General features: G+C 37.1%; 2 protein-coding genes and 1 long non-coding RNA gene across 11 annotated transcripts; 2 read left to right on the top strand and 1 right to left on the bottom strand.

The window, feature by feature from the left end:
* The first annotated feature begins 41,369 nt into the window (after positions 1–41,369).
* LOC145806385 (uncharacterized) lies at positions 41,370–42,855 on the top strand. Of its 2 annotated transcripts, none has more exons than XR_014349413.1 (3): positions 41,370–41,727; positions 41,853–41,894; positions 42,559–42,855. It is a non-coding gene; the product is annotated as an uncharacterized LOC145806385 (long non-coding RNA). The 2 variants fall into 2 exon arrangements; XR_014349412.1 differs by having other exon boundaries at positions 42,555–42,855.
* A 544-nt stretch (positions 42,856–43,399) lies between these two features.
* On the top strand, positions 43,400–53,181 carry LOC145806383 (uncharacterized). Of its 8 annotated transcripts, XM_082903204.1 has the most exons (8): positions 43,400–44,040; positions 50,203–50,356; positions 50,573–50,631; positions 51,277–51,332; positions 51,862–51,910; positions 52,178–52,274; positions 52,364–52,438; positions 52,996–53,181. In XM_082903204.1, the coding sequence occupies exons 2-7, from the start codon at positions 50,339–50,341 to the stop codon at positions 52,376–52,378; spliced, it is 294 nt and encodes a 97-aa protein (XP_082759330.1). In that variant the 5' UTR covers positions 43,400–44,040; positions 50,203–50,338; the 3' UTR covers positions 52,379–52,438; positions 52,996–53,181. The 8 variants fall into 8 exon arrangements, 4 of the variants coding, with proteins under 4 accessions (XP_082759330.1, XP_082759331.1, XP_082759328.1 ...); XM_082903205.1 differs by lacking the exon at positions 52,996–53,181 and having other exon boundaries at positions 52,178–52,244; positions 52,364–52,901; XR_014349410.1 differs by lacking the exons at positions 51,277–51,332; positions 52,996–53,181 and having other exon boundaries at positions 52,178–52,244; positions 52,364–52,899.
* A 6,476-nt stretch (positions 53,182–59,657) lies between these two features.
* LOC114260783 (uncharacterized) lies at positions 59,658–61,109 on the bottom strand. Its single transcript, XM_028200972.2, has 4 exons — positions 60,495–61,109; positions 60,359–60,425; positions 59,987–60,139; positions 59,658–59,692 (listed from the first exon to the last, which is right to left on the bottom strand). The coding sequence occupies exons 1-4, from the start codon at positions 61,107–61,109 to the stop codon at positions 59,658–59,660; spliced, it is 870 nt and encodes a 289-aa protein (XP_028056773.2).
* Positions 61,110–72,089: the final 10,980 nt, after the last annotated feature.

Below are 72,089 nucleotides of genomic sequence, written 5' to 3'. Positions count from 1 at the left end.
AGTGAAAAATAACAAGGATGAAAGTGAACATGTCATCACCTAAACGCAACAAAAGTTCAAGACACTCCTTGACATGAGTTTAAGCTGTCTCACAAATCAAGACACTCCTTGACATGAGTTTAAACTGTCCCACAAATCAAGACACTCCTTAACACAAACCTAAATTGTCTCAAAAAAAATAAAGACACTCCTTGATACAAGTCTAAACTATCTCTCAAACACTAAACTCCTTGACATGAGCCTAAACTATCTTAGGAAAAAAAAAACAAAAAAAAAAAACAAAAAAAGAAAATTGAACTACATTTTGACTTGATCCTTTGTGGGTTACGTAGGCAGCTTGGGGTTGTCCTCTAAGTTCAAAAAAAAAAAAAAAAAAAAAAGTCCTTTGACCATTACTTTTATGCTACTTCTCTTGGGGACATGTATGCTCAAGCATATTGTGTGAATGCATTGTGACAAGCTATATCAATTAGAAGTTGCAAACATATAATTAAATAAATGATAGTGAGTGCGTGAATGACATGCTCATGGTGAAAAATTAATCTAACAACCTATGGTCAAAGGATGGTGGTGGAAGTGTCTACTTCACTAGTCCAAAATTCAATTGGCTAACTCAATAGCCGCATTCCCTCCACATAAATCAAACTAACCACCTATGGTCGAATAGGTGGTGGTGGAAGTGTCTACTTCACTAGCCCAATATCCATGCGGCTAGCTCAATAGGCACATTCCCCTACATAAGTCAAACTAACCACCTATGGTCGAATAGGTGGCGGTGGAAGTGTCTACTTCACTAGCAACTGTGGCAAAATATGAGGGAAAATGTAATTGATACCCGCGCAGGGAGTCAAGTTAATTAAGCCCACTAAGCTAAGCCTGTATGAGATTTCTTGATTACAAACATTCTCATTTTGTCATCCTTGAGAGAAAAACATGAGAGAGAAAGAGACCAAGGGAGATTGACATCAAAGCTTGAGGTTTGGAAGGTTTTGCTAGGAGATTTGAAGAGTTACTCAAGATTGTCACTAAACCTTAAAGAATTGAGAACTCTAGGTAAGAATCATGTCCTTAAGCTTTGTATTCAAGACATTAGTGCAAGAATTCTAGAGATGTAAGTGTGTGGACATGAGAATTGAGCTAGAAATGAAAAGATTCAAGTCATATCAAACATGCATGCATAATTCTTAAAGTTTTGAAATTGTTTTCAAATAATTCTCCCATGCATGTCATTATTTCACCTTGGTTTTGGAAATTCATCAAGTTTCATGCCATTTTATATCATTTGATCAGGTTTTAGAAGGTTGGAGTTCATAACAATTCATGCATGTTGTGTTTTGGAAGTTTCAAGTTGAATTTTGGACAATTGACTTACCTTTGGGCCTTGATTTTGCGAAATGATCCTTAATTCTTGTTGTTTTACAAGTTTAGACATGTTTCCTTAAGTTTTAGGACCCAAAGGATGTGTTTTAAAGCTTTGAAATCAAGTTTTGAACTTAGGAAGCAAATCTAGAAATTTCAAATTTTGCACTAGCCGCTCGAGCGGGTGGAGTCTATGCTCGAGCGAAGAATGTGACCTCCTAGTACTTTTGTAGAGTTTGGGGGTTGGCTCGAGCAATTGAACATGCGCTCGAGCGACCACCCTTATTTTTTATCCTTCGCTCAAGTGTAGAAAGTGCGCTCGAACGTAAAATTCATGCTCCCATAAGTTTTACAGAGTTTTGCAGACCGCTCGAGCGACTGAAGTTGCGCTCAAGTGAAGACCCTATTTGCTCAGTCCTTGGCTCGAGCAACTATTGAACGGCCATCAAGCGTGAAAATCATGTGATCAGTACTTTTGGAAATTTTGCAGACTGCTCGAGCAATCGCTATTGCACTCGAGAGGACTGCCTTGTTTTTGAAAATTTGACTAAGTGTTCCAAAGTACATTTTGGCATCTTCATTGCATCCTAGGCATTCCTAAGCCCTAATTAAGACATAGTAATGAGAATAAATATTACAAACACACCTAGGCAAAAAAGAAATAAATTAAATGAATTCTGTGTTTGTGTAGGTTACACTTCGTAGGCTATCTGTTTATCTGCTTTGTCTGTTTGCTATTGGAGCCAACTGTGAGTAATAACTTCATAAAGCTATGTTCAATTATAAGTATTTTCTGAATGATATAAGATGATCTATTTTTTGAAATATTATTTTCTGTATGAATGAATGGTTGTCCAATGTTTCTAAAATGTATTTGTGGCATCCTTAGCTTCAGACTGAATTTGTTATCTGTTCTGTTATGTCCCAATTATGGGCCAATTGTACATCTCATGAGCCAATTATTGTTGATCCTTCTATGTACGTCTCATTTGTGGGCCAATTGTACATCTCATGAGCCAACTGTACCGTCTCCATGCATGTGATTCAACTCTATCCCTTCATGGCCGTCCCTTTATAAGTCAACTATTTCTGTTAGTGCTAATGGATGTACCACGTACGATTAACTGTAAATTTTGATTATGAATATGATTATGATTCTGTTTCTATTATGAATACTGATTTCTGAACAAGAATATGAATCCACTTTTGATATAAACTAAATTCTGTTTTCTGTATCTGTCATGGACAACATTCATTAAACTCTTTACTCTGTTATTATTCAATAGGCTCCAGCTTATTCTATTATTTATGTATGTAAGTGATCAGGTGCTAGACCAGGCGGAGAGATGATTACCCGGATCTGTTTGAGTTAGCCAAATCACTGCGCCTCATGAAGAGGTTCCTGAAAAGCTTAAGTGCAGTCAAATTCTATGATGACAGTTTCTGTTTTCGCTCACTGCCTTTCTGTTTTCTTTTGTATCTAAATATTGGGCTAAGTCCCCTTTCTGTTTTGTCTGCATATCAAGTGACATAAGACTAGTGTTTATTTGACGTCACTTATATGCATATAAAGCTTTAAGTTTTTTGTCCCATGTATGTCTGCACAGCTTTATGGACATTATTTTCTGTAAGTTGCTTCCGCTAGCCCCTTAATTATATGTTATTATATATAGAGGCCTTTGGTAATCCAAGGATTATTGGCCGGTTACGACGCTAAACTTATAGGGGTGGGTTTGAGTCGTGACAGCCAGTAACCAGCGAAGAAGAAAAGAAGAAGAAAAAAAAAAAAACAACTAGCGAAGTAGAAGACAAGGAGAAGAAGAAGAAAAAGAGGAAAAAAAATTCACCCAACCCAGCAACCAGTAAAGAAGAAAAAGAAAAAGAAAAAAAAAAGTCGAATTGAAGCAAAGAATAGGAAGAAGCACTTAACTGAATCGGAGCCTAGTTGAAGTTGAAGTCAAAGTTGAAGTCGAGTAAGGAGCCCAGAGGAAGAGACGACATAGATTTCTTTGATAGATTAGGGATTTGAGTCATACACTTATTTGGGATGGGTTATATTGTATTGTATGAGTTGTAATCTTATGTGGTTGGAGCCTTTTGAACAAAGATCACAGCCGTTAGATTAGAATCTAAAAGAAAAAAAAAAGTTCCTCAAGCTCAAGCCTTGAACCTTGCTATGCCTTGTCCAAGGCGCGTGACTCATCAAATGCACCTCGCTTTGGTCCTCTTCAGGTGCACTCCTTACGCCTCGCTGTGCCTTGCGCCTAGGCTCACTTTTTACAACACTAGATAGAACATATAGTCCTAGTTTGTCTTATTATTGCCTACTTCCTCCCTTTTTGACCTACCTCCATGCTCCTCATTTAACTTCTCAAAATAGTTCTTCCACCTCTCCTTAATCTCTTCATCCTTCACTAACAACTTAGAGTTCTCACTCTTGATGCACTTAACATGTTTAAAATCTTTTGTTTTCCTCTCTCTTATCTTATCAAGTTTGTATATCCTTCTCTCCCTTCTTACTATCTAGTTTAGTATATAGGTCATCATAGGCTTTTGACTTAGTCTCCATCGCTACTTTTTTGACCTCCTTATTGGCCAATCTGTAGCGCTTAAAGTTTTCCTCAGTTCTATCATTCTGTCACTTTTTAAAGCTCTCTCTCTCTGTCTTTATTATCGCTTGGACCTCCTTCCTCCACCACTAAGTTTTCCTAAAGTTGGATCTATTTCTTTTTGACTCTCCAAGAACTTCCCTTGCGATTCTCCTCATACAATTGGTCAATCTAAGTTTCAACTCTCGAAAAGAGTTCTCATAAGCATCATTCCAAACGAATTTCACTCCTTTACGAGTTAACCTTATCAATGGTGAAGCGATTAAAGAGAAATTCCTCACAAACTAACGGTACTACGAATTTTCGCAACATTTTTAGGTTGTTCCCAATTATGTACCACCTCTATCTTTGAGGAGTCAACCATAACCCCCTCTTTTGAAACTATATGACCCAAAAACTTCACTTTTGAAAGCCAAAACTCACATTTGTCATTTTTCGCATACATACGATGTTCTCTAAGAAGTTGTAAGATGATACGAAGGTGCCCTTCATGCTCCTCTTCTGAAGGAGAGTAAATAAGAATGTCATCTATGAAGGCGACCACAAATTTGTCAAGAAACTCCTAGAAAATTCGGTTCATTAGGTCCATGAAACGTAGTTGGTGCATTAGTTAAGCCAAATGGCATGACCAAGAACTCGTAATTACCATATCGGGTACGAAAAGCAATCTTGGGGATATCTTCCTCCCTAACTCAAATATGGTGGTAACCAGATCTTAGATATATCTTTGAAAAACAACGTGAACCTCTGAGTTTATCAAAAAGGTCATCTATAGTGGGCAAGGGGTGTTTGTTTTTAGCCGTAACTTGGTCCAATTTACTTTAGTCTATACACAATCTCAATGGCTCGTCTTTCTTCTTTGTAAACAAAGCTGAAGCTCCCCAGGGTGAGGTGCTAGGGCGTATAAAGCCCTTACTTAGCAACTCATGCAATTGTTCTTTCAAGACAACCAATTCAGCTAGAGCAAACCTATAGGGCAACAAGGAAATGGGCGTTGTACCTAGTATTAGAGGTGTAGTGAACTCAACTTCCCGGTGTGGAGGTAATTCAGTGAGATCTTCAAGAAAGACATCACAATACTCACATACTACCCTTGGAAACTCATCCCGGATTATCCTATCTCGGTCTCCTATAATGGCGGATAAAAGAGAGACAAATTTGTCTCGGCCACATGGATGGTATGATGGGAGTAAGGATTTATTGTTCCTATCCCTTAAAAATGTAAAGCAATCACCACCCGACGTGCATACTGTAACTCTCCCATGATAATAATCTATAGTAGCCAATAAGTAGACAACCAGTCCATGCCGAGAATAACATCAAAACCCGGCATTTCCAACAACACAAAATTAGACGGAAATTGTCGACCCACTACCTTAATTACACACCTCTAACATCCCTGGGTTAAAGCGACTTTACCCCCGACTAGTCACTCTAATTTTAATTGTTTACTTTCTAACCCCAACAACGATGCAAAAGAAGTTGCCATAAATGAGTAAGATGCTCCAGTGTCAATCAACTCACTAGCCCAAGTATTGAAAATGAGAATGTGCCTCTCACAACTGATGATCTCAAAGTCTACTCTAAAGCGGTGACGGCATACGCTCTTTCCTATGACCTCTGTTCTCCCAAGTCACCTCTTTGAGTATAGGTTGGTTGTACAGATTATGCCAAGGTGGCTCCCTGTGCTACCCTAGATGCTTGGCTTGATTGAGCTAGCTGGTAAGACTATCTCTGTCCCTGGCCCATCTGAAAACCTCTAGACAGTCGAGATCCTGACACACTAGGAGTCCCCGCTCGCATTGGACAAATTTTTTTCAAATGCCCCGGTTGACCACACTGATAACAGGACGATGACTAACCCCTATTCTGGGATTGGCCCCATGGGCACGTAGGTTAGGACTGTGTTACACCCTTTTGTCCACACTCTGAAGCTTTGTGACCCACTTGGCCACATCTGTGACAAGCACCACGGATTCGGTCCACACTCCTTGAACTTCCACCCATCCCAAAATTAGAGGATTTGGCCGGTAGTTGGGATGATTGAAATGATGATGATGAGTCCCTAGATTTTTTGGAAGAGCCCATATCGCCCTTGGATTCAGAATGTCCCGTCCTCTTCTGTCTTTACTATAATCTCCACATGGGCTGTTGTTTCAACTAGGCAATCATAATCACAGATCATATTACCTACCAATTTCATCAAAAATTTTGGTCTCAACCTCTTTTCAAATTCGAGGCATCGGCATTCTTCCGTTGCTACTAGTTCAGGCACAAAGCGAGATAAACTAGTGAATGTGGCTTGAAACTCAGCCACCGGTGTATCGAGCTGTAATAACTCCTTGAATTGTTTCCTTAGTCTTTCCCTAGCAGTGGGAGGGAGAAACTTTTCTTGAAAAGCATGCACAAATGTCTCCCATGTGCGTTCAACTCGATTCTTAACGTACTTCCACCATTGTCCAGCCTCTCCCTTCAATTGATATACTGCCAATGCCACCCGCAACTCGTTCTCAAGGATATCCAAAATCTCAAAAGATTTGACTATTTGTTCTAACCATTCATTCGTTTTCATCCGGTCGAGCCCACCACTAAACTCGACGGGGTTTGAACGAAAGAACTTCTGTTTAAAAAAGGAAGCTCTAGTTTCCCCTTCAATTGTCCTAGCCGCTTGCTCAGCTCTCAATATCTCCATGGACTCCTGAAGAGACCTTGACATCTCTTTGGCCAAGGCGCCCATTGCATCTTGGGCCGGTGGGGTAGTTATGTTGTTTTGATCCACTCTTTCTTCTTACGGAGGGATCTCAAGTTGGGCTGGAATATTCTGGCCTCCTTGACAGGGTCTACCACAACCTCTAACACGTCCACACATCCTATAAGAAACAGAGACAATATTAAATTTAGAACAACTTTCCACACCAAAGTGTCCCACGCAAGATCCTCATACTTTATACATAATCTAAGCACATATCCTCACATATACCTACTTTCATGTAAAGCAATCCATATACTCACAGCATCACATAAGGCGCATACGAGTCACCCTCCTAGGATATTAGCCACTTCCATGACAATCAAGGACCTCTAGATCGAAAGAGCATTGATCAGGTGCCTTTCCAAAAGGATCTCGATGAATGCAATGGATAAAAGCTATATCCAAAAAGTTTGACTCCATACTGGCATAACCACATAATCACACAAAACACACAAGGTGTATAAGCGTACCATCCTAGCCTAGGGAACCCATTGTGATCAATGTCACTTCCCACGAGCCTAAGGTATTCAAACCTAGTGCTCTAATACCTATTTGTAACTCCCTGCTATACCATACACAAATACACCACGACAAAGCATAGCAAAGTACCAAAACCATCATTCTTATTGAACTAAGATGTAAGAAATCACAATTTCAAGCTTGTAGTTCCAAAGTACTTGAACTCATCTCCAAGTTCAATGAACTAGATGATATTACAAAAGGAAAAAGCCTTAAGGCCATACATGACAACAACAAAATAGATTTAAAGGTCATGATACAAAACTCTAAGTCTTGGCGGTAAAATATCCCCAAACTATCAATCCCAGCTGAGTAGCCGCTCTCTTCAAGTCATCACGGTGGCGGTACCTCCTCATGTCCTATAAATTTAAATAGGGTTTAGCTATATGCCCAGTAGGAATACATTTAACCAAGTATCTAATCATTTGAATAAGTCCACGGCACCACTGAGAATACACAAAGTAGGTAATTAATATTTATATACGAATATAATTAATCATGTAAACATATGCACAGTAGGATAATCACATTACCATCTCACACCAATCATCGTCACATCAGAAAGGAAAACATACCATGAGTCCTATGTAAGAGTCCGAATCAAAATACAAATAACTTTTATTTAAAAACCATCTCCACATTTATATCATACTGCAAGACGTGGGCACCCAAAAATATTTAATACAATCCCCACATTTATCGACTATTATACCGCAAGATGTAGGCACCCAAAATTATATGTTTTTCCATTTTTACTGACTACAATACGGCACGACCAGTGGACACCAAAAAAACATTTTTCCCACATTCGGTTGGCGATAAGCTAAAGCTAGGGCAATTAGGCACCTTGACTCCCAGCGCGGGTACCAACACAATACACACACATTCAAAATTGACTCTTAACCCGAACTCATGCTCAACTCACCCAACTTCCATTCAATTAACAAGTATTCAACACTATACGAAAGGAAATACAATCACAACATTCAAGATGAATCAAGCCACAAACCACAATTTCGTTATCATAACAATATCCACATCATTTACCTTCTATTGTTCACAATATTCCAAGACTTCAAGAAAATTTCAATCTAAATACCATTTTCTACTCAATTATCAATTAGGGTTTTGGTGTTAACTCAAGTCTGACACTCAAGTGTTAACTCCTCAAGTCTGACACTCAAGTGTTAACTCCTGCACTCGAGCGGATTGTGTATATATCAGTTCGCAGCATCCTGCTTTTTCATCTTTTTCTCTCTCAAAACCCTAGATACACACACATACACACTCTCTCTCTCTCTAAAACTCACACTCTCTCTACATTTTAACCTAGATCCATTGGGTTCTTACCCTAGTGTCTTTGAGAAAAAGTTAGAGCATTCCAAGAGCTCCATTTCAATTTGATTAAAACTTGGTTTCGGCGTTGTTGAAGGATGCACCTTGCTTTGTTCGTCTCCTAACTTTGAGGTAGGGACTTTCTATACTTTTCTATGAGTTTTAACTTAGTTATTTGTCGATGTATAAGAAATATTGGAACTTATGGTGATTTTGAACAAACCGGGGGTTTGAGATAAAAATCAAAAGAGAGATTTTCAAATGAATGTAATGGAAATGGTTATGGGAGTAATTATGAGCTTGTGTTGGGTTAGAATGGTGTATTTTGGTGTTTGGGGTGAAATCGAAAAAATGAGGAGTTTGGCCCTAAAATGGCTCAAATGATTATTTTGTATAAATAGTGAACTTGGTATTGAAAGTGTGGAATTGGGAGGTTGTTTATATGAATGGTGTAGTTGGATACGTATTATCTCTCACCTATGGAAGCTTAGATAATTTATTTGTTGTGAAGATTGTATATCTGTTTAGAAATATCTGTCTTGTGCTATCGGTGGAGGATAGCTATGATTGTTGTAGAAATTGCATGAGGATTAGGCAAATTGAAACTAATCACCTAGCCGTTATCATTGAATATGATTATGAATTATACACATTGTCTATGTATGATATTGGGGAGGAGAAAGGGGATGTACTCCATGTTTGAGAGGAGAAAAATGATGGACTCCATTAAATTGAGTTAGCCTGTGTGTCTAAGGTGAAAGTCCCGAAAATCGGCACCCATGTATTTTGTATGATAATTATATTAGTTGGAGGCCTATGGGGTGTATCTACTATTTGGTTGACTAAATGAAGTGTGTATAACTAATGGATTGAGATGTAAGTTGGACATAACATGGTTTTGGAAAAAGATTGTGAAAGACTTGTTATTTGGGCATTGAACATGTGCATCATACTTCTATCTTTGGTAATATTCATGTATTGTGTTAGATTGTTTCTACTGGGCTTTGGTTCACCCTACTTAGGAAACCATTTTCAAGTGCTAGTAGCATGCTTCCTCCGAGGACTTAGCTTGGGAGGACCTAGGAGCTGAAGGCTCTGTTTGTTGTTTTGCATTTAATATCTGTACAAGCCTAGGGCTTTATATGTATGGAGCTTAAGACTCTCTCTTTTGTTGTAACCAAGCATAGTCTTGGAAAGATGTAAACCTGTAGGGTATTTATTTTTGTTGATCATTATGTTGGTTTTACATGCTATAGATTATGGGTAGAGCTTATGAATGTATATCACATGTGTCACTTTTGTAAATTAACTTTGATTACTGAAAGTCTATTATTTTGTCTACGTCATTTGGTATTAGTTAGTTATAGATGAATTATTGTAATTATTTTGGGGGCATTACAAAAGGAACACAAGGCATGTCATAATTATTCACAAAACATGTAGCTTCAAATGCAACCACATCACCAAACTCCCAAAATATCACCTTGCATCAACCTAAAATACATTGCATAATTGGACCTCTTTCATTAAATCTATGTAGTAAAAAAAGACATAATTATCAACTTGTATTTTCAAAATGTAATTGTACATTACAGTCGCATCGCCTTCCGCAAGTAATAAATGTTGGCTTCTTCAATATAATTTCTACAGTCCTTCACGAGAAATAATAGAATCACATGCCCCTTGCCTCAAACAGAAATAAATTGAAATTTTTGTTCATTTTAACCCCAACTCTATCATATAATTTAAGTCTCATTTCATATGTAGTTGAAATATCCAATTGCATTTGTAAAACCAAGATTTTCTTGGTCCCATTTCATTAGATATAGTTGAGTACTAAGGAATTCAACATCCAACTTTCATTTGGGCATAGAATTGCATTAAGCATATGTTTGCAATATGTTTTTGTTTGTGGTCGTAATATGATTGGTTTTCTTGTTTTAATCATTCACTTTTAGTACAAGCAACGATTACAATCAAGATATAACTCCAATCGCAAATCTAAATTGTTATTTATGTTCAAAGTTACATCTCACCCATTTATTATTCAATTTTAGAAATGCACAAAATGGTGCAAAAAACACAAGTTTTATTGACTAAAAATATATTACAAACTCTTTATAGCTTTAGCAAGCATGGGACCTTTCCTTCCAGATGAAATTGTTTAAAGCACTTTGAAATGTGTCTAGAAAGCTCCATGCTGTACGAAAAATCACACAACAAAAATTTCTTTTTTTTTTTTTTTTTTTTTTGGAGAAGTGAAAGATTATAGACTAGACAATAATTAGTATAATTGAATGCAAGAAACCTCAAGTGACTAGAAACCAATTCGACCTCAGACCTGAGGCACTTCTCTTGCTAAGTTTTGTAAATATTTACTTAAATGATTTCAATATATAAAGTATATGTAACTAACCTCTAACAGCAAAATTCAAGCTATATTATTCCTAATAGCATGCATAGCCCATTTAAGCAATGGAATATACATATATATATATATATATATATAAGAAGTAGATAGGAAAACGAATTGTGCATTATAATTACAAATATACACATAATGGATGACAGTGCAGAGATTTTGAAAAACAACTCATTTAATTGCATAAAATTAAAATTCTTAAAAAATACAATCTAATAAAACTATCATCGCAACAAAATTCAAATTTCACAATTTTAATTGAATAGTTTGGTGCAGTTTATCTAAGCTATTATGGGAGTGTGTGTTAGACTATTTACTGCAACTTGTACTTACAGTTTATTAAGCGAAAATTGATAAGTGTTTAGAGTTTATTTTTTTGGTGACTTTTTTTTTCACCTTTAATGGTTTTTTTTTAATTCAAAAAAATTCAGGTTCCAATCGACCAAATATACCAGAAAAGTTTTAAAAATAATTAAATTTTGAAAAAAAAGAATTTAGAAATGACTGCCAAAAAAAAAAAAGGTCTTGGGAATTATACTCATTTTCATGCATGGTATACAAACATACAAAGCATCTTAACATATGCTCTAAGAGCACATGTTAACAAAAATTTTAAAAAAAAAATGAATCTTTTTTTTGGGGGGGGGGGGGGGGGTGTTTCCAATTTTTAGATTAGTTGCTAAAATATGACTTTTTGTGTTTTTCAATTCAGAATAAGTTGCACAAAACAGACCCAGTATAAACAACTATCAACAACAAATGTAATTCTCAGAAGAGTTATTATAGAATCCAAACGAAATTAACCTAATCGAAATTCACAATACAAAAGCATTAGGATGTCAGAGTAATAGAAAATATATCAGAAGATCAACAGAAAATATTTATACCAACGACAACAAAAGGTATATTCATTAAATCGAAATCAAAAGCGAAGAAACACACGCTTTTCCAAACCCTAAAACCAAAAGAGAGGGAGGGGATTACCAGATAAAAGGGCAGAAAGTGAAGAAGAGTATAAGATAAGACCCTTTTTCTTGTTTAAAAACTGTATATTGGATTGGGTTGGGCCGAAATTTGTGAACCTCGGATGGATTAGAAAATTGTTAGTGACTACAAAATCTTAAGTTGGATCCAAAGTTTTAAAAAAATAATTTTTGAAAAAATAATTTTAAATTTTTTTATTACATATAACACATTAGTTAATAAAAAAATAAAAAAGCGAAAATTACAAAAATATATATATATAAAATTAGAGTTTTATCCTTGTAAAAAAAATAATTTCTGAATTTTTTATTTTATCAATTTAAACCGTAATCTTTTTATATTTTTTTAATCTAAACAATCAACCTATATTTTTCTTTAAAGAAAATCGACAACAAAATTATATTTTAGTCATTAAACTGAATGTAAGTGTACAAAAAATGTCTAAAATTCATGTTTTTTTGTTGAGTTTAATGATTTAAATACTCTTTTTTTAGTCAATTTTACTTAACGAAAATAAACAAATAATTTAGATACGTATGATTGTGTATGTTTTGTTTTTACTTGTTTATAATTTATTTAGTTTAAAATTAAATTGATAGAATTGGACTTTCTTTCCCTTCTTGTTCATGCACTAAGCAAGAGAACATTTCATTCCTTAGAAAGACTTGAGCCCTGCAAAGAGAGTGTGTGAGTTCAACTCTCTTTTTGTGCTAATCTAACAATTATACAACAGCTAACTTTTTACCAATAAAAAAGTCAAAAATGTCATTATTTTTGACATTTTAATGTAAGATAAGGTCAATAAAGAAAAATGAGACACATGTTTTAGTTTAATGAAATAATCACCTTCAGGTTTTATATGAATTTAATAATTAATAACTTATGCTTAAGTCAATTAATTTTTTCCCAATTAACTTCATCCAAATCTAAGGCATAACAATAATTCTTGACCATAGGGTAATTATTATTATTATTATTATTATTATTATTATTATTAGTAGTAGTAGTAGTAGTAGTAGTAGTACTTCATGGAATTATCCTATGATTTATAACTTAAATTTTTTATTTTAATTTTTGGTATGATCATTTTATTTCATTTCATTGCGATGTATGTTGTTGCAAGATTAAGACTAGCATAAAGTGAACTTCACTATTTTATGACATAAATCATTATTTTTAAAAATAATGGAATTGGAAATGTTTTTCAATAATTTTTATCAGAAATTTACTTCTTTTGGCATATTAATAAAAGATAATGTTTCATTTTTATTTTATTTTATTTTTTGATTGAGAAGAAAAACTTTATTGCAAAACCGATAAAAGTTCGGATCAATCTCGCACAGCGATATTACAAGATTTCAAAAAGAGATAAACAACCTTCATATAAGGAAGGATTCGAGCCTCCATTGTGACGCCCTCAAAGAACCTCCCTGATCCTGTTCCCCCAGGCATCCCACACTACAGCATGTGCAAATAAAAGTAGAAGTAGTAACAAGAAAATAATATTCAATACATTTCTTTCCATTTGAACTATTTCCCAAAAGTTACAATATCTTCTCCTTACGCAAAACAGTTCAAAGAAAAGGAAACATATACAACGATTAAGTCCAGGTGAACTTCCTCTAAAAAATATGCCCCTTGCTACATTAGCAAACAAATCCACATTTAATTACAATCATCATATCCAAAACTCAACAAAACGTCAAAAACACGCCATCAAGCTCCAAATGGATTCCTTCTTATCAATATCATCCTTTGATGGGTACTTCATCTTTGTTTCCTGAAATTTGTTAGCTTTGGATTGAGCGTAAGCTCGATAGGTTATGAATTTAACAGGTTATATAATCAATTGAAAGACATATGATCATGCAGTGCATCATGGAAAGTATAAATATGAGATGTGTATGAATATCCATGTGCGTGAATGAAAAACATGCAATGCATGAACGTTTGTTGAACCTCATCAAAACTTTCCCCGGGCGGTAAATGTACTAACCTTCCAAGAAAAATCCAAAATTTGAAATACACACATAGATATATTTTTTGATATACTGAAAATAGTCTCACATTTGCCAACTCAAAAAACGGCAGGGCGATGGGCGCCCAAAAACATTTTCCCTCATTTGTTCAACAATACGTGCAGACAGGACAATTGGGCACCTTGACTCCCCGCGCGGATACCAATTACATTTTCTCTCATATTTTGCTCAAGTTTCTATTTAATACATTCAACCAAGATGCACAAGTAGGGCTACAAACGAGCCGTCAAGCCGAGATTTAATATGTTTGAGTTTGTTTATTAAGATTTTAATGAACTCAAGCTCGAACTCGAACTCGAGCTCGAGCTCGAGCTCAATAAAAATTTCACGAACTGAACTCGAGCCAAGTTGATTTAGGCTTGACTCGAGCTCGAGCCTGTTCATGAGCCTTAATGAGCCAAAAAATTAATAAATTCATATTTTCTTATGATTACAATTAAAATTTTGATTATACAATTATATATATAATATATATAAACATTCTTAAAAAAAAATTAATATTTTATCAAAATAATAATATCTACTACCACTATTATATAAAAATACTATCTATAGTTAACTATTATTTACATTAATATTTTTTAAATATATAAATTACATATTTATCTTATTTTTTATACATATTTTTACATTATTTAATATATAAATGATAACTATTAAACAAGTCAGCTAATGAGCCGAGCTTACGAGCTAAGTTCTAGAATGTTTGGGTTTGTTTATTAAAAATTTAAAGAGCTTGAGCTTGAACTAGAGCTCGAACGCAAAAAAACATTTAACGAATCAAGTTTGAACAAGCTCTTACCGAGCTGAGCTCGAGCCTGTTCACGAATGGTTCAGTTCATTTGCAGCCCTATGCACAAAAGAACTTTAAAAAATTGACTATTTTTTGTAAAAAAAAGAAAGGAAAAAATAAATAAATAGAAGACTACCAAATCTAGTTTTCCACACAACAAAGCACTCACTATATGACCCGCCAGGAAGACTACCAATAAAAGACTACCAAATCTAGCATATGATTGTGCTTCCTTGGCAGTGCCAACCTAGTTGGGATTGTCTCGGTTAGTTATGATGCTCTCTGCACTTCCCTTCTTTGTTGATTTAATTTCGCATGTATTATGTTTTTTTATCAATAAAGTTTTTGTTTTGCTGATAAAAAAAAATATGACCCGCTAGGTCAAATATTTCCTTTTACATTACATTTTAATTTGGAAAAATTATATCGGTAGTCCTTATATTTTGATCTATTTTGAGAATACGGTTAAAAGTCGATTTTTTGACTTTTTTGAGTCACATCACTTCTCTATTTTTTTGCACATTTTTAAATATAAAAAAAAAACCCCAAAAAAAACCCAAAAAAACCAAAAAAAAAAGTTTGTGTCAATATAGTTCTTATAATTTTAATTAGCTCAGTTTTGACGCTTAATTTTAGATTTTATGTCAATTTGGTCCAGTTGATAATACCGGTTAAGATATATATTTTTTTTAAATGGTCATTGAATTGGTTGAGTACTTAGCTAAGGTCAACTCAAAGTTGAATAATTTTATAATTTTATCGATAAAAATATAACACATGCTGCTTATATGCATATTTTTCATAAAAATACTAGCAATTTTAACAATTGGACCAAATTGAGACAAAATTATAAATTTAATGTCAAAATCGATCAAATTAAAATTATAGATCAAAATGACAAAAGTGTCAATATATAAAGACTACAAGTATAATTTACCTTTTTAATTTTGTGAGGGTGGTTGTGCTAGATCAAATATTTCTCTTTACATCACATTTTAATTTTGTGGGTGTGATTGTGATCAAGTAGGTCATAATTTTTGTTTGAATTTTGTGTGAGCTGCAAAAATATGTGTGTATAGGATGGACCGGGTGCTTCTTGTTCCAGAGCTAGATTTCACAATATATAAAATTATTTTTTTTAATATATATTTTGTGATTCTTTTATTTTTTATTTTTTACACAAAATAAATATGAAAAAGAGTTTTGTTTCTATTTTAATTAAATTTATTACCTATTATAGTTATTAGATATTGTTGTCATGTTTATTATGTCTAATAAGTAAAAAGAGTATAGTTATTTAAGGTTAATTAAGAATTAATAATGAGAGATTTGGTCAAAACTCTCTCTCTCTAAAAACCTCTACCCTCGGGCCTCACTTTTGGCCGGCCGACCGCCGCCTTTGGCTATGGCGGTCGGCTGGCCCAGCTCTCTTTCATGTTTGTGTGCTGGTTTCTACTTTCAATAATTTTGATTCCCACAATTTCTTTCCACTTTGGTGTCCTTTTTTTGTTTCATCAGGGGGTGCTTCGGTTTGTTTATTTTGTATCAGCTGGGGGTTATTTATTTTGTTGTCTGTTTTTATAGCGATCCCGGTTTTCCCTTTCGTGCTTAACTGTAATCCGGACTCGGTTCTGTGGTTGTGTTGTCGTCTTATTCTCGTTTCTATCCTTTACTCTTAGTGTTTGAGTTTTAGGATGTGTTGGGCATGTTTCGAACAGGTAGATTGAGGGGCATGTTTCGAACAGGTAGATTGAGTTTTGGTCTCTAGTGTTGTTGCCCAGATTTTTTTGGTGTTGCGCTCGAGCGGGTCATCCTGAGCTCGAGCGGAGTTTGGTTTTTGGTTGTCCGCTCGAGCGGGTCTTCTTGAGCTCGAGTGGGGTTTATACACTTCCAGTATTTCGTCGCCCTGCAAAACTTCTGCAGGTGTGTTTTCTACGCTTGAGCGGGTTTCTTGCGCTCGAGTGAATCGCGCTCGAGCGGGATTGTTGGCGCTCGAGCGGGTAGTTCTCTTTCTGAAAAGTTCTGGGAGATGAAAATCTGCGCTCAAGCGGACTGGTTCTTCACGCTCGAGCGGATGTGTTTTGCTTTTGTTTCTTGGCGCTCGAGCGGTTATCCTTACGCTCGAGCAGTACCAGATATTTGTGCCTGACGCTCGAGTGTTCTATTCTCAGCTCGAGCGGGTCGTGCGTATATGAGTTATCCGCTGGGTGATTTTAAATCACTTTTCACTTTTCTTTCTCTCTCCTACTTTTTCAAAAACCCATTTTTGAGAGCTCCTCTCTTTAGAATCTCCCTTCTCTCTAGGGTTTGATCTAGCTAGGGTGTTCTCCTTACCTTTGGTCTTTACAAAAGTTGTGTTGATCGTCGAGGGCTATCTTTTAATCTGAAAATTTCAGGATTTGGAGCATTTCCGTTAAATCATCTCCTTCGTTGAGCCTCATCATTCGAGGTAGGGATAACCTACTCCATCTTATGAGCTTGGTCTTTGAATTTTAGCATTTTGATATGTCGGGGGTTGTTGGGTAATTTTGAGATAGTTTGGGCCTTTGTGTAATTTTAAAAAAGTTGGGGTTTAAAATATATAAACCTATATGCATGTTAGGCATAGAGAAATGAGATTAATGTTGGGACATTGATGGAATGGAACCTTAGGGTTGTTTTGTGAATTATGGTAATTTGCCCTAATTGGTTTAATTAATTAACGCATATAATTAATTGAAGAAAACGAGGAATTGAATTGAGAATGTTGAAATTGGGAATGTATGAGACTAAAGAGTGTAGTCGAATCTTTTATTGCTCATCTAGTTGAAATGTTGATATATTATCTATTTGTGCATTTATTTCCTGCTTAGAAATAATTGCTTTGGGCTACCGGTGGAGGGTAGTGTTGATTGTTGTAGACAATGCATGATGATTAGGTAAACTAAAACTAATCAATTGGGTGTGTCATAGAGTATGACGGTTGATAGAATACATTAACTTTATGTATTGGTTGATTATGCATATGGCCAATGTGTTTATATGCATTATGTGTAGCAGTTGATGGAATACATTAACTTTTTGTATTGATTGATTGCGTATGTGATTCTGTGTTTATATGCATTACTTGTGTATGGGAGGAGATAGGAGATATACTCCACAGTTTAGGGGAAGATGGGGGATGTACCTCTAAACCGGTTAATGGTTAAGGGAAGATGGGGGATGGACCCAGGGATGCAGCTCATATGCTCTCCCATTGTAATGTTGATATAGCTCATATGCTTATCTGTTGAAGTGTTGATATAACTCATATGCTCATCTGTTGAAGTGTTGATATAGCTCATATGCTTATTTGTTGAAGTGTTGATATAGCTCATATGCTTATCTGTTGAAGTGTTGATATAGCTCATATGCTCATTGTAGACGTTCCCGAACGCCCCGGGAGGGTGAGTCCCGTTCTGTTCATTTGGGGTCACTACAGCTCAGGACTCTCAAATTGTCACGGTTCTAAATCTAAACCAAAGAGTCCAAATCTGGCAAATCATTTTGAGAAAACAGATTTTTTGAAAGAAGTGCCAAACATGGACTGCTTTGCCAGATATAGAGTCGCCACCTAAATGTTTTATTTTGAGAAATTTAGGGAACCCTGACTCGTTGCCTAAGGCCACGTGTCCGTCATCACCAAAGTTGCCTCGGCTCGGGAACTTGGGTACGATTGGGGAAGGTCACTTCGTGAGCACCCCCGCTCGCCCGGTCAGAGACCGGCCTCTACTAACCATGATATCTATTTTTGAAAACATTGTATGTTCTTATTCCGGTTATTAGCCTAGGTTACTATGTAATGCGCACAGCATACAAGTATAGACTGAGTCGCCTGAATTGGAACAAAACATTTCATGTTTGTTTGTTTGAAAATGGTTTGATGGTGCTACCCGCAGGTAGGCTAAGACGTGGATTTGCCACCCTCGGGTGGGCTTAGAAAACAATGGTTTTGCCACTATCTAGTGGGCTTAAAACAAACATTCAATGATTTGTTCCAATCCAAATAACCCAACCTTCACCCACAGGCATTCAGGCAGTTATATCACATAAGCAATTAGCCTCATGGTAAGCATGCTATTCATGGCAGTCACTCACACGCATGCAAGGATGCTAAAGCATAAAAACTCACCGAGTACTCCAAGCCAAAACAGAAACTACATTAGAAATCATGCATGATCCTAAGTATACAGAAATGCCTAATGCAACACATGCAAAAATGCAACTATAGCAGGCTCGGCTATTCTAAACATGGCATATGAAATGCTACAACTAACATGTATTCAATTTGGAATTGAAAGTACAATGCAGTTAGTATGATGCGCCGAGCCCGGTGCATGCGAAACAGATGAATGATGCAAACATGCTGCCATACTATATGCTAATTGAAATATGCCCTAATCTAACCATCATAAGCGGATAAATAAAAGGGAGAAAGACGTGGGGTTGGAAGACATACAACACACACACGCACACTTATTACAGTTGTGCCCTCGCGCAGAGGGTCCGAATAAATATACAGTCCCGAATAAAAGAATAGTACAGTCCAAGTAAATATTACAGTCCAAATATGTGCAAATTCCTAATTAATTAACAAATTAACTAAGAAAATAAGTAAACTGGCATGCAAGCCAGGGACTGCCTTGATTCCATTCCGGATGATGAATGATGCATGCCCGGGTTGCCTTTGCGCGGAAATCCATGACGATGCCCCAATTAGCCTTTGTTTGCACCTGTTCTTGAAATGCGTGCCAAGCCTCGGAAGACCGCTGATTCTTGATTTGCTGCAACATAGAGCAGGAAAGGGGCATAGCAATGTATTTTCACAAATGTATGCATAACTCGATCCTCGTGCCACCAATCACGCATCTCGATGCACGATGGCCGAGGAGTCGAATTGCACAATTTAATATGAAATGAATGCACAAGAAAACACAACAAAACCTAACTCCATCATGGATAATCCGGGGTGTTGGTGACTGGGGAATTGAGACACGTTCCGTCACTCGAAGTACGAAACGTACCTCGTTTCCCGTGCCCGGGCTAACCCCTATCCTAAGCACAATGCAATATGCATGATATGCATGAAATGCAACTAAGATACAACCTAACATACACAACGCTATGAAATGGCATACACAATGCACGAGATAATACACAACCGAGCATACACAATGCTATGGATGAAATGGCATACACAATGCAATAATAGGCTTACACCAACGTGAGAGAACCTCAGCCACACTCACATAGGAGGCCATCGGATGAAAACAAGACAACTCGAAATGCGTGCACGCGTGCACGCAAACCGAGGACCTACCCTCAGGCACCGAAATGCCACTCTAATGAGACATGGCAAAGACATGGAATATGATATGCAAACATGCAAAAATCAGTAGCAAAATGAGGGGCAAAACAACCCCGAAACAAGGCGAAATGACACCCGATGCATGGAATTTCTCCCGAAATGCAAAACTAGGTACATGAAATGGCTTACAGCTATACAAAGCATGCATTATTGGTACATGGAATAAAAAGACAGAATCAAGGCAGCCCCAAAATAAGCATTTTCACAGTTTTAAGCAAGACCAAACAGCAAACACAAACAGGGCAAAACTAGAATGCAAAAAATGGCCCTAAATGCGAGATAAAGAAACAACTCACAGCTGCTGTCCCCAAACAGATTAGGGCCCTTCAACAAAGTTGAAGAGGGGCCCAAAACATGATCTTTTACAGTTTATGGAAAACCACAAAAACCAGCACAGGTATGGCTAAACTCTTATGCAAGAAATGGGCCAAAAAATGGCCAAAGGAGCAAGTGGTGGTTGCTGGCCTTAAACACAAAGGGGCCCTTCAACAACATTGAATAGGGGCCAAAAATAATGCATTTTACAGTTGATGGCCGGACCCAAAACAGTATGCAAATATGTTCAAAATGCTATGCAAAATGAGGCTAAAAAGAGAGATATAACACAAAGTATATAAAATATGCCTCAACCCATGAAAGACCCTTAATGAAACATGAAGAGGGGGTCAAAATAAGACTATTTTCAGTTCTGAAAAGAGCCCAAAAACAGAAGCACAATAGGCTAACAAATCACGCAAAAATAGAGCCAAAATAGAGATATAATGGCAAGTGATAAATGGAGGTCTCAAACAGCAATGAGCCCTTCAACAATGTTGAAGAAGGGCTCAAAATAAGCAACTTTTCAGTTCATGACAGAGCTCAAAACAATTTATACACAGGCCAAAAATATTACACAAGAAATTGCATATAAGAGGGATAATGAAGTAAGTGCACCAAGGAGACCTCAAACGACGAAAGTCCCTTAATGAAACATGAAATAGAGCTCAAAACAACACTACTTTAAGTTAGGGCCGGAGCTCAAAACAGCAAACATGTATGGCTAAGAACTGATACAAGATATGGACCAAAAAGGGGGAAATGGAACTTACCCTTGAAGACAAGTCTTTGGTAGCTTCTTGGCTTGAGTTTGTGGCTCCTTAGGCTTTGAAGAACAGCCTCCAGCTGCTGGAATGAAGGATGGGAGGGTGGGGCTTGGTGGTGTAGTGTAAAATGATGTAGGGTTTGAAGAATGGAAGCTTGGAGATAGAGATGGAGAGAGATATAATGCAAAGGCTTGAGAGGGATTTTTTGTTAACCCTAAACCAGCAGCTGGAGCTTCTGATATATAGGCAAAAATGGGGGGAAAAGGGGGGAAAAAAATGGAGGGAAAACAATCCAAGTTTCCCTCCAAAAAGGCCAAAAAGTGGGATATAAAGGCAAGTGGTAGCTGATGGACCCAAATAGCCGAGAGCCCTTCAACAAAGTTGAAGAGAGGCTCAAAACAAGACACTTTGTAGTTTATGACCAAGTCCGAAACAGCTCACAAGTAAGCCTAAAATACCGTGCAAAAATAGGCCTAAAAGAGCGTTAAAGAAGCAAGTGATAGGAGGAGACCTCAAACAGCAAAAGGTCCTTAATAAAACATGAAAAGGACCTCAAAATATGACTATTTCAAGTTTGGGTCGGAGCCCAAAAATGCAGAATGAAGGTTCGGGAGCCAAAACACGCAGTTCGGGGCCCCGAAAGTGTGCTGTTAGGCACCAGAAGTGGTGTCCGACCGCGAAATTGGTCTCTCGGACCGCAGTGTCCCTCAAAAGGGAGTAAATAAGATGCATGCCAAAAACTGGAGCAAACGGAGGTGGTTAAGCGGTCCCGAACCGAGGCACACGGCTAACGGCTCCGAAAAACCAGAAACCGGACTCCAAACGGGCAAAACAGCCTACGACCACGAAACGTAGCCTACGGCCACTAAGAGATGATCTACGAGACCTCTCCCTCCCTTTAGGAAGAGAAAATCAGAGAAAACCGAGCCTGGTTCGCAAACCGAGGCAAGACACGAAAGAGCCCGGAAGTCCGGAGGCAAGGCTCGCAGCCGAGACTCTGAAACTTCTGAACGAGTACAATATGCACCATCACCGAGCGCTCAATCGGTGACGTCTGAGTCTTAAGGTCGGTCAAAAATGGGGTGTCTACACTCATCTGTTGAAGTGTTGATATAGCTCATATGTTTATCTGTTGAAGTGTTGATATAACTCATATGCTTATCTGTTGAAGTGTTGATATAGCTCATATGCTTATTTGTTGAAGTGTTGATATAGCTCATATGCTTATCTGTTGTAGTGTGATATGGCTTATATGCTTATCTATTGAAATGTTTGTTTGATTTGATGTAGCACTAAAATGTATATCATCATCGTTTGTGAAGTATGGAAGTAGTTTATGTGTTATTGATACAACACCAAAATGTGTATCCACCTTGAATTTCGAAAATGTTCTAGTGATGAACTATGATCTCATCACATGTTTTGGCCAGAGTACTGAACCTTGTTTTCAAACTCAAAGTTGAATAAGAAATGGAAGGTGAATTGTAACCTAGACTTGACCGTCATGGAATTGTAATAAGATGTAAATGGAAGTGTAAGTGTTGACCATCTACCAGTTGCTAATCTCTTAGTCATTGTTCATAGTTTGTTTAGTATATTTCTACTGGGCTGTGGCTCACCCTATATGGGGACATCATTTTCAGGTACAGGTAGCATGCCACTTCTAAGGACATAGCTTGGGAGGCTAGAGGCGGACATACTTTGGCTGTCTTATTTTCCTTGATTGTATTACGTATAGTTTCAAGCCAAGGGCTTAAGGTGTAATTAAGTTAGCACTCTCTTTTGTAACCAAGTGTTAACTTGGAAAGCTGTAAGCCCGTAGGGCATTTGTTTTTGTTGTAAACATGTAATACTTTTGTAATGAAATACTCTGATGAATAGATGAATGTAGACCTTTTATGTATCAATGCATGTCTCTATATGGATGGGTTTAATGTTATTATTTTGAGGGCGTTACAGTTTTTGTCTCAACCTTGGGGTTGCATGTTTTGTTTCAACTGGAGGTGCTTGGTTTCAAGGTCAGAACAGAGTAGGAGGAGGTCGGTTTTGGACCGGAATAGAGGATGGTCAGATCTGGTTGGATCTTCATTCGGGTGCTCTTTTGCGAGGGGGAGTTTGAGGGATGAGCTCGGTTTCAGATCTATGAAGTTGCTTCGGTGCTTTGTTCGGAGGGAACAAGGGTGTTGTAGTTGATCCAGATCTGTCTAAGATTTCATTCGAGCGCTCCTTTTTTAGTGGGAGTTTGAGGGGTGAACTTCATCCAGATGTATGGTGATGTCTCGGCGGTTGTTCGATGTTTTGGGTTGCCAACACTGGGGCTTTTGCAGTGGGCGCGTTCAGAGTTTGGAACCGAAAAGCTGTGTCCGACCATGGAAGTGAAGATGGCAGTGGGTCTTGGTCGGCTATGGTGATGGTCGAGAGTCTTGATCATCCTTGGGTGTGTTCAGTTGCTAGGAGTGCTCAGTCCCGACCATGGAAGTGGAGCTGGGTGTGGAGTTTCTCCAGCCTTGGAGCTATTGGCTATGGAGTTTTCCGACCAAGGAACTATCTCGGTAGAGTGTTGTCAGGTGTGGGCTGCTGAAAAGCTTTGGTTTGGGTGGTGCAGAGTGCTTTTCATGCCTTGGTAGAGTGTTGTCAGGTGAGCTGTTGAAAAGATTTGGTTTTGGTGGCGTGGGTCTTGGTTTTGGTGGGTAGCAGAATGGGTGAATAAAATATTCGGGTTGATTAGTAGTGTGTGGTTTGTTGTTAAGAGGAGTTAGCTGCTTAGGTGTTGTTAAGAGGAGTGTATTTTTGGGTTCTGTGGGTTATTTTTGTGAGGATTTATGTATTTTATTTATTTATTTTTTAGTTAAGTCCTTTTTAACTTTTTTTGTTTAATAGAAAAAATCGTGAGGCCAAGGGATTGGTTGTATGGGTGCGAGTTGCAGTAGTAGGGGTATTTTGTACTTTCCGAATCTTTCTTAATTTTATGCTGTTAATGAAATTTTTCTTTGCTGATCAAAAAAAAAAAAGAACAAATATAAAAATTTTTTACTGAAAAGTCTAACACATACCACTATTATCAAAATATACTTAGTGAGTAATTTAGTATTTTAAATTTTAAAATAATATAACTTTTGATCTAAATATCGGTTTTTAATAAAATTAGTAGTTTTAGAATCTTCTCATGAAGATCTGTTAAATAAGATTTATATTGACTATAAAATTCTTTAAAAAAAAATACCGTCGAAATTGATATAAATAGTAACATTTTACTCTGTTTCATAGTAACATATTACTCTAATTCCCAGTAACATTTTACTGTTATAAAAAATAGAGTACATACTAGATGAATCAACCAAAAATACACATACAAAATATTTTTTAACTCGTATAAAATAAAATAAAAGTGTTTCTTGTCAAAAGAGTTCTGTGAGATATATATATATATATATATGGGCAATATTGTCCAAGGAAAAAAAATTTACTCTATCCTTGCTCAATTATATGCTTCCTCCTTAGGGGCTTCATGAAGCAAAATAAATTGGGTTGTCTTTTTCACCAAATAAGGGTTCAATAGAGGAGTTTTGGCTAAATTTTCCATTAACATATCATCAAAAGAGATGACATGGACCAATTAAAAAGAGGGGGCAGAGAATGAAGCATCGAAATGGACTAGAGGATTTGCGTTTAGTTCCAACAGTTGTCTCTTGCACCGAGTAATGCTAGGGATACCATCATTTCAACCAAACATTTGGTAAAATATTTGATAGAAATGTTGGGGCCCATAGCATTTTCTTCCTACACCACTTCCTTTGTTTGCTATTACCGCCACCTCCTCCTTCGCCTACCTCAACCACCCACTTCTTCGACCACGAACAAATGGCCTCTCCGATCCCCTTTCCATCATCACCCACAGTCACCACCCCTTCTCAACATTCACAAAATCGTAGCCTTCCCCACAACCATCCTCCATCACTACCCACCCCATTCCACCTTTACACTAGCAAAGTTTCGTCTCTTGTCAACCATTTGGACTACTAGGTGTTTGCACTCCTTAGAAATTTTTGTTGCCAATCAATAAGTCCTACAGGTGTGGACATAAAAAGCTTGTTGATTAAATGTGGGCATGCCAAAACTTGTGAACCTAGTTCAAGGTGTAAGAATTTTTGAACATTTCTGACTTCTAACACAAAGAAATGACTGTGTGTGGCTAAAAGGAACCGCCTTTGGTTTGGATCTTACCCCAATAAAGAGGACTTTTAACAAATTTATAGATGCCAAAGATAATTAGACTAAAATTGTGACTTGCATTGATTTAGAATGAAGTACAATTGATAATCTAAGGTAGCTAAGTTATGAAATGAAAAGAACTAAGCTATGAAGCTATGAAGCTATGAAACTAAGATGAATTGAAAGACTCTTGATCGAGTGTTTGGTCGGGGACCATTTCAAATGTTGTACTTGGAGCCCTTTATATAGTGTTGAGGAAGCCTCTAATTATGCCAGATTGCCAGAAACGTGGCAGCCTTTCCTGGTGATATGTGTCCTTAATCCTTAGCTTGATCCCCCAAGAGTAGGAGAAACGTTGATCTTCAAAGGCTAATGCGTATGTCCATTACTTTAACTTGGTCCATTGAGCTCCCATAGGCCGCCACGTGTCCCTCAAGAATCAAACTTGAATTTGTTTTGTATGATTTAGGGAAAATGCTCATTTGGATTGATTTTCAAAGCTTCTTCGTTTGCCATGTGTGCTTATCCATACAAACCTCAATCCTAATCTTGCATGATTTGGGAAATTCGGTTCCTATATTATATCCTTGTTGTTGATTTTGTCGAATCTTCAAATCCCATATAATCTTCATCCATAGTAGTCATTTAGCAACAAACTAGGAGATAAGGCACTAAAATAAGAGATGAGCCTTAATAACCTCCTAGTTATTAGGAATGGTTAAGGCTCATCTTATCAAATGAAACCAAATCTAAATTAATTAATTAATCCAATGACTTGGTTAATTTAACTAATTAAAATAAATCAATTTCAACTGCCATTTCATTTGACCTTGGTGGTGGGACCCATAAAATCTTTAACTACCCGTCTTTCATTGCCATGTGGCATCAAAAATTGAAAAATATTATCAGGTAGCAATTTTTGCCAAAAATGGTACAAACAATGCCTCCCTTCAAGTATGTTCTTTGGTTCCTTTAAGGAATTTCAAAGATGTACTTGAATTTCAACCCCCTTTTTGCCTTCATTCTTTGCCTTTGCAACTGTCATTCCTACTGCCTCCCTTTACTCCACTAGAAACTGGCAAGAAAAGCCCACCAGCAAAAGAAATGTTGTTTTTCCCAGTGCAGAAATGGTAGGCCTAGAATGTACCATCTTTTCTGAAAAATAAGAACTTTAGTCTTTACTAATGAATTTCTTCATGCAGAAAACTGCCAGTCCTTCAGCGAAAAGAATTAGGCCAAATTCTAAGGTAGAAATTGCAGCAAGCCCTCCTAGATTTTTCTCCCCTGAAGTAGGAACTTTCCTTTGTTTCTATACTTCGGATTAGCTGAGGAATTTGTAACATTTTTCTATTTTGTTCAGCCTGTTAAGGTCATTTTTGCTTAGTCAGCTTCGTTCTAGACTAGGCCATTTTGAACATTTCTGTACATGCTTAATTTTGTTCGTCCTGTGCAAACCGTTGTAGAATTTTTCTTTGTTGATTCCATCATTTACCACATTATTGGGAAAAATTTCTTCAAGTACTTGCCATTTATTAGATGCTTGTGTAATTCATCATCTAAATCTTGTAATTGGTAGGAACCTCCTTTACAAATTTCTGAAAACTTGAAATGGACCCTCCCAACTTAGAAAGCATTTCCCAAATGGTAGAACTATTTTCCAGACTAAGTCATTTTTTGCAAAACTCTTCTTTCTGACTTTTCGATCATACGCTCTGGTTACTCTCCGTTTTTGCAATAAAAGTTGATCCAGAGCTGCTAGCCTCACTTCATCAAGATCTTCAAGTTCCATGAACATAGCTTGATTGTACTTCACAGGAGTTTAACTATTCTGAAATGCAACCATTAAGGATATCACAGTAACTTCCATAGGCAGGATTGCATCATGCCCATAAGTAAGCATAAATGATGTAAATCCTGTTATTGTTCTATTTGAAGTTCTGTAAGCCCACAATGCTTCTGACAGGTCTTCATGCCAAATCTTGGGTTGTCCTTAATCATTCTTTCAATGATGCCTTTCAAAACTTTGTTTGTTGATTCTACTTGGCTATTGCCTTGAGCATAATATGGAGTTAAATGAGAGAGTTAGGTACCATAATCTTTGGCAAAAGCCTGGTCTTCCTCACTAAAAAAAATTGATCCCCTATCGGCTATAATATGTTCAGGTAGGCTGAATATGTGGTTACTATTTTCTTTAATCATCTTGATGATGTCCCTTTGACTTACTGATTTCATAGGAATGATTTCGACGCACTTTGTAAAGTAATCTGTAGCCACAACTATGAAGGAATGACCCTTAAAAGAAAGAGGAAAATTTTTCCAATCATGTCAAAGGACCAACCTCTAAATGGCCATAGTTTAATTATGGAATTCATAGAAGTTGCTGGAGCATGCTAGATAGGACCATGGGTTTGACAAGGTAGACATCCTTGGGCAAATCTAATACAATATGAAAGAATAGTAGGCCAATAGCATCTATACCTTCTTATTAGCCATCTCATCTTCCTTCATGCTTGGCGAGCCCTACAAATTCCTTCATATGCCTCAACCATCACTTTGATTGCCTCCTCTTTGGAAATGCACTACAAGAGCAAGTCATCTTTAGGATTTTTCTTGTACAGTTTTCCCTTAATCCAAACATAATGTGTTGCTCTCCTTGTAATCTTTTTGTCTACAGGAAGTTGTGGATGTTTCAAGAATTGGGCTATGGGAAAGTGCCAATCTTCCTCAAAAATCTCTATCATGTTTGCTTCCAGGATGGGTTGCTCTCTCATCTTCACTAAAGGCAACAATCTTTTATAAATGGTGATGGTTCTTTTATAGAAACCTTGAGGAATCTTCACTCCAGTTGCAACTTGAGCCATTTCATTAGCTTCATAGTTGAACCTTTTAGGAATGTATTTGAGGGAAGTATCATCAAAGTCTTCAAGGAGTTGTTTAGCTTCCATAAAGGAGTCAAATCTTCACTATGGCATTTATAATGCCCCTCCCCTCCCCCAGTGATTAATGACAAGTTGTGAATCCCCAATCACTTCCATTGTTGAAGCTCTCATTTCCCTCAATATTTCCAAGCCGATTATCATAGCCTCGTATTCGGCCTGATTTTTTGAGCATTCAAAATTAAACTGAAAAGAGAATTGTGTCTTCAAGCCTTTGGGAGAAATGATTATGATCCCACATCTAGAAACTAAATTAGTTTTAGAACCATCAAATAACAAAGTCCAAGCAGTAAAAGAAGAAAAAAAAGGAAACTAGGCCGAAACCAGATTCATTGTCGATTTCTAAACAAAAATGATCGGTAAGGAAATCTACTAGGGCTTGGCCTTTCACAGCTTTTTGGTGAATGTACTGAAATGAAAATTCCATTAGGGCTAAGGCCCATTTACCAATTCGGCCTCTTATTATGGCCGATAAAGTAAATACTTAATCAAATAAGTTTTGCACACTAAGTAAACCAAAACAGGAAGCATGTAGTGCCTAAGTTTTATTGCAGAAAAATAGAGTGTAAGACATAATTTCTCCATAGGATTGTATTTACATTCAAAAGCCTGCTGAGATAATAAACTGCTTGTTCCTTTCCACTCTCATTATCCTGTGCTAACAAACTCCCAATGGACTTCTCCGAAGTAGAAATGTACAATTTCATAACTTTATTCTTGACATAAGGAGTTAAGACAGGAGGTTATGCTAAGTATCTTGATAACCTCAAAAACATATTGGTGGTAAGGCTTTCATATGAACTATTCTTTATCTTTCAATTTCAGCAATTGAGAAAAAACTTAAACCTTTCCTGCTAGATTGGAAATGAAATGTTTAAGAAAATTGAGTTGTCCCAGAAGTTTCTACAGTTCTTTCTTACAAGTAAGAGACTTGCCTTCCTGGATTGCCCTTGTCATGTTCTTGCCAACCTCAATTCCTCTATAATAAACCAGAAATCCCAAGAAATTACCTATTGTTACACTGAAGGCAGATTTCAAAGGATTCATTTTCAAGTCGCATTCCTTCATACTCTCAAAAGATTTCTACAGATATACTAAGTGTCCCTCATAGGAATTAGACTTCACTACCACATCATCAATGTACATCTCCATAAATCGGCCTATCATGTCATGAAATAAGGAATTCATAGCATGCTAGTAAGTAGCCCCACCATTTTTAAGGCCAAAAGGCATCAACCCATTCATATGTTCCCAATGCATGATGACAACAGAAAGTTGCTTTCGATGTATCCTCTTCTGCTATGAAAATCTGATTGTATCTTGAGTGGCCATCTATAAATGACAGAACCTTATGCCTAGCAGCACCATCAACTAACAAATTTTCTACAGGCATAGGGTATTCATTCTTAGGGGTGGCCAAGTTCAAGTTTTTGTAGTCTATACGAACTTTAATCTTTCCATTCTTCTTGATTACAAGCACTATGTTTGATAACCATTCTAAATACCCAGCAGTTCTGATAAACCCAACTTTCAGTAAATGCTCTAACTCATATTTGACTAGTAAAGTTACCTCATTAGGCATCCTCTTGGGTGGCTGTTTGTATGGAAGAAATCCTTCCTTGATAGGTAGACAGTGCGCCACTAGTTCTCTAGACAATCCAGGCATTTCTGTATAATTGTAGACACCCCATTTTTGACCGACCTTGAGACTTAGACGTCACCGATTGAGCGCTTGGTGATGTTGCATATCGTGCTCGTTCAGAAGTCTCAGAGTCGCAGCCGTGAGCCCTGCCTCCAGATTTCCGAACCCTCTTCTGTGCCTTGTCTCGGTTTGCGAACCAGACTCGGTTTTCTCTGTTTCTCTTCCTGAGGGGAGGGAGAGGTCCCGTAGACCATCTCTCAGTGGCCGTGGGCTACATTTTGTGGCTGTAGGCCATTTTGCCCATTTCGGAGCCCGGTTTCCAATTTTTCGGAACCGTTGGCCGTGTGCCTCGGTTCGGGACCGCTTAACCACCTCCATTTGCTTCGGTTCTTGGCATACATCTTATTTAATCCCTTTTGAGGGACACTGAGATCTGAGAGACCCACTTCGTGGTCGAATGTCACTTTCGGTGCTTAACAGGCAGTTTTCGGGGCCCCGAACTGCGCGTTCTGGCCCCCGAACATTCGTTTTGCATCGGTTTTCGTTCATTTTTGGCAGGTACCTCTGTTTCATCACCAAGAAGGCCGTAGAAGGGTGGGAGGCCAGCAATTGTTTCAGAAACCAGTTATATTCCTCCGGCGCCCTCCGACGCCCGTTTTTCTCACTTCCAAGCCAATGTTGACCACCCTAGGGCCACTTTCTTGCACCCAAAACCACATATTTGTGATGTACACACCTGGGAGGCCACCAATATCATATGGCCGGCCACTAATGTTGCTTGACCCTTTTGAACCCCTCCTAAAAGTGGGTTGTTCTCTCTCCTGGGTCACTTTTTCCAGTGTTTGACCACATGGTTGTGTTGTGCACACATGGGAGGCCACCAATATCATATGGTCGGCTACTAATTCTCATTGACCTTTTTGACCCTTGGCCGGCCGGCCATAAGAGGTGGCCGGCCGGCCACCTGCAGCTTGGATAATTGGCCGGCCATGATCCTCAGGGTTGGTACATTACAAATATGTATTCATTTTCCCCGGATTTGGTATCCGGGAGGGGGTTGCCTTTTTGGAGGGAAACTTGGTTGGTTTTCCCTCCATTTTTTCCCCCCTTTTCCTTCCCTTTTTGCCTTTATAACAGCAGCTCCAGCTGCTGGTTTGGAGGTTGGAGAATTAACCTAAGAGCTTTGCATACATACACCTTCCCCCCCTTCTCTTCCAAGCTCAAAACCCTCAAGCCTTACACCATTTTCTTCATCACTAGCTAGCATCACCACCACTACTCCATTTCCAATAGCTTGGGGAGCTTTCCAGAAGTTAGGAGGCATCACTTCTCAAGCCAAGAAGCAACCAAGGGTTGGTCTTCAAGGGTAAATGTCAATTCCCTCTTTTTGAGCTTAATTTTGCAACATTTTTCTAGCTATTTTTCTTGCTGTTTTGAGCTCCGACCAAAACTGAAAGTACCCTTTATTTGAGCTCTATTTCATGTTTCATTAAGGGAATTTTATCATTTTAGGTCTCCATCTTGCACTTCCTTCTTTATCTCTCCTTTAGGCCCTAATCTTGCATGTTATTTTTGGCCTATGTGTAATCTGTTTTGGAGCATGTCATAAACTGTAAGTGAGCTTATTTTGAGCCCTTATTCAACATTGAAGAAGGGCTCATCATTGTTTGGGACCTCCATGTGCCACTTGTCATTATACCCCTCTTTGATCCCCATTTTTGCATGATTTATTAGCCTATTGTGTCTCTGTTTTTGGACCTTGGTCCGAACTGAAAGTGGCCATATTTTGACCCCATTGTCATGTTTCATTAAGGGTCTTTGGCTGTTTGATGAATGTTTTGTATACTTTGTGTTATAACCTCTTTTAGGCCCTACCTTGCATGGCATTTTGAGTATGTTTGTATGCTGTTTTGGGGTCTGCCATAAACTGTAAGTAGTCATATTTTTGGTCCCTCTTCAGTGTTGTAGAAGGGTCTTTTTCTATTTGGGCTTTGCATCTACCACTTGTTTCATTGCCTCCCTTGCGGAGCCACTTTTGTATGATAATTTAGTCCCATTTGTGCTTACTGTTTGGCCATGATTTAAACTGTAAAAATTCTTTTCTAGGGGCTGCCTTGCTTCTGTCTTTTCATCTCATGTTCAAATTATGTTTGTATTGTATAGCTATAATGTTTCGGGGCTCGTTCCATGCATCGGGTTTCATTTTACCGGGTTTTGGGGCTGTTTTGCATCTCATTTTACTTCTGATTTTTGCATTATAGTGTGCCATATTCCATGTTTTGCCATGTCTCATTAGAGTGACATTTCGGTGCCTGAGGGTCGGTCCTCGGTTTGCGTGCACGCGTGCACGCGTTTCGAGTTGTCTTGTTTTCATCTGATGGCCTCCTATGTGAGTGTGGCTGAGGCTCTCTCATGTTGGTGTAAGCCCATTATTGCATTGTGTATGCCATTCCATCCATAGCATTGTGTATGCTCGGTTGTGTATTACCTCGTGCAGCGTGTGTGCCATTCCATGACATTGTGTATGTTAGGATTGTATCTTAGTTGCATTTCATGCATGTCATGCATATTGCATCATGTTCGGGATAGGAGTTAGCCTGGGCACGGGAAACGAGGTGCATTCCGTACTCCGAGTGACGAAACGTGTCTCAATTCCCCAGTCACCGACACTCCGGATTATTCATGATGGAGTTAGGTTTTAGTTGTGTTTATGTGTGCATTCATTCCATATTGAGTTGCACAATTCGACTCCTCGGCCATCATGCATCGATATGCGTGATTGGTGGCACGAGGATCGAGACATGCATACATTTGTGAAAATACATTGCCATGCCCCTTTTCTGCTCTCTGTTGCAGCAAAATGAAGAATCAGCAACTTTTCGGAGCCTGGCACGCATTCCAAGAATAGGTGCAAACAGAGGCTAATTGGGGCATCGTCATGGATTTCTGCGCAAAGGCAACCCGGGCATGCATCATTCATCATCCGGAATGGAATCAAGGCAGTCCCTGGCTTCCATGCCAGTTTATTTATTTTCTTAGTTAATTTGTTAATTAATTAGGAATTTGTACATATTTGGACTGTAATATTTATTTAGACTGTACTATTCTTTTATTCGGGACTGTATATTTATTCGGACCCTCTGCGCAAGGGCATAACTGTAATAAGTGTGCGTGTGTGTGTTGTATGTCTTCCAACCCCACGTCTTTCTTCCCTTTTATTTACCTGCTTATGACGGTTAGATTAGGGCATATTTCAATTAGCATACAGTATAACAGCATGTTTGCATCATTCATCTGTTTTGCATGCACCGGGCTCGGCACATCATACTAACTGCATTTGTATTTCAATTTCAAAGTTGAATACTTGTTAGCTGTTGCATCTCATATGCCATGTTTAGAATAGCCGAGCCTGCTATAGTTGCATTTTTGCATGTGTTGCATTAGGCATTTCTGTATATTTAGGATCATGCATGGATTTCTAATGAGCTTCTTTTTTGGCTTGGAGTACTCGGTAAGTTTTATGCTTTAGCATCCTTGCATGCGTGTGAGTGACTGCCATGAATAGCATGCTTATCATGAGGCTAATTGCTTATGTGATATAACTGCCTGAATGCCTGTGGGTGAAGGTTGGGTTACTTGGATTGGAATAAATTATCAACTGTTTGTTTTAAGCCCACCAGATAGTGGCAAAACCATTTTTTCTAAGCCCACCTGAGGGTGGCAAAATCTGCATTTTAAGCCTACTTGCGAGTAGCAAACCATCTTTCAAAAACAAACATGAAATGTTTTCTTCCAATTCAGGCGATCCAATCTATACTTGTATGTTGTGCGCATCACATAGTAACCTAGGCTAATAACCGGAATAAGGACACACAATGTTTTCAAAACTTGATATCGTGGTTAGTAGAGGCCGATCTTTGATCGGGCGAGCGGGGGTGCTCACGAAGTGACCTTCCCCAATCGTACCCAAGTTCCCGAGCCGAGGCAACTTTGGTGATGACGGACACGTGGCCTTAGGCAAACGAGTCAGGGTTTCCTAAATTTCCCCAAAATAAAATATTTAGGTGGCGACTCTGTATCTGGCAAAGCAGTCCATGTTTGGCACTTCTAAAAATCTGTTTTCTCAAAACGATTTGCCGGATTTGGACTCTTTGGTTCAGACTTAGAACCGTGACGATTTTAGAGTCCCGAGCTGTAGTGACCCCAAATGAACAGAACGGGAGCTCGTTCCTCCCGGGGCGTTCGGGGACGTCTACAATAATCCCAAGAAAAGCGTTCCTTGAACTTACACAGGAGTTTAATAAGTCTAGTCATGTATGGTTCAGGAAACAATTGGCTAACGTAGACTGGCCTGAACTTTTCCCACATTAATTTCTTCTAGAGGGGCCTGGACTTCTGCCTTGAGGTCATCTACCTTGGCATGTGCTGCTTTCAATTTCTCCAACTGGATAAAATCTTTGTTAGGAATGTCTTCTTCAAAAATTACTTATGCTGAATTTGTCGAAGCTTTCTCTTTATCTAGACCTATTAACTTTTTTTCTACCAAGCAGGTTGTCAACCTGGCCATCATGGCTTTAAGAGCCATGGCATTTTCAGTATTTGAGGGCTTTGGGTCCATTCTTAAACCTTTCTACGAATCCAGCTGTTGGCTCGCTGATTTTTGAAACTAAGGGGCCAACTAGCTCTTTGTGAACACTTTCTAGCTCTTATACTAATGAATGGTTGGATGAATTCATAGTTTTTGAATGACTATACTTGTTATTTCACGAAAACTTCATAGGTCTAATTTTTTCATTATAGAGCCTTACGTCTGCATGATTTGTAGAAGTTACAAATGGTTTTCTGTCTACCCAGACTACTTCCACATCTTTATCATTTCAAAATATAAGGCACTAATAAAGAGAGGAAGGAACGGTCATGCAAATATGTATCCAATCTCTACCCAACAAAACATTATAAGTTACTTTAGAGTTAATGATAAAGAATGGCGTAGTTAGGGTTTTACCTCCCACAACTACGTTCATGGTCTAAATTCCTTGAGAAATTGTTGATCGTCTTGCAAAATCTGTAATGTTGGCATTGGAAAGTGGCAATTCTTTCTGTCTTGCCTAGATTCTGTATCATGGCTTTAGGTATGAGATTAGCTACAAAGCCATTGTCTACCAAAAGCCTGTTTACGGGAACATCATCTAGCAACCTTATGATGTATAGAGGATGAAGGTGATTGCTAGCTTCTGGACATGGCTTCTCAAAAATGACACTTGTTGAGGTTGATACATTTTTGTCTTCAGACTCATCCTTCAACACAATGATAGAGTGACTAATTTTTGTAAGCTGGATGAACTTCTACTGACAGGAATATAGGATTGCTGCCCTTCTTTAGCTCTGAAAGACTGAGGCAAAACAAACACCATATTGCATGAAAGTTTTTTAGTTGAAGTACCTGATTTACTATCAAGGATGACTATCTTCTGCTCTACCTTGTCCCCCCTGTCTTTCTGGATGGCTAGGATTTCCAATGCAAGAGGCTGCTTAAGAAAGACTAAGGCATATGTTACTGATTGCTTTTGAAAATGCATGGAATTGTCTTGCACGGGACTGGGATCAATAGGTCTTACGGTATTCCTTCTTAACCTTCTTCTTTTTTGGAGACTGAGTTCTGAATTTCTAATGAGGCTGACCTTCTAAAACTTCCTATTGAACTTCTGAGCCCTCTTGTCAAATTACCTTCTTGCTCCACCACACCTTTCCTTTTGGCCTATCTTACGGCTTGTATCTTCCGTTGTCAGCGACGCTTTTAGGATCTCAACAAAGCTAACTGGGGTGAGGAAACTTGGGATGCCTAACCTTTGCCTATCTTCCTGGAGGAATGACTTGAATTCTTCTATCTTCCTGGCAGGTTAATGAGACTCTACCCCATACTTGATGGCCACACTCTTAATAGTTGGCTCCTTCCTTTGAGAAACATGGCCACACTAAGTATATACTGGGTTCAAGATTGGATGGTGGAGTTCTTGCTGTTGATTCCTATAATTCTGAGACCAGGAAGCTCGTCTAAACACTCTCTTCCTTCGTGGATAAGAATCATCATAGAAGTTTCTGTCCAACTCCCCTCCATTGTAAGAAGAACTAGAAAGCCATTAGGACGGGAAACAGTTTCTATAATAATCTTTTACTTAGGAGTGGTTTGTGGAATCCCTACCATGTTGACGGCTACCATGTTTGCACCAAACTCCTTCAGAAAATAATCATCATCTATTTCCATTGTAGGCTTTTCCTTCTCAGGAAATTTGAGCTCTCTCTTGTCAATGCGATCCTGAATAGCATTTTTGAAAATAATGCAATTATTAGTAGCATGATTCCAAAAATTATGAAACTTACAGTACTCCTCGTTCCTAACTTCACCAACAACAGGAATTTTGTGACCCATGAAGAATCTAAACATCTTGTCTGCCATCAATTGGTGAAAAATTTATTTCGCTTTAGTGATATCAAAAGTGTAGGAATGAGTTGTCTTGGCCATTACAGAATTCTATTGCATTTTCATTGATTCAATTTTGACAAATGTCATGCACACATAAGGCTGTCTATTCAGGATTTCTGCCATAGCAACCTTATGGTTCAGTTCTGCATTTGCATTTGCTACCGGATAATTTAGATCCTTGTGATAAGTGTCCTTTGATGCATTCCTCCGATCTTGATCTTCTCTAAGGATCTGCTCATACCTAGTTGTTCTCGTGGCTAATTCAAAGAGATCTCTGAATACCATGCCTTCAAATTTCTTACGAAGTTCAAAGTTAAGGCCATTTTGACCCAGCCTGACATACTTCGTCTCTAGTAGGACAATGTGACACTTGAATCTAACTCTCTTGAACCTTGCAATATAGGTTTCTACTCTCTTGCTAGGAACTTGGATGATACTTGACAAGTCGGCCATGGTAACCTCTGGTTCGGTTCTATAGAACTGCTACTGGAACATCTCATCTATCTACTGTCAATAATGGACTAAGTCTGGCTGTAGATTAATGTACCAAGTAAAGATCATTCTAGTTAAGGAATTGGCGAATAGCCTCAATTTCAAGAAGTCATTCTTTCTTACCTCGCCACATTGTATAGTAAATCTGGCAACATGCTCAATAGTAGAATGATTATCTTCACCAGAAAATAAAACAAAACCAAGAACTTTATACTCTCTAGGAAAATCGTAGTTTCTGTCGATTGCTTCTGGATAAGGCTTTTGATAGATGGGCCTGGTAACATGTTTGAGTGCTGAATTGAATTGTTCCTGGATGAGATCCATTCCATGGCCCGATTTGGTTGATGTGTCCCCCGATACGCTCCACGCGGTGGTTTGTTGTCGAAATTTTGACCCCTTCCTTCAAGAATTAGTGCAATGTTCTGCCCTCTCTATTTGAGAAACGAAGAAAAGTTCTAGCCTCTTGGATTTGGACCAAAACTATGGAATCTTTGTTCAGGAATGGGAGCAAAATTATGCCCCATCGATTCAAGAATTGGAACATATTTCCTATTTCTCTGCTCTGGAATTGGACTAAAATTATACCCTCTTTGTTCAGGAAATAGAGCCCAGTTCTGCCGTCTCACACTATTACAAAAATAGTTGAACATCACACTTTGACAAAAAAAAAAAGATCTCACTTTTATTGGAAGTGTGATAAAAAAAATTAGATTGATATTTTAATCACACTTAATTTGATTGAGTGTGATAATATTTATTTTTTATGTCACTTTTTAATTAAGTGTGATTATATATATATATTTTTAATCACACCTTCTAATTAAAGTGTGATTATATATACACTACTACTTTTTAATCACACTTTTTAAACAAGTGTGATTATATATATATTTTTTAATCACACATTCTAATTAAAGTGTGATTATTTATATATTTTTTAATCACACCTTCTAATTAAAGTGTGATTATATATACACTACTACTTTTTAATCACACTTTTTAAATAGGTGTGATTATATAGATATTTTTTAACCACACATTCTAATTAAAGTGTGATTATTTATATATTTTTTAATCACACCTTCTAATTAAAGTGTGATTATATATACACTACTACTTTTTAATCACACTTTTTAAATAAGTGTGATTATATAGATATTTTTTAACCACACATTCTAATTAAAGTGTGATTATTTATATATTTTTTAATCACACCTTCTAATTAAAGTGTGATTATATATACACTACTACTTTTTAATCACACTTTTTAAGTAAGTGTGATTATATATATATTTTTTAATCACACATTTTAATTAAAGTGTGATTATATATATATTACTACTTTTTAATCACACTCCTTAAATAGGTGTGATTGTATAAAATATTTCAATTTGATTTTTATATAAAATATGCAATTCCCAAATCCGCGCCTCTATTCTACCCATGAATGATAGAGATGACTCACTACTAGAAAATGAGGCTTTAGACACGGAACTTTTTCACCCATTTTTTCATCTTTCTATCTCTCTGTCTCTGTCTCTCTTCTCTCTCTCTCTCTCTCTCTCACTCATCACTCTTCTCTGTCTGTCTGTCTGTCTCTCTCTCTCTCTCTCTCTGTCTATCTCTCTCTGTCTCTCTTCTCTTTATCTCTCTCACTCATCTCTCTCTGTCTCTCTCTCGTTTATCTCTTTTCGCTCTTTTTTTCTCTCCCTCTCTCTTTGTCTATATCTTTTCACCCATTTTTTCATCTTCCTCTCTCTCTTCTCATTCTCTCTCTCACTCATCACTCTTTTCTTTCTGTCTCTCTCTCTCTCTCTTTCTCTCTGTGTCTCCCAATCATCTATCTCTTCTCTCATCTCTTTTCTCTCTCTGTCTCTTTCGCTCATCTCTCTTCTCTCTATCTCTCTCATCTCTTTTCTCTCTCTGTCTCTTTCGCTCATCTCTCTTCTCTCTATCTCTCTCATCTTTCTCTGTCTCTCTCGCTCATCTCTCTCCTCTCTCTCTCTCGTTCATCTCTCTTCTCTCTATGTCTCTCTCGCTCATCTCTCTTCTCTTTATCTCTCTCTCTTGTTCATCTCTCTTCTCTCTCTATCTTTTTTCTGTCTCTCACTCTCTATCTTTTTGTCCCTCTCTCTCTCTTCTCTTTCTCTCTCTTTTTCTCTCCCACTATGTTCGCGTTGCTCACTCTCTCCCTTCTGTCTTCTCTATTTACTGAGCTCCCTCTCGATTTATCTATCCACTACAAGAAAATGCATTTTTAGCGACCACTTTGTCTCTCTCTCGCTCATCACTCTCTCTCTCTCTCTCTCTCTCTCTTTCTCACTCATATTTCTCTCTCTCACCACCCATCTTCTTTACCACATTCACCACTACTGCAAACGTCATTCCACTACCACCATTACTACCACTGTCGCCACTTCACCTCTACAACTACCATTGCTACTACCATTGCCACCACTACCACTACTGCCACTATTACTACCATTACCTCTCATTCACCTGTGCCACTTTATCTACTCTACCACTACCACAACTTCACCACTAATCGCCTTTGCCACCACCACCACCACCACCACCACCACCACCATCATCTCTTATCCACCACCTTCACCACTACTGCCACTACTACTACCATTACCTCTCATTCACCCTTGCCACTTCATCTACTCTACCACTACCACAACTTCACCATTAATCTCCTTCGTCGCTACCACCACCACCACCATCATCTCTTATCCACCACCTTCACCACTACGGCCACTCTCTATCCTCTACCAAAAAAAAAAAAAAAAAATCATTAATTACAAAAAAATTATATTTTAACAAAAAATATTTTTTTTTGACGACGACAACTCCCGTCGTAAAAAAAAAAAAAAAAAGTTAAACGACATTATTTTGTTATTTAAATTTCATTTCTGACAAAAAAAAATATTTTTTATTCCTGCCTGTTTTTGTTTTCCATTTCCGCTCTATTCTCTCTCTCTATCTCTTCTATCCGTCTCTCACTCATCTCTCTCTCTCTCACCACCCATCTCCTCTACCACCTTCACCACTACTGCAAACGTCATTCCACCGCCACCACTACTTCTACTGTCGCCACTTCACCTCTACGACTACCATTACTACTACCATCGCCACCACTCCACTACCACCACTACCACTACTGCCACTACTACTACCATTACCTCTCCTTCACCCCTGCCACTCCATCTACACTACCACTACCACAACTTCACCACTAATATTTTTTGCCATCACCACCACCACCACCACTATCATCTCTTATCCACCACCTCCACCACTAATGTCGCTCCCTTTCCTCTACCACAAAAAAATAGTTCAAGATTTTTACTAACCAAAAAAAATAGGCCGTAGAAAAATATTTTTCATTGACCACAGAAAATAAACTTTTATTTTAGTGGAAAATATTTTTCATTAAAATATTACCTCTACTTCTACCAAATAAAAAATAATAATAATATTTTTTTAATTAAAATAAAAATGAAACAAATAAATTTTCAATCTTAGTAACTAAAAAAAAATGAAATTTTTTTCATTAACTACAAAAAAAAATTATTTTAACAAAAAATAAAATTTTTTAACGACAGCAACCCGTGTCACCAAAAAAAAAAAAAAAGAATTAAACGATATTATTTTATTGTTTAAATTTTATTTGTGACCTCCCAAAAAAAAATTTTTAATTTTTTTTTTATCCACCCCCCGTCTCCCTTTCTTTTTTTTTTTCATTCCCGCTTTTTTTTTGCTATCCCCCCCACCCCCCGGGCGCAAAACCAAAATCCCTAATCTCAACATCACTGTCTCTCTTACTCTCTCGTTTCTGCACCGATCACCCTCTCACTCTCTCGTTGTTCATCTCATCGCACCGATCATCATCGCACAGCCGATCTACCACCACAACAAAAAAGGTCTTTAGTGACGAAAACGCATGACGAAAAATAATTTCGTCTCTAAATATACATGTTTTAGAGATAAAAGTAAGATTTCGTCTCCAATTATAATATTTTCAGAGAGAAAAACTAAATTTCGTTATCAAATACTTAAAATCAATAAAACAATAGGTGACGAAAATTTTATTCGTCTCTATATTTTATTTTTCGTGGCAAAAAAATTCCCGCCCTTGTAAAATTTCAGGGAATATTTGGGTGCCATTTCAGAGACGAAAATTTTCGTCACCATTGTACAAAATTTTTTGCAAGGAAATAATTCCGTCTCCTATAATTTTATTATATAAAATGACGTCGTTTTTTGCGACAACTTTTTCTTCCCGTCACAAATAGTTTTTTTTTTTTTTTTGGTGTTAAAAAAAAAGGGGCTCCTTCTGAAACCCTTGGTGCCCAAAATTCCCAAATTTCATCAAATCCCCCTCTGATTTTTCTTTTCCCCCCTATCTCATTTTCACGCTCAACTCTCTCTCTGTCTCTCTCTCTCTCCATCTACATCTTCCATCTTCGGGAGACTCAGAATCACCTCTTTATTTGCTAGTAGGTAAAACCCCTCATCTCTCTCCATGATTTTCACCCTTGCATAGCTGTTCTCTTACGATTTGTAGTTCTCTCTTTCTCTCTCTCACAATCGCTTGTCTGCACAAACATTTGTCAACCGTCGAGTTTCTGCAGTTTGCCATTGCTGTGACCATCGTCGCTTCATTCTGGCTCAGTAGGTTTGTCTGCTCTTTCTCTGTATCTCACTCCTCATCTGCTTCTCTGTCCCAATTTCTTAACTGAACTCTGTTTGTCTATCTGCTTTGTATTTTTTTCGATTTTCATTTTTTTTTTTGTTGTCAAGGGTTTCTGGAATCTATATTCAATTGTTGCACCATAATTCAAGGTATACAATCTGATTTTGAATTAGTGTTACCAAATAATTTTAAAGCCATTCAAAATTTTCAACTATGGTTTTGTATCTCCATATCCAATGGATTTTTTATTTCTGATTCTATATCTAAAATTAGTTTATAAACTCTCTCAATATGGAAGAATAAAGAACAAAAAGTGAAGAATAAGGAATAAAACCCTTCAAAGTTTCAAAACCCTAACCCTAACTTAATTTAATCTAAGGATATATCATCTACTTCCTTATGTTGGCAAATTTGAATTGCTTGAAATCTTGTGGGATACAAGGCAATAATTCTCACTTCTTTTCTTTTCAAGGAATGTTGATAGAACATTGCCTTGGAATTAATTAGGTTTTGCAAAGAAGTTGAGAAAGAGCTGTTAATTATAGGGAGTTAATTTATGCCCATACTAGTTCAAAAAAATAAAATAAAAAAATCATGCCCATACAAAAATTTACCAATAAAAGGTAATGAATTGAAGGTTGTTTTATAAATTTGGTTTTTATTTTGAGAAGAACCACAATCTGATTTTTATTTTATTTTTTTTAAATTAGGTTTCTTTTGGTTGTGTTTATATACGTATGCATATATATATATATATATAACTATCTATAAAAGAAGCAAAACTTGAGTCTAACAACAGTTCATCTAAGAAAGAGGAAATTGCGAAATCACCCTCATTGAAGATTGCTAGGGAAGCTATGATGACACTGGCTGACCTCTATTCTGTGCTTCTCCAGCAAGCTCTTCATCAATTTCAGCCACCTGTGCCCTTACAGATTAGGTGGTGTGCTTTTCACCCAAGCTTGTTTCTCAAGTCGTGAGATATTAAGAGGTGTAAATTGTTTAATTTGTTTTCTGCAAATTACTCTCAAGTTTATCAAAGAAATTGTTCAATTTCTTACAATGAATGTTCGTTTGAGTGTTGTATCTTCTTTTATTCTGCAGTTTGCATTTGGGCTGAACTATGTATGCTTTTTTCTTTCACAAACCAGCTGCAAATCCAAACAATCTGGTATGTAATTTTTTGGTTTGCTGTTTCTTTGTCTTCTATGGAGATGTCAATACTTGATTTCTATGCTTTTGTATTAGATTGATGCTTGTTATTACCCCAATTCTATTTAATATTTGGCTCAGCCTATGTATTGTCATTGTTTTGTTGTTTTGCTGGAATTTTATCTTCTGCTCACCATGTATTTGATAATATGCCTAAACCAATAATAACATACTTTCATTGATTGTTTACTGTTATTGATTAGGAAAAACAACTTATTGTTTATTAGTTTGTTTTCCTTGTCTGCAATATTTCTTACCACTCTTAATCAACAATATGATATCATTGGACTTTCCCTTTTGGTTCAAAATTTTAACCGATTTTCAATAAACCTTTATTAACTACTTAATCTAATCAATACAATGACTAAGTTCAATGTTTCTTGCAGAGATGGGCCTGCTTAAATGCCTAGGCCAAGTCTAACAAAATTGTGCAGGTACTCTGAGACCGGACCTTATTATTCTCATCTCTTTGGAGTTTTTATTATCTGCTCTGTTTTTATTATGGATGGGGTGCTTCTATTTACACCCGAAAAGCAATTCTTTACACCCCCCATTTAACCATGTACACTCAAAATCAGAAACACTAACCTTTATATATCATTTTTATTTTTCTGTTAATATTTTTAAAAATATTTTAATAACAATTTAAACTGATATCCTTTCTGAAAACTGTCTGGAAACTGATATCCTTTCTGAAAATTGTCTATAAATAGATGAACTATTGTTCCCTCAAAACATTCACTTCTTTTGAATATTGCATCACATGTTCACATGCAAAGATCTACAATATATAAAAAAATAAATAAAAAAGAAAAGAGTAAAAGATCTACAAGATTGATGATAAGACATGAAATTGATATAAGTATGATAGATTTGCTGCATCTTATACATAATTTGTCAAGACCTGCTCAAGGCATGTTGTTCTGTTGGTTGTTTGATTGGATTATATTATTGACTAATAACTATAAATATCTTGATCATGTGCACAGGTGGCGAGTGTGTTTTTGGGTATCTGCCATTCCTGCTGCAGTACTTGCTGTTTTAATGGAATTCTGTGCAGAGAGTCCTCATTGGCTTTTTAAGGTTAGTTGCTCTCGTGTGTCCACCACATTTAGTTTCTTGTGCTTGAATGCAATATTGATACTCCATATTGCATAAGGCTCTTGACAAATTTGATTTGTATTGATCTAGACATAAATCCATTCCAAATCCAAATTTGGTTATCTATGCTATAGGGGAGTGTAACAAGCCCGCGGGGGACCTCGCTACAGCTCGGACTCGACTTTTGTAGTCACGGTTCTAAGTCTGAACCAAAGAGTCCAAATCCGGCAAATCGTTTTGAGAAAAAAAAAACAGATTTTTGAAAGAAGTGCCAAACATGGACTGCTTTGCCAGATACAGAGTCGCCACCTAAATATTTTATTTTGGGAAATTTAGGAAACCCTGACTCGGTGCCAAAGGCCACGTGTCCGTCATCACCAAAGTTGCCTCGGCTCGGGAACTTGGGTACGATTGGGGAAGGTCACTTCGTGAGCACCCCCGCTCGCCCGATCAAAGATCGGCCTCTACTAACCGTGATATCTATTTTTGAAAACTTTGTGTGTTCTTATTCCAGTTATTAGCCTAGGTTACTATGTGATGCACACAGCATATAAGTATAGACTGGGTCGCCCGAATTGGAACAAAACATTTCATGCTTGTTTATTTGAAAATGGTTTGATGATGCTACTCGCAAGTAGGCTAAGACGTGGATTTGTCACCCTCGGGTGGGCTTAGAAAAATGTGATTTTGCCACTATCTAGTGGGCTTAAAACTCACAGTCAATGATTTGTTCCAATTTAAACAACCCGACCTTCACCCACAGGCATTCAGGCAGTTATATCACATAAGCACATAGCCTCATGGTAAGCATGCTATTCATGGCATTCACTCACACGCATGCAAGGATGCTAAAGTATAGAACTTACCGAGTACTCCAAGCCAAAACAAAAACTGTATTAGAAATCATGCATGACCCTAAGTATACAGAAATGCCTAATGCAACACATGCAAAATGCAACTATAGCAGGCTCGGCTATTCTAAACATGGCATATGGAATGCTACAGCTAACATGTATTCAATTTGGAATTGAAAGTACAATGCAGTTAGTATGATGCGCCGAGCCCGGTGCGTGCAAAACAGATGAATGAATGCAAACATGCTATCATACTGTATGCTAATTGAAATATGCCCTAATCTAACCATCAAAAGCGGATAAATAAAAGGGAGAAAGACGTGGGGTTGGAAGACATACATCACACACACGCACACTTATTACAGTTATGCCCTCGCACAGAGGGTCCGAAAAAAATAATACAGTCCCAAATAAAAGAATATTACAGTCCAAAAATATTACAAAATCCTAATTAATTAATGGATTAACTAAGAAAACAAGTAAAACTGGCGTGCAAGCCAGGGACTGCCTTGCTTCTGATGGATGATGCATGTCCGGATTGTCTTGCGCGGAAATCCACCGGAATGCCCCAATTAGCCTCTGTTTACACCTGTTCTTGAAATGCGTGCCGAGCCCCAAAAAGTTGCTGATTCTTCGTTTTGCTGCAACAAAGAGCAGGAAAGGGGCATAGCAATGTATTTGCACAGATATATGCATGTCTCGATCCTCGTGCCACCAATCATGCATACCGAGGCATGATGGCCGAGGAGTCGAAATGCACAACTCAATATAGGATGAATGCACATGAAACTACAGCTAAAACCTAACTCCATCATGGATAATCCGGAGTGTCGGTGACTGGGGAATTGAGACACATTCCGTCACTCGGAGTACGAAATGTACCTCGTTTCCCGTGCCCGGGCTAACTCCTATCCCGGATACGATGCGATATGCATGACATGCATGAAATGCAACTAAGATACAATCCTAACATACACAATGCTATGGAAATGACATGCCTCGAAATACGTGCACACGGGCGCGTAAACCGAGAAAATGACAGAATGCGATCTAAGATACAACCTAGTATGCACTATGCTATGAAAATGAGATGCCTCGAAATGCGTGCACACGGGCACGCAAACCGAGATGCCTCAAAATGCGTGCACACAGGCACGCAAATCGAGAAAATACAGAATGCAATGAAAAAGAGGTGCCTCGAAATGCGTGCACGCGGGCACGCAAACCGAGAAAATGATATGTGTCTCGAAATGCGTGCACGCGGGCACGCAAACCGAGGAGATGATATGTGTCTCGAAATGCGTGCACGCGGGCATGCAAATCGAGGCGATGATATGTGTCTCGAAATGCGTGCACGGGGCACGCAAACCGAGGCGATGATATGTGTCTCGAAATACGTGCACGGGGGCACGCAAACCGAGGCGATGATATGTGTCTCGAAATGCGTGCACGGGGGCACGCAAACCGAGGCGATGACGAAATGCGATGGAATGACATGAAAACATGATATGGACTTATACCAACATGAGTGAGCCTTAGCCACACTCACATAGGATGCCGGTGGCATAAAATGAAGTACCTCGAAATGCGTGCACACGGGCACGCAAACCGAGGCGATGCAAAAGCGATGCGAATGACATAGAAAATGCAACATGGACTTATACTAACATGAGAGAGCCTCAGCCACACTCACATAAGATGCCGATGGCAGAAAATGAAGTGCCTCGAAATGCGTGCACACTGGCACGCAAACCGAGGCGATGCTAAAATGATGCGAATGACATGGAAAATGCAACATGGACTTATACTAACATGAGAGAGCCTCAGCCACACTCACATAAGATGCCGATGGCAGAAAATGAAGTGTCTCGAAATGCGTGCACACTGGCACGCAAACCGAGGCGATGCTAAAATGATGCGAATGACATGGAAAATGCAACATGGACTTATACTAACATGAGAGAGCCTCAGCCACACTCACATAAGATGCCGGCGGATAAAAATGAGGTGCCTCGAAATGCGTGCACACGGGCACGCAAACCGAGGCAATGATAAAATGTGATGCAACATGGCAAAAATGATATGCAAGCATGCTAATGGAATTCCAGCAACAAAACAAGGGGAAAAAAGCCCCAAGATGAGGCGAAATGACATGAAATGCAAGGAAATGTCCCGAAATGCAACATTAGGCACCCGAAATGACCTATAGCTATGCTAAACATGCACAATATGGACATGCAATGCAAAGACAAAAGCTATACAGTCCCAAAAGATGCACTTTCACAGTTATAAACATGGCCAAACAGCAAGCATAGTTAAGGGAAAAATAGCATGCAAGAAAAGGGGCCAAAAGAGGGGTAATGAAGCAAGTGGTATAAGAAAAACCCAAACTGAAAAATTTCCTTCTACAACACTGAAGAGGGACCAAAAATATGAATATTTACAGTATATGGTAGATCTCAAATCAGTATACAAACATGATAGAAATGTGATGCAAAATAAGGCTCAACAATGGCTATAACATGAAGTATACAAAATATTCACCAAAAAGAAAAAAAGTGTGAATGAAACATGAAGTATAGGCCAAAATAAGACCACTTTCAGTTCGGACCAAGGTCCAAAAACAGAAGCAAAGAGGGTTGCCAATTTATGCAAAAATGGGGCCAAATAAGGGATATAACTACAAGTGACACATGGAGACACCAAATAATGTTGAGCCCTTCTCCAATGTTGAAGAGGGGCTCAAAATAAGCCTAATATCAGTTTACAACATGCTCGAAAATAAATTGCTCATGGGTCAAAAATAGCATGCAAAACTATGACATACAAGGGGGTCAATGAAGCAAGTGTGTTATGGAGGGCTCAAACAGGGTTGAGCCCTTAATGAAAAGTGAAGATGAGCTCAAAATATGACCCTTTTCAGTTAGGGCCGGAGCTTGAAACCAAAAAGAAGTGGGGCTTAGAAATAGATCAAGAAAAAGGGTCAAAAGGGTAAAAGTGTTACTTACCCTTGAAGATTCAAACTTTTGTTGCTTCTTGGATGGATTTGCAGCTTCTTTAACCTTCAAGAATCCTTCCTTGTTGCTGGAAATGAGATGGTGGTGGTAGAGCTTGGTGGTGTAGAAGGAATGATGGTTAGGGACTTAGGGTTTTTTGAAGAATTGAGAAGGAAGAAGATGGAGTTGGCTATGGAAGCTTGAAGGAGAGTTTTTCTAACCCTTGCAAAGGAGGCCACCAGCTGGTTATAAGGATCAAAAAGGGGGTGTAAAGGTGGGGGAAAAGGAGGGTAAAACTCCCCCACAAAATATCCCCCGGATACAGGAAATATCTGGGGGATATTGCCCCACAGCTGTAAAGTACACAGTGCAAGGAAGCAGGCCGGCCTCACACTTTTACTGGAGGTGGCCGGCCGGCCACACCCCCTAGCTGGCCGGCTAGGGGTCAAAAGGGTCAAGGTGATTTTCTGGCCGGCCAACTACTGGAGAGGTACCCCTATGTGTGTACAACACAACCATGTAGTTGAAATTCCAAGAAAGTGGGCCCAAGGGGTTCAACAATGGCTCGGAAAGAGGGGGTCAAAAGGGTCAAGTTGACTTACTGGCCGGCCATGAACTTTTAGGGGCCTCTCATGTGTGTACATCACAGATATGTGGTTGAAAGTTCAAGAAAAAGGGTCCAAGGGGTTCAACATTAGCCCGGAAGAAAGGGGTCAAAAGGGTCAGGTGACCTTAATGGCCGGCCACCAACTTTTAGGGGCCTCCCAGGTGTGTAGATCACAGATATCTGGTTGAAAGTTGGCAACACTAACCCTAGGGTGTTCAACATTAGCCCGGAAGTTGGAAAAACGGGCGCCGGGAGGCTCCGGAGGAGAGATAACTGGTTGCTGCAACAATTGCTGGCCTCCCACCCTTCAGTGACCTTCCCTGTGATAAAACAGAGGTACCTGCCAAAAATGAACGAAAACCGTTGCAAAACGAATGTTCGGGAGCCAAAACACGCAGTTCGGGATCCCAAAAATGGGCTGTTAAGCACCGAAAGTGGCGTTCGGCCACGAAGTGGGTTTCTCAGACCCCAGTGTCCCTCAAAAGGGAGAAAATAAGATGTATGCCAAAAATCAGAGCAAACGGAGATGGTTAGGCGGTCCCGAACCGAGGCACACGGCCTGACGGCTCCGAAGACCGGGAACCGGGCTCCGAAATGGGCAAAATGGCCTACGGCCACCAAACGTAGCCCACGGCCACTGAGAGATGGTCTATGGGACCTCTCCCTCCCCTCAGGAAAAGAAACAGAGAAAACCGAGTCTGGTTCGCAAACCGAGGCAAGGCACCGAAGAAGGTCCGGAAGTCCGGAGGCGGGGCTCGCAGCCGCGACTCTGAAACTTTTGAACGAGCACATTATGCAATATCACCAAGTGCTCAACTGGTGACGTCTGAGTCTCAAGGTCGGTCAAAAATGGGGTGTCTACAGGGAGCAACATAATGTGTTCCTACTGACTTATGCGCCCATACCTTACATTCATGATACCAACTGCTGCGCATAAATCTATTATAGATAATATATTTAATCTGATCTTCATGTAGAATGGAATTTGATTTGCAAGTGATTAAATTTCATGATCTGTATCTGGACTTGAATAACTAGTTTAGTAGTCTGTTCAATATATAACTATTCTCGGATTAGGATTCTATTAGGATTGGGTTCTGAGGTGGGCTTTAAACAGCACTATGTTGAGACATTGCACAATTATTTTTTACCTCAGACTGCCTTCCATAGAAATATTATTTTTTGTGCTTGCATACTATGTATAACTTGACTCAAATGTTCCATGAAGAGCTGAAATATCTGCAGAATGCAGTGTTTAGAGATATTCAATTGTAAACATATTCCACTATTTTTTTTGTTGTTTTAAGTCCTATGAACTTGTTTTAGGTAACTAAATCCTTTGAATTTGTTCCATTTTGGTAAATGAAAATTGGGTTTTGAATCTTTAGCACAATTGAAATATTCAGAATAGATCCAGAACTTAATTGATTTCTGTCTTTAATGTTTTCAATCCCTGTGAGTTTCTTGCTTTCCACTCTTGACCTTTGATCTGCTCGGTGCAATTGTTCATTTCCCCTTGAAGATGCTTCTTTCCTTTCTCCAATCAGTTACAATTTTGAATCAAATTGCTGATCAATTACCATGATTCCACTTTGGTGCATTATTACTTTTTCTTAGAGCTCAAAAATATTTCATTGTCCCTTTCTTCATTGATTTTCACTTAAAATTGCTGCTTGGCTTAGCTCAGAGAGGAAGAATTGCTGAAGCTGAGATTGAATTTGAGAAGCTTTTAGGAGGATCACATTTCAAATCTGCAGTGTCAGAGTTGTCAAAATCGGACGGAGGGGATGAGGCAGATGCTGTAAAATTTTCAGAATTATTCTATGGCCGCCACTTTAAAGGTACATATGCTCATTAATTACACTATCATTTTTTTAAAAATTTATTTTATTTTATTTTATAATTATCATTTGTTCAGCATGATGTTTATTTGTTTCCTTTTTAAATGATATATTAATCACTTCTTTTCCAGTTGTTTGTATTGGGTCTACCCTTTTTGCTTTGCAACAATTATCTGGTATAAATGCTGTGTTCTATTTCTCTTCTGCCGTCTTTAGAAGTGTAGGAGTACCTTCAGACATTGCAAACATATGTGTCGGAATTGCAAATTTATCAGGTAATGTGTCTTTACTCTCAAGTATCTCATGCATTTTAAAACTCTAGTTAACTATTTCTTTATCAGTTTTTTTTTGGTTACTTATGTAGGATCAGTTATTGCTATGATTTTAATGGATAAACTAGGAAGGATCAGTTATTACTTATGAGTGAACACAAATAATACTCAAGTTTGTAGTCAATGTTTCTAGTGACCTTCAGCAATTCGTGATATAAATCCCCTTGTTTATGTCAAGTTCTTCTTTAGCCATCCTATAATTTTTAATAATTTTAGAATTATACATATCATTCATGGCTCTGTTAACATTTGTTGTTATGCATCAGGGGTTTTGTCTAGTTCTACTCTGTGATGCTTATTCCCATTTTTTTATTTGTTACCTTCCCCAAGTAAGTATGTGAGATTTAGTTAACTAACTCCAAAATCCTATTTGTTCAGAATGATGAATAAATTATGGGCTCGTTTTATCGAGTATAGACCTTAATCTTGTTCGAGAATTTTCATCAGCGTTGGATATCACAACTTTCATCTTATTTTTTAATTGACTTTATTGTATTTTCTAGATGGATGATGATCATTATTCAGAATATGTTGTTTCTAGCATTTCAATATCTAATGATTATCTTATGAAAATCCTGATAATGGAAGGGACTCAGTTTATTGGTGTGTTTTTGTCGGGACTTCTTGTAAAAGAAGGCCACCAGGTATCAACCCTTCTCTTTACATTTTAACATTTACATGTACTGATTTTCTTTTCCTAATTGTTTTAACTTTCTTAACCATCTTTTCCACCTTATGGTGTGCAATTAAAATTGGGTTGACAAATTCCTACACAGATTTATATTTGATGACGTCTTTGACTTTTTAATAAACAAGTTTCATCTATCAATTAGTCAATTCAATGGAGCTATTATTGACAATGATACTTGGAATCCATTAATAAACAGAGGCATATTCTTATGTTCACTTCATTTAAATTATTTGATGTACTAATTACGCATCATATATCTAATCTTATCTACCAACCTAAAATTCGAATGAAAATATGTGCATATGACTCTTTCTGTTTGAACCTGTTTGTTTTTTATTTTGAAAATATGTTCATATATATATATTGTAGATCTATAAATAACACAATAAGTAGTTCACATTTTTGTTCTATTGGCCTGCACATTGTCATGGATGCAGTTTTTTTATAGGTTGATTCTTCATCTTCTTCTTCATTTTTTGCAGATTTCTGCTACTTTGAAGACATCGATTGGTTAATTCACTCTCTATCAAGGTATTTCTCTATCCTTCAAGTAGTATTGAGTTTTTAATACAGATTGTAGCCAAAAATTAGTTTTAATGTTGAATTAATAAAATTAATTTAACTTATTCCGTTTGACTTTTGTTTACTTCATCCTTTTGATGTGAATTTTAATTATAGGTATTTCTCGATCTGTTTGATGTGAATTTTAATTGACTTCTGTTTACTTCATCCTTTTGATGTGAATTTTAATTATAGGTATTTCTCGATCCGTTTGATGTGAATTTTAATCTAACTTAGGTTTGTTAAGGGAACCAGACCATATATGTTCCCTGTTCTGTGTTGGCTAGAACATCTTGGGGGAGAGGTGAAGATCCTTGACAAGGATCTGATATTGGTTAAACTTCACTCATTTCCTCACCTGCAGAATTTTCTTCTTCAAGCTATGTCTCTTAACTGTTATCTCCATTTTTTTGTTTGCCCCAGGTATGCATTAGATGATATTGGTTCTGGATCTCATGTGCATCTCAGTTTGTGTCAGAGTTGAACCCATATGAATAGGTAGTTTGGTACTAACAGAGAAGTATGCATTTTTACCAGTTCTGTTAAAATATCTTGTCTACATAGAATTATTTTTTAAGCATGCAGTTATATTTGGAAATTTGATGGGTGTACTATTGATCTTGAGGAAAACCTTTCACGGTGATGTTTCCATCGATGGGTGTACCAATTTGTAATTATTCAGGCTATGTGGTTTCTGCTTTTAAGACCAATAAGCTTTATTGATCCTTATTTGTTTTATAGTTTTTAGTGAGTTATATGTTGATATCATATGATTTTGATTGTCCATATAATACTCCATTTTATCATTTATGTGATCCTTTCTGCATTGTTGCATATTGTCTTCTTTTGTGGTGTTGTTTTACTGATATTTATGTGGAGAATCAAAATAATTATGTCATTTTTGGTGGCTGTGGGGAAAGGATTGGGGGCAGTTTAACAACTGGATAAATTACATTATTTTTTGTGTGATCTAAATGTAAGTTTATAAATTAATTAGTAAGTTTATTCATATGCTTCTGGCGGTTTTTAAATTAATTTGTTTTTTTATTTTTCAGGTCAGAAATTTCTTGGAGAGATGCAAAATATGGTCAAAGAATTCAAGAACTTACTTTTTTCAAGTTTTTTATTTTTTATTTTTTAATGTATGTAATCACAGTTAATTTTTTTTTTATTAATTTCTTTGTATATACTTTTAAACATTTAACTTTCATTTATGAAATATATGATATTATTTCATTCAATATATGATTGTGATTCGAAATATAGTATATAGTGTGTATTACATTATTCAAATGCGCGTGCAAAAATAATATTGATTATTCTTTAAATATGTCAATTTTTTTTATCACAGGTTTTATTAGTTATTAATCACACTTAAAAGGTGTGATCTAAATGTTTTTAATCACACTTAAAAGGTGTGATCTAAAGTCTTTAATCACACTTAAAATGTGTGAACTAAAGTTTTTAATCACACTTAAAAGGTGTGATCTAAATGTTTTTAACCACACTTAAAAGGTGTGATCTAAAGTCTTTAACCACACTTAAAAGGTGTGAACTAAAGTTTTTAATCACACTTAAAAGGTGTGATCTAAATGTTTTTAACCACACTTAAAATGTGTGATCTAAAGTCTTTAATCACACTTAAAAGGTGTGAACTAAAGTTTTTAATCACACTTAAAAGGTGTGATCTAAATGTTTTTAACCACACTTAAAAGGTGTGATCTAAATGTTTTTAATCACACTTAAAAGGTGTGATCTAAATATTATTAATCACACTTAAAAGATGTGATGAAAGCATTTTTTAATGACACTTAAAAAGTGTGATTAAAAATGACCATTTTTAATCACACTCCTAAAGACCACACTTTAATAAAACTTAAAAGGTGTGATTAAAAAACATACATCACACCAAAAAAGTGTGATCTTTATCTATATTTGTAGTAGTGTCAGTTCCAGAATCAGAGCATAGGGAGACCCTCTCTATTCAGGAATCAGAGTGTAATTTAATTCTCTCTATTCTGAAGCAATGAATAAATGGTTAACTTCTAACCAACCTTGTTGGAATTGAGGTTGACCGCTCTGTATAGGCCTAGGACCAACTCCTTAGACGATCTGCAGATTTTGGTTCTGAAGGTTCTGACTGCGGAAACTCTAGTTTGGAGGTCCCTAATGTTGTAGATTCTACGGGTTTTGTAGTCGTCCCTAATTTTGAATGGCCGAAACTCAGGAAGTTGCCCCCTAGTCTTAACGCCCTGCCCCCCTCGTTCAATGTCTTGCTCTCCATGCCCCCCTAGGATTGGGGTTTTGGAAGAAGAGACCTGAAAAACTACTGGAGGTTACTGTTCATCGACAACTGTTCTATTCTGCAATGGCATTGAAAATTCCTGTTATGCACAAAACTAAAGCTTGTCTCCCAAAGTCACCGTCATATTGGCAATTGCTTGCATCAGATCCATCTAGGATTTCCTCATCTCGTGTAGTAGAACGGCCAAAGAGTGAGAGAGTTCCATAGAAAGCTGCATATTAGTTGAGATAAGGCAATGTCTCAAATTTTCTATCATATCCTAGAAACCTTCAAAAGTGTGTTGTGCTGCCAATGGCTTGGAATCGCTTGATCACATACTATTAGGAGGGGACACTACTCTTGATTGACCCACAACATCTTTTTCTCTCGCTTTACCAACCATAATGAATGTTTGGTAAAGATGGTACCCAATGTCCTACCAGGCATACCAAAATTTGTTCGCACTTAGAAATTCCTGTTGCCACTTAAGAAATCCTACAGGTGTGAACACAAAAAATCTTGTTGATTAAATGAGGGTGTGCCAGGACTTGTTAACCTAGTTCAAGGTGTAGGAATTGTTGAACATTTCTGATTTCTAACACATAGAAATAACTGTGTGCGGTTAAGAGGAACAGCCACTGGTTCGGATATTACCTCAATGAAGAGGACTTTTAACAAATTTATAGGTGTCAAAGATAATTAGACTAAAATTGTGACTTGCATCGATTGAGAATGAAGTATGATTGATAATCTAAGGTAACTAAGTTATGAAACTAAAGGAACTAAGTTATGAAGCTATGATAAAGAAGTTATAAAGCTAAGGTAAGATAACTAAGCTATGGAGCTAAGATAAATAAGCTATGAAACTAAGATGTATTGAAAGACATATATTAACAGACTCTTGGTCGAGTGTTTAGTCGGGGACCCTTTCAAATGTTGCACTTGGAGCCCTTTATATAGTGTTGAGGAAGCCCCTAATTATGCTCAACTGCCAGAAACGTGGCAACTTTTCCTGATGACATGTGTCCATGATCCTTAGGTTGATTCCCCAAGAGTACGAATAGTTTTTATCCTCAAAGGCTAGTGCTTATCTCCATCACTTTGACTTGGTCCATTGAGCTTCCATAGGCTGCCACGTATCACTCAAGAATCAAACTTAAATTTATTTTGCATAGTTTAGGGAAAAGGCTCATTTGGATGGGTTTTCAAAGCCTCTTCATTTATCATGTGTGCTTATCCATACAAACCCTCAATCCCAATCTTGCATGATTTTGGGAATTAATTCAGTTCCTATATTGTTGCCTTCTTGTTAATTTTGTCAAATCTTCAAATCCCATGTAATTTTCATCCATAGCAACCATTTAGTAACAAACTAGGAGATACGACACTAAAATAGGAGATGTGCCTCAACAACCTTATAACTATTAGGAACAGTTAAGGCTCATCTCATCAAATCAACCAAATCTAAATTAATTAATTAATCAACCTAATGACTTGGCTAATTTAATTAATTAAAATAAATCAATTTTAGACGCCATTTCATTTAAACTTGGTGGTGGGACTCATAAAATCTTTGACTATCTTTCATTGCCACGTGGCATCAAAAATTGAAAGAATTGCCACGTGACAATTTTTGCCAAAAATGGTACAAAAACTCGACCAAACAAATAGCTAGATTCATTGCACTGAATCCTAGGCCCGTAAGTCCCATCATGGGTCTCATTTCAATGATCCAAACCATTCACTTTTAGTATTCTCCGTATATATCATTCATAAAAAAAATTAAATCAATTCAATAATCATATCATTTTCATTTTATGATGTTTTTATTGCATTTGTCACTGAAAAATTGAATGACAAGTATTTTTTTAAAATAGACTGTTCATTTTTTAAAAACAACACAATAAAATAAAAATATTAAAATTATCTGATCAACTTAATTTATTTCATAAATGATATACATAGAGGATTTTAAAAAATAAATAGATCGAATTATTGAAACGAATCTCGCGACTAGCCCCACGAATTTGAACAATTGAGAGAAACTTTTTATATAACACGACATCACATATGTGAGACAAATAATAGGTCCAAAAACATGACAGACCTGCCTGTGACATCCACCCATTGTTTATTTTTGTATCTCGTGAAAATCTTTTGTGTGTTTATTCTGAAAAGTTTTGTAAACCAGAAAGTTAAATTTCTCATTAACAATGTGAGGTATAAATACAGATTACAAGAGAGAGCCTTATATGGCTGGATCTCTATCTATGGAAAAAGGATCTCTTTCTATGGAACAACAATAAAATAATCCCTAATTATCTGCTATCTATTTACAAAAGAATATTCATCAAATATAGAAAATCCATATATGGCTAGAGGATCCATAATACATCCCCTCAAGTTGGAGCATGTATGTCAATAATGCCCAACTTGTTGACTAAATGGTGAAATTGAGCTGCACCAAGAGCCTTAGTAAAAATGTTTGCTGGCTGATTGGCAGGAGAAATATGATGTAAACAAAATAGGCCTTGCTGTAATTTATCTCTTTCCAAATGACAATCTATCTCGATGTGTTTAGTGCGTTCATGAAATACTGGATTGTTTGCGATATGTATCGCAACCTTATTGTCACAATACATCATTATCTGCAGAGGGCTAGAAATAGTTAGATCCTTTAGTAAATAATGGAGCCAGTTAATTTCACGACAAGTGGTGGCCATGGATCGGTACTCTGCTTATGCAGAAGAACATGAAACAGTTGTTTTTTTCTTGGATTTACATGAGTTGAGTGAGTCACCCAAGAATATGCAATGACCAGTAATGGATCGTCTGGTGTCTTTGCAACGTGCCCAATCAGAATCACAAAAGGCCCTCAACTGAAGATAGCTGGTTGTGGGGAAAAATAAACCTTGACCAGGAGCCCGCTTGACATACCTAAGTATACGATGGGCTACATGAACATGAGATTGAGTAGGCTTCTTAAGAAATTGACAGAGAGTGTTGACTGCATATGTAATATCTGGCCTTGTAACAGTTAAGTATATCAAACGTTCAATCAATCGGCGATATGGTGTAGCGTCGACAAGAAGAGTGCCATCAGAAGAACCGAGTGTGTGATGGTGTTCCTTTGGAAAATATGTTGGTTTAGTATTGGTTAAACCTGTATCACTAAGAATGGCCAGAGCATATTTTCGTTGAGAGAGGAAAATTCCTTTCTTTGAGCGAGCAACTTCAATGCCCAAGAAGTATTTTAGTAGGACCAGATCCTTGAATTTAAAATCGGAATGCAAGTAGTCCTTCAGGAGTTGAATAGTAGATAAGTCATTTCTAGCAACTCCTCTAGCCATATATGGATTTTCATAAGTATTACGGATCCTCTAGCCATACATGGATTTTCTATATTTGATAAATATTCTTCTATAAATAGATAGCAGATAATTAGGAATTATTTTATTGTTATTCCATAGAAAGAGATCCTTTTTCCATAAATAGAGATCCAGCCATATAAGGCTCTCTCTTGTAATCTGTATTTATACCTCACCTTGTTAATGAGAAATTTAACTTTATGGTTACAAAACTTTTCAGAGAGCTTTAGAGAACTTCAGAAACCATTAGCGAGATGCCTGTTTTAACCCATAAAGAGATTTGTTAAGGCGACAGACTTGAGTATCCCTCGTTTGACCAAAACCAGGAGGTAAGGACATGTAGACCTCTTCAACAAGATCACCATGTAAAAATACGTTATTCACATCAAGCTGATGAAGATGCTAATTATTGATAGAGGCAAGACGAAGCAGGAGACGGACAATAACTAACTTTGCAATTGGGGAAAAAGTATCAGTGTAGTCAGGACCTCATTGCTAAACGTAGCGTTTTGCAATGAGACGAGCTTTGTAGCGTTCAATGGAGCCATCTGGCTGGTATTTGATACAATAAACCTATTTGCATCCAAAGCGCTTTTTTCCGGGTAGAAGGGCAGTGATAGTCCAAGTGTTATTAGTTTCAAGTGCCAATATTTTAGCCCACATGGCCTCCCGCCACTTAGGATCATTTACAGCCTGATGATAAAATTGGGGCTCAAGGGAAGTTGTTAGAGAACTAACAAAAGCTGTATGGGAAACAGATAAACAAGCATATGATAAAGAATGTGTAAGAGGATTAGGAGTGTGTACCTTTGTGACCATAGCGGAATCAGAAGATAAGGATGAGCGACACGGTAAGCTTGTGCTAATTAGATAATCCTGCAAATAGGCTGGTTGTTTAGTGGGTCAAGAGGACCTGGCATGAATAGAAATGTGTGGATGGATATTGGTGATGGATAAGGGAAAAGGTGCATCCAGGAGAGGTGGTAAAGAGGTAGGTGCACTAGACTGGGATGAAGGAGGGACTACTGGCTTAAGCCCAGTAAGGAGTACTGGCTCAAGCCCAATTGGGTGTAATGGCGCGAGCCTTGTGGAAGTAGGCATGATTGATGAGGGCAAAGATGCTGTAGGTGATGGAGTAGCATAAGGAAACGTATTTTCATGGAAAATAACATCTCGAGAGGTAAAAATAATGTGATTAGTGAGGTCAAAGACACGGTAAGCCTTCTGGCCAAAAGGATACCCCAAGAAAATGCATCGTTTTGCTTGAGCATCAAATTTTGTGCGGGAATGGGCAAGTGTTGATGCAAAGCAGAGACAACCAAAAATCCTAAGATGGGCATATGCTGGAGTTTTGTGATAAAGTTTCTCATAGGGAGACAGTCCAAACAACAGAGGACTTGGCATTCGATTAATGAGGTAAGTGGCAGTTTGGAGTGCTTCCCCCTAAAAGTGTTTTGGCAAAGATGCCTGGAATAGAAGAGCCCTAGCAACGTTCAACAAGTGACGATGTTTATGGTCAACTATGCCGTTTTGTTGAGGGGTATCAATGCAACTAGTTTGGTGAACAATGCCTTGAAGACAGTAAAATTGAGTCATATCAAATTCAAGAACATTATCACTTCGAATAATTTTAACTTTTGTGTCAAATTGAGTTGCAACAAAGTCAATGAAGGTCTGAAAATGTGTGAGAGTTTCAGATTTTTGTCGCATTAAGTAAACCCAAGTGCAACATGTGAAGTCATCAACAATAGTGAGAAAATAATGCGCCCCAAAAAGTGATGCAATACGATAAGCACGCTAAATATCAACATGTAAAAGTTGGAAAGGAGCAACAGTGGAAATAGTACTTAATGGATATGAGATGCGACATTGTTTTGCCAAGGGACAAACCAAACATAAGGAATTTTCAGAAATAACAACATTAGAAACAGAAGAGAGAGAATTTAAAACTTTATTTAATGGGTGTCCCAAACGCTTATGCCAAATAAGGGAGTCCGCTGTAGTGACTAATGATACGGATGGTGATGGTAAAGGATGATCGAGGTAATACAAGCCATCATGTAATCTACCCATCCCAATCATCTTCCTCGAATAGTGGTCCTGAATAACACAAGAATCAGAGGAAAAAGTGAGAAAACAATGATTGTCAAAATCAATTTGCTAATAGAGATGAGATTATAGTAAAACAAAGGTACACATATCACATTTTTTAGGAGTAAACATGATGATAAACGAATGGTGCCAATGTGAGAAACGGCCTTAACTGAGCCATCAGGTAATGTGATTGAATAAGAGAAGACATGGAAAATAAAGATAGAGAGTTTACCATGTGATCATTAGCACCTGTATCAAGTATCCAAAGGGGTTGAAAAGAAGTGAAGCAAAAGGAGTTACCTAGCAAGTGAGAAGTAGAAACCTGGCTACCTGCTGGTATGGGCGGTGTTATGAAAGAGAGGAGTTGGCAGTATTGATCAGGAGTAAATGTGAAACCAGGCGTATTGGACTCAAGTGGGTAGGAGCCAATGGTGGCAACAGGGGTAGCATGTACTGTTACAACAACATGAACAGGCAGAGCTACAACGTATGGAGCTGCTGCGAAATTTGCTCAAGCTCTGGGTGGACGTGGTGGCTGTCTATACAATTTGTGCCCAATAGGATAGCCATGGATTTGATAATAGGAAGAGATAGTGTGTCCCGGATAATCACATTTTGTGCACCAAGGTCTGCCAAAGGATTTTGGCGAAGCTAAGGAGGAACTAGGCCTACTTTTTGCAGCGAAGGCAACGATATTTGAGGAGCGAAGGGTAGATAAAAGAGACCTTTGGGTTTCATCCTGTGAAATCAAAGCAAACATCTTATTCAAAGATGGAAGAGGATCCATGAGAAGAATCTATCTGCGAACTTGAGAATAGTCATCAATAAGGCCCATCAAAAATTTAGTAGAACAGTGGCGGACTTGAATGTATTGGACAGCTTTCATGGCACCGCACGTACAGGCGGGAGGCGAGGTCAGAACATCAAGTTCATTCCAAAGACCTTTATGCTTCATAAAATAATCAGCAACGGAGAGACCATTCTGTTGGACGAAAAAAATGGCATGACCAAGTTGATAAAGGTGAGGTGAATTGCTTTGGGAAAAACATTCCTTCAGGTTGATCCACCATTGGTTAGTTGAGGCCGATGGAACGATACTATGGCAAAGATCAGTGGATAGGCTATTGATGAGCCCGAAAATCACCATGTGATTACATTGCAACCACTGATGGTAGTCGGCTGCAGCTTGAGTCGGTGCGGATATAGAAACATCAATGAGACCAATTTTATTATTGGCAGAGAGAGCAAGGAATACGGATTGACTCCATGTCCGATAATTATCCTCGGTGAGGGGATGAAGAATGAGAGAGACGCTTGGTTGATCAGAGGGGTGGAGATAGAGAGAGTGAGATGGATAGTCATGTGGTTTCATCGATTGGATGAAAAGACTGGAATTGGTGGAAGCCAAAGTTGTAGATGCCATTAGAAAAACGGTGGTTGGAAAATTGTTTGTAGAATAGAAAAAGGAGAACCATAGTTACTTCTCTGATACCATGAAAAGTTTTGTAACCAGAAAGTTAAATTTCTCATTAACAATGTGAGGTATAAATACAAATTACAAGAGAGAGCCTTATATGGCTGGATCTCTATCTATGGAAAAAATGATCTCTTTCTATGGAATAACAATAAAATAATTCCTAATTATCTGCTATCTATTTACAGAAGAATATTCATCAAATATAGAAAATCCATGTATGGCTAGAGGATCCATAATATATTGTAAAGAGAGCTTAAACATTAATTACAATCGACAGCCAAGATTTTGTTTTGGTACCATCATTAAATGGAAAAATCTTAATTATCTATCTACTTGCCAAAAAGATGATTGCATAGTTGTTTGGAAATTTTGAGTTGTTATATTGGCCTTGTCTAGATGGTTAGTTATTTGGTTTTTTAACTATTTTTGCCTAGTTAAAAAAGTTATGTTTGAAGTGTTGGTTGAATATTTTTTTTTTTTTTTTTTGTAATTGATTTGATAGTTATGAGAGAAAATTTGAAATAATTATGGCTTAGATGTAATATTTTGTCTTACTAACTATTTTAGTCTATTTTGCCTTTTAGTAAACTATTTTATGTAAGAATATAGGATCTATATACAAGAGACATGGACTTTATTTTTGGCAGAGAGGGCAAGGAACATGGTGCGGATATAGATCCGTCAATGAGACCAATTTTATTTTTGGCAAAGAGGGTAAGGAAAATGGATTGACTCTATGTTCGATAATTATCCCTGATGAGGGGATGAAGAACGACAAAGACGCCTGGTTGATCAGAGGGGTGGAGATAGAGAGAGTGAGATGGATAGTCATGTGGTTTCATCAGATTGGATGAAAGACTAGAATCAGTGGAAGCTGAAGTTGTAGAAGCCATTAGAAAAACGGTGGTTAGAAAATTGTTTGCAGAATAGAAGAAGGAGAACCATAGTTACTGCTTGATACCATGAAAAGTTTTGCAACCAGAAAGTTAAGTTTCTCATTAGCAATGTGAGGTATAATACATATTATAAGAGAGAGCCTTATATGGTTGGATCTCTATCTATGGAAAAAAAGATCTCTTTCTATGGAATAACAATAAAATAATTCCTAATTATCTGCTATCTATTTACAGAAGAATATTCATCAAATATAGAAAATCCATGCATGGCAAGAGGATCCGTAATATATTGTAAGGGGAGCATAAACATTAATTACGGTTGACAGACACAATTTTTTTTTGGTAGCATCATTAAATGGAAAAATCTTAATTATCTACCTACTTGTCAAAAATTTATTTGCATAGTTGTTTGGAAATTTTGAGTTGTTATATTTGCCTTGTTTGGATTGTTAGTTAATTGGTTTTTTTAATTATTTTTGCCTAGTTAAAAAAGTTATGTTTCAAAAGTTGGTTGATTTTTTATTTTTATTTTTTTGTAATTGATTTGATAGTTGTGAGAGAAAAATTGAAATAATTGTGGGTTAGATGTGATATTTTATCATATTAACTATTTTAGTTTGTTTTGCCTTTTAGTAAACTATTTTATGTATGAATATAGGCTCTGTATACTAGAAACATGGATTTTATTTTTGGCAGAGAGGGCAAGGAACATGGTGCGGATTTAGATCCGTCAATCAGACCAATTTTATTTTTGGCAGAGAGAGCAAGGAACATGGATTGACTCCATGTTCGATAATTATCCCCGGTGAGAGGATGAAGAACGAGAGAGACGACTTGTTGATCAGATGGGTGGAGATATAGAGAGTTAGAAGGATAGTCACGTGGTTTCATCAGATTGTATAAACGACTAGAATCGGTGGAAGCCAAAGTTGTTGAAGGCATTACAAAAATGGTGGTTCGAAAATTGTTTGCATAATAGAAGAAGGAGAACCATAGTTACTGCTCTGATACCATGAAAAGTTTTGTAACCAGAAAGTTAGATTTCTCATTAACAATGTGAGGTATAAATACAGATTACCAGAGAGAACTTTATATGGCTGGATCTCTATCTACGGAAAAAAGGATCTTTTTCTATGGAATAACAATAAAATAATTCCTAATTATCTACGATCTATTTACCAAAGAATATTCGTCAAATATAAAAAAATCCATGTATAGCTAGAGGATCTGTAATATATTGTAAGGAGAGCTTAAACATTAATTACAGTCGATAGCGAAGATTTTGTTCTGGTACCATCATTAAATGGAAAAATCTTAATTACCTGTCTACTTGTTAAAAAGTTGATTGCATAGTTGTTTGGAAATTTTGAGTTGTTATATTGGCCTTGTTTGGATAGTTAGTTATTTGGTTTTTTAATTATTTTTGCCTAGTTAAAAAAGTTATGTTTGAAAAGTTGGTTTTTTTTTTTTTTGTAATTGATTTGATAGTTGTGAGAAAAAAATTGAAATAATTATGGGTTAGATGTAATATTTTGTATTATTAACTATTTTAGTCTATTTTTCCATTTAGTAAACTATTTTATGTAAGAATATAGGATCTATACACAAGAAACGCGGATTTTATTTTTGGCGGAGAGGGCAAGGAACGTGGTGCAGATATAGATCTGTCAATGAGACCCATTTTATTTTTGGTGGAGAGAGCAAGGAACATGGATTGACTCTATGTCCAATAATTATCCCCGGTGAGGGGATGAAGAACGAGAGAGATGCCTGATTGATCAGAGGGGTGGACATATAGAGAGTTAGATGGATAGTCACGTGGCTTCATTAGATTGGATGAAAGACTAGAATTGGTGGAAGCCGAAGTTGTCGAAGGCATTACAAAAATGGTGGTTGGAATATTGTTTTCGTAACATAAAAAGGAGAACCATAGTTACTTCTTTGATACCATGAAAAGTTTTGTAACCAGAAAGTTAAATTTCTCATTAACAATGTGAGGTATAAATACAAATTACCAGAGAGAGCCTTATATAGCTGAATCTCAATCTACGGAAAAAAAGGACTTTTTCTATGGAATAACAATAAAATAATTCGTAATTATCTGCGATCTATTTACAAAAGGATATTCATCAAATATAGAAAATCCATGTGTGGCTAGAGGATCCGTAATATATTGTAAGGAGAGCCTAAACATTAATTACAGTCGACAACCAAGATTTTGTTTTGGTACCATCATTAAATAGAAATATCTTAATTACCTATCTACTTGTCAAACAGTTGATTGCATAGTTGTTTTGGATTTTTGCCTAGTTAACAAAGTTATGTTTGAAAAGTTGGTTGATTTTTTATTTTATTTTTTTGTAATTGATTTGATATTTATGAGAGAAAAATTGAAATAATTATGGGTTAGATGTAATATTTTGCCTTATTAACTATTTTAGTCTGTTTTGCCTTTTAGTAAACTACTTAATGTAAGAATATAGGATCTATATACTAGAAACATGCAATTTATTTTTGGCAGAGAGGGCAAGGAACATGGTGCAAATATCGATCCGTCAATGTGACCAATTTTATTTTTGGCAGTGAGAGCAAGGAACATGGATTGTCTCCATATCCGACAATTATCCCCGGTGAGGGGATGAAGAACGAGAGAGACACTTGGTTGATCAAAGGGGTGGAGATATAGAGAGTGCGATGGATAGTCGTGTGGTTTCATTAGATTGGATGAAAGACTTGGATTGGTGGAAGCCGAAGTTATAGAAGCCATTAGAAAAACGGTGGTTGGAAAATTGTTTGCAGAATAGAAGAAAAAGAACCATAGTTACTGCTCTGGTACATAGAAAAGTTTTGTAACCAGAAAGTTAAATTTCTCATTAACAATGTGAGGTATAAATATAGATTACCAGAGAGAACCTTATATGGCTGGATCTCTATCTATGGAAAAAAGGATCTCTTTCTATGGAATAACAATAAAATAATTCCTAATTATCTGCTATTTATTTACAGAAGAATATTCATCAACTATAGAAAATCCATGTATGTCTAGAGGATCCGTAATATATTGTAAAGAGAGCTTAAACATTAATTACAGTTGACAGCCAAGATTTTGTTTTTGTACCATCATTAAATGGAAAAATCTTAATTATTTGTCTACTTGTCAAAAAGTTGATTGCATGGTTGTTTGGAAAATTCGAGTTGTCATATTGTCCTTGTTTGGATAGTTAGTTATTTTAGTTAGTTATTTGGTTTTTTAAATTATTTTTGCCTAGCTCAAAAAGTTATGTTTGAAAAGTTGGTTGATTTTTGCTTTCTTGGTTGTAATTGATTTGATAGTTGTGAGAGAAAAATTGAAATAATTATAGATTAGATGCAATATTTTGTCTTATTAACTATTTTAGTCTGTTTTGCCTTTTAGTAAACTATTTTATGTAAGAATATAGGATCTATATACTAGAAACATGGATTTTATTTTTGGCAAAGAGGGCAATGAACATGGTGCGGATATAGATCCGTCAATGAGACCAATTTTATTTTTGGCAGAGAGGGCAAGGAACATGGATTGACTCCATGTCCGATAATTATCTCCGGTGAGGGGATGAAGAACGATAGAGTTGATTAGAGGGGTGGAGATATAGAGAGTGAGATGGATAGTCGTGTGGTTTCATCAGATTGGATGAAAGACCGGAATTGGTGGAAGCCGAAGTTGTAGAAGCCATTAGAAAAATGGTGGTCGGAAAATTGTTAGCAGAATAGAAGAAAGAGAACCATAGTTACTGCTCTGGTACATAGAAAATTTTTGTAACCAGAAAGTTAAATTTCTCATTAACAATGTGAGGTATAAATACAGATTACCAGAGAGAACCTTATATGGCTGGATCTCTATCTATGGAAAAAAGGATCTCTTTCTATGGAATAACAATAAAATAATTCCTAATTAGCTGCTATTTATTTACAGAAGAATATTCATCAAATATAGAAAATCCATGTATGGCTAGAGGATCCGTAATATATTGTAAAGAGAGCTTAAACATTAATTACAGTTGACAGCCAAGATTTTGTTTTGGTACCATCATTAAATGGAAAAATCTTAATTATCTGTCTACTTGTCAAAAAGTTGATTGCATGGTTGTTTGGAAAATTCGAGTTGTCATATTGTCCTTGTTTGGATAGTTAGTTATTTTAGTTAGTTATTTGGTATTTTAAATTATTTTTGCCTAGTTCAAAAAGTTATGTTTGAAAAGTTGGTTGATTTTTGTTTTCTTGGTTGTAATTTATTTGATAGTTGTGAGAGAAAAATTGAAATAATTATAGATTAGATGCAATATTTTGTCTTATTAACTATTTTAGTCTGTTTTGCCTTTTAGTAAACTATTTTATGTAAGAATAAACATGGATTTTATTTTTGGCAAAGAGGGCAAGGAACATGGTGCGGATATAGATCCGTCAATGAGACCAATTTTATTTTTGGCAGAGAGGGCAAGGAACATGGATTGACTCCATGTCCGATAATTATCTCCGGTGAGGGGATGAAGGACGATAGAGTTGATCAGAGGGGTGGAGATATAGAGAGTGAGATGGATAGTCATGTGGTTTCATTAGATTGGATGAAAGACCAAAATTAGTGGAAACCGAAGTTGTAGAAGCCATTACAAAAACGGTGGTCGGAAAATTGTTTGCAGAATAGAAGGTAGGGAACCATAGTTATTGCTCTGATACCATGAAAAGTTTTGTAACTAGAAAGTTAAATTTCTCATTAACAATGTGAGGTATAAATACAGATTACAAGAGAGAGAGCCTTATATGGCTGGATCTCTCTCTATGGGGAAAAAAAAAAAAAAAAAAAAAAAAAAAGATCTTTTTCTATGGAATAATAATAAAATAATTCCTAATCAGCTGCTATCTATTTACAGAAAAATATTCATCAAATATAGAAAATCCATGTATGGCTAGAGGATCCGCAATATATTGTAAAGAGAGCTTAATCATTAATTATAGTCGATAGCCAAGATTTTGTTTTGGTACCATCATTAAATGGAAAATCTTAATTATCTGTCTACTTGTCAAAAAGTTGGTTGCATAGTTGTTTGGAAATTTTGAGTTGTTATATTGGCCTTGTTTGGATAGTTAGTTATTTGGTTTTTTAATTATTTTTGCCTAGCTAAAAAACTTATGTTTGAAAAGTCGGTTGATTTTTTTTATTTTTTTTATTTTTTGGTTGTAATTGATTTGATAGTTGTGAGAGAAAATTTGAAATAATTATGGGTTAGATGTTAGTCTGTTTTGCCTTTTAGTAAACTATTTTATCTAAGAATATAGGATCTACATACTAGAAATCGAAACACTATGAATATAATTAACTACTAAATATAAATTTAGCTATATACTGTTTGATTCCATTATTGTCTTGTGTTTTGCTTCCTTGAAATAATATGGTATTCACAATTGGAAAACCTTAGCACTAGCTCTTTCCCTCTTTCTCCTAATCTTTACGTTGTCTTTTCAATGGGATTGACAACCTTTGATCTACATATATATATATATATATACAGAGATATATGTAAACCCTAATAAAGATAGAAGAGGGAACTGGGCCTAAATAAAACAACTACTAGGCCCTTCTATTAAGGAACCCAAATAACTTAAAACAGGCCTTACATCTTCATATGACATATCCACATATAAAATAATATACACACTAAGTTGGACCATGGCTTAAAACTTTATGCATCACAATAATAATTTTGGGCTCATACCAGTCAATCTATCGGAATCATGTTCAACCTTGTTAGGTTTTATTTCTTGGCAATCCCGTTTGACAAAACTCCTTTGAGTTGTAATTTTATTCGCATTTTTATTTCAGTGAGGTTATGAGTTTATTAGATGCGAATCCAACCCGAATCGAGCCTTGCAGAGAAGTTTGTGATGTTAATGCTTTCAAGATTGCCACTTCGCTGATTATGACGGGGGTCGAGCTGCCCGGTCAGCTCGCGGCCGAAGCAAAATGCAAAAATGCATTCAAAATTGCCAAAGTTGCCATTTTCAGTTTTCCAGTTTTGGCCTCCCCGCTCAAGCGGGGAAGGTGACGCTCGAGCGGAGATTGGACCCTCTCAGCATTTATGTCAAGCCTACAAATATACTAGATGGTGTGATTCGACGCTCGAGCGTGGAAACTGAAGCTCGAGCGTGAAGCCTATATGAATTACAGAATATGAAGTCTCTGCTCGAGCGGGAATTCCCACGCTCGAGCGGACAGCGCGAACACAGATTCTATAAATTCGCGTGTTGGGTCAAATCCAGGATTACTTTGGATTTCTATAAAGAATTGGTTTTCTTCAAATCCAAGATTACTTTGGATTTCTATAAGGAATTGGTTTTTTTCCAAAACTATGATTACTTTGGTTTTCTATAAGTAGTTGGGTTTCTTCCAAAACTTGACAAGTCCTCCAGATCTTCTTTTTGGATTCTAAGGTTCATATCTGGGGATATTTTGTTAGTTTTCTTTGATGTTTTCATTGAGTATTCAACTCATGGTTTAAGAAGCATACATCAAAGGTTTGTTTGTTTATTCTACACAAAAGAGAGAGTTGTTCTTCGGTGGATTCTGAAGAATTCGAGCCTGAATCTTTGGTGGATTCCGGAGTGGCTCATCGTCAAGACAATTCCGAGGTGAAGACGGGGTTGGAAGAGACACATAGAAGTTGGTTCAATTCGGCCGTGGATTCGCTAAGTAATTGAGAGTATACCTGTGTAATTCCTTTATATCTTCGTAGTGGATTGTTTTGTGGCTGTTGCCCGTGATTTTTTTATCACAATTGGAGGTGTCCAATCGTGGTTTTTCCACGTAAAATCGTTGTGTCAATTTGTTTTGATTGTTTGATTGGGATTGTTATACACTGCTTAAAATTGATACATAATCACAAATCAACATCTAGGGGATTTCTAGATTTTTCAATTGGTATCAGAGCAGGTTGTTCTATTTATTTTATTTTTTTTTAAATTTCTTTTAGAATGAGATCTTGTTTGATTTGTGATAATGGATTCAATTCGTGAGGGAAATTCTATGGTTAGACCACCCCTACTTGACGGATCCAATTATTCTTTTTGGAAAGCTCGGATGAGATCGTTTTTGAAATCTATAGATGAAAAAGTTTGGCAATCAGTCATGAATGGGTGGACCGAACCAACAATTACCGTCGATGGAGTAACTTTCCCCAAACCAATTGAAAAGTGGGACACAATTGATTACCAAAATAGTAGCTGGAATAGTAAAGCTATCAATTCTCTCTTTTGCGCTGTCACACCTGAAGAGTTTAGCCGAATTTGCAATTGTGAAGTCGCAAAAGAGGCTTTGGATATCTTACAAACTATTCATGAGGGCACTCCTTCTGTTAAACGCTCAAAACTTCAAAGGCTCGCGTCTAGTTTTGAAAACCTTTCAATGAAAGATAGTGAGACCTTTGATGAATTTTATGCGAAGTTGAGTGACATTGTAAATTCCAGCTTCAATTTAGGTGAAAAAATACCAGAATCCAAAGTTGTGGGAAAAATTTTGAGATCCTTGCCCGATCGGTTCCAACCAAAAGTTACGGCTATTGAGGAGGCTCAAGATGTTGACAACCTCAAGCTAAATCAGTTGGTTGGAAATCTCCAAACTTATGAGGCACATAGGAATTTCAAAAAGAAACAAAAAGATATTGCTTTTAGTAGTGCTCATAGAGTTAGAGAGGATTCTGATGAGGATTGTGAGATAGATTCCAAGATTACGGCTGCTTTTGTTAAACAATTTAAAAAATCTTTTTTGAAAAAGAATCCTAATCTTTTGGAATCTACTCATACTCATAAATCTAAAGGCAAAGATAAACACAAAATTAATTCTATAGCCAAGAAGGAGAAAGGAAAGATACAAGGGAACTCTGAAAGACTCCAATGCTATGAATGCTAAGGATTTGGGCACTTTGCTTCAGAATGCCCCACTCGGTTGAGGAAGAAGAAAGCCATCGCCATCACTTGCGATGATGAATCAAAATCTGATGAAGATGAAAGTGACAACGAAGATCAAGGCGAAGAGGGACATAAACAATTCCTTGCTTTCATGGCGGCTTCCGAAGCTGAAGGACAAATAGATTCTCCGAAGTGGTCAGTTGAGAATATCACGGATGATGAATCCTCGGAGAGTGATCATGAAGAGCTTCAGCACGCTTATGAAAAGTTGTATAAGGAGTCTCTTAACTTATTCAAATTGAATGACAAACTCACAAAGAAACTCAAAGCATATGAAAGTGAGAATGTCAAACTTAAGGAGGAGATTTTCGAGGCTAGGATTGAAGCCATCAAGATTTCTAATGATCGACAAGCTTTTTGTGCAAAAATCTTGACTTGTGAGACAGAGAGGAATGAGCTACAACAAATCTATGCAACATATGAAGAAAAAATTGAAACTCTCGAGATGTCTCAAGTTGCTTTGGAAGAACTAATGATCAAAAAAGAGGAAGAACTCAAGTATGCCATGGTTACCATTGGTCTTTGGAACAAAGGATCAAAGACTTTGGACAATATCCTTGGGTCTCAACAAATCTGTTCTGACAAGAGTGGCATTGGCTTTGGTGGTAAGAAAGAGCAAAAACAGAATGCTTCCACATCTCATGATACAAGAACTCAAGGAAAGGGGGAACAAACAATTCAACATAAGAATGGACTTCTCAAACTTCCTAGAGTTGGTAAGGTAAAAGAAAAGAATATACACCCTGTACACCCTGTTTTTATTTGTTATCATTGTGGTATGCATGGTCATATTCGCCCTTATTGTTGTAAGTTGCATGGGAGAGTGTATTTGCCTAGACCTAAAAATAGGATGTTGGAAACCAAGTCGAGACGGGTTCCTATTGCAGGGGAAAGGAATCACAATGTCAAGACACCACCCAAAAACCGCAATTCTCACAATTTTGTTCGTACTAAAGCAGTTTAGGTGAGAGAACTTGACTTGTGTTAATTTGTTTTGTCATTTTTTTTAGGTTTCTGTGTGTTTTTTGTTTTGTCATTACATGGGTGCTTGTTTATTTTATTTTTTTTTGCTTTATTTTTTGAAAAAAAAATCCCAAAAAGATTTTTTTAGTATGGTTTTGCAAGCTTGAAATTTTTGAGTGGTCCTTGGTGCATATTGGAATTGATGAGAATATCCATTACATGTTAATATATGTGTGCTTTCTGTGGTCATTACTCATTTTGGAGTGTGGGTTTTTTGAATAGTATGTCTCATTCTGTACACACTCTTGGATTAGCAAATTTTGGAGTCTTCCGTCTTAGTGATTATTTTTTTTCTATGGACTTCTGTCATTAATCTTTTGCGCTTCTAGAGGAATTGACCTATACTAGCATATCATGGGTGGTGTTGAGTCTCTTAACCACCTTCCATCTTTTTGCACCTCCACGGCTTTCCCCTCAATTCTTTGCAGTCCAGCCATGAGGAAAAGGCTACCTCAGAGTCACTAACCAGGCCATCCTTATTATATCCATGCTTCTCTGGTTTGGTTTCCATACTCTTGAGCATGTCAGCCGCCAATGATTGTGCAAAAGAAAAAGAAAAAGAAAAAGAAAAAGAAAAAGAAAAAGAAGAAGACAAAATATGCAAAAGAAAGAAAGAAAAAAAATAAAAGATTCATTGATTGAGGGGCAGCCTCTGCCTTTACTCACCAAATACCCCTTTTATTCCTAGTGGTTTGACTTTCCTTTGTTGTGCTTAGATTCTCTTGTCGGAGGTCCAACTTTCAAATCACTACTAGGATTGAATCTAGTGTTTGTCGAACTCTAAGAGTCACACACACACTTTTATCATGGGATCTATGCTTTTCACATAATGCATTACTTTCTTTCATGAGGAATCTTCTATAGATTGTGCACATTGTGTTTACTAGTAATTGTGCTTCTTGGATAGTCTTGTGTGTTTTAAGGTACTAATCTGAAATTTCTTGCTTGCTCCACCATATTTCTTGCTTGCTCCACCATATTATTTTTGTCGTTTTCTTCTTGTTCA

Source organism: Camellia sinensis, chromosome 13 (assembly GCF_055761805.1).
Source record: "Camellia sinensis isolate YWXY chromosome 13, ASM5576180v1, whole genome shotgun sequence".
NCBI lineage: Eukaryota > Viridiplantae > Streptophyta > Magnoliopsida > Ericales > Theaceae > Camellia > Camellia sinensis.
The sequence above is the reverse complement of the archived record's forward strand: the minus strand, read 5'-3'. Positions and strand labels throughout refer to the sequence as shown.

What these genes read in the sequence shown, in the direction of transcription:
- LOC145806383 (XM_082903202.1), top strand. An exon ending in CGGAATTGCAAATTTATCAG is followed by an intron (nt 50,632 to 51,276) that starts GTAATGTGTCTT and finishes TGATAATGGAAG; the next exon opens with GGACTCAGTTTATTGGTGTG. An exon ending in TTGTAAAAGAAGGCCACCAG is followed by an intron (nt 51,333 to 51,861) that starts GTATCAACCCTT and finishes CATTTTTTGCAG; the next exon opens with ATTTCTGCTACTTTGAAGAC.
- LOC114260783 (XM_028200972.2), bottom strand. Translation starts at nt 61,109, where the DNA reads ATGGCATCTACAACTTTGGCTTCCACCAATTCCAGTCTTTTCATCCAA. An exon ending in TTATTGATGACTATTCTCAA is followed by an intron (nt 60,426 to 60,494) that starts GTTCGCAGATAG and finishes TTGATTTCACAG; the next exon opens with GATGAAACCCAAAGGTCTCT. An exon ending in TTCTACTTCTCACTTGCTAG is followed by an intron (nt 59,693 to 59,986) that starts GTAACTCCTTTT and finishes TGTGTTATTCAG; the next exon opens with GACCACTATTCGAGGAAGAT.